This window comes from Rhinatrema bivittatum, chromosome 2 (assembly GCF_901001135.1).
Source record: "Rhinatrema bivittatum chromosome 2, aRhiBiv1.1, whole genome shotgun sequence".
NCBI classification, from domain to species: domain Eukaryota; kingdom Metazoa; phylum Chordata; class Amphibia; order Gymnophiona; family Rhinatrematidae; genus Rhinatrema; species Rhinatrema bivittatum.
The window spans coordinates 26,876,827-26,948,915 of NC_042616.1; the positions used below are offsets into that span (position 1 = coordinate 26,876,827).

General features: G+C 46.6%; 1 protein-coding gene across 1 annotated transcript; it reads left to right on the plus strand.

Annotated features, from left to right (window-relative positions):
• Positions 1-3,538: 3,538 nt before the first annotated feature.
• LOC115083720 (zinc finger protein 271-like) lies at positions 3,539-45,282 on the plus strand. The gene is given in 6 exon segments (XM_029587706.1): positions 3,539-3,920; positions 12,221-12,347; positions 23,511-23,615; positions 41,653-43,964; positions 43,966-43,986; positions 43,988-45,282. Coding segments are annotated over 6 exon segments (3,021 nt in total). The 5' UTR covers positions 3,539-3,629; the 3' UTR covers positions 44,153-45,282.
• The last annotated feature ends 26,807 nt before the right edge of the window (positions 45,283-72,089 follow it).

Genomic DNA, 72,089 nt, shown 5'->3' on the forward strand with positions numbered 1-72,089 from the left:
CCTGCAAGGGAAAGGAATAGGAGAACTGCTGGAGAGGGTAAGTAAAGGTGGCTTTTTAAGTTAATTTTTCTTGATTGACTACCATTTTAATTATTGGGTAGTATGTGATGTGTCTGCTGTTTGAAATATTTTATTGGTGTTTGGTAAAGGTTCAAAATTTGCTTGAGTCTTTAATTATTGGATATTCTATTCATCAGCTCTTTTGAAATTATTTTATTAGTATGATTTTATAATTATGATTCATGATTTATATATCTTGATTTTGATTGTTTCATGAGGAATGGTGACATTTTTGTTTTTCCATTGTTGCACTATATAGTCTGGCATGATTTTTATTTATTTATTTATTTAATTTATTTATTTAGGGCTTATATATACCGACATTCATGATACCAATCATATCATATCGGTTTACAAGACACAATGGTGCAATAACATTAACATCAACATGAACAATAGGCGAAGAGAGAGCAAAGTGAGCAAAAGTTACAATAAAACAGGGGCACTTGAACTGGGAGGAGGAAGAGCCAGAGGCATGGCTAACTCAGAAAATAATATCAGGTCATATACTCAGGACTATAATAATAATAATATGTACACAGGACTGATACGTTTTACAGTTTAGTTTTTGTCTGCACATTTCTATTTATACTTTATGTGGCTTTATTCTGTATTTGGTGAGAGTTTGTGTTCTGCATTGAAAGACTGAGATGAAGCATTCTTTTAGCATGTGGTTTCTCTGTAGGGATCTGTAGTAGCTTGGCCGGTTCTGTTTTCCTGATAGGTGTATTGATATTTTAGATTCTGGTGTAATATTTGTGGTATTCTTTTTCATAGGTGGGGTTGTTATTCTTTGAGTTTTGGCAAATAGTAATGTGTTGATAAGGGAGGACCATGCTGAAATATAGGGGTGTGTACATATATGTAAATGATATTGTATTTGTAATTGGGTACCCATGGGCCAGTATGGAGAAAAATCCCCCGGGCCACTATTTTCCCTCAATCTGCCCCTGGCTGAGCTGTTGAGAAACTGTAGATTGTGAGTAGGCAGGGTATGCAGAGTTCATGAACAGAACTTAGAAGAACAAACTCACACAATGATCCCAGAGAAACTCAGGAGCTGGAAAGGATAGGCCCTCGAGGAGCGAATACCTGGTTCCAGGGAAAGCTCTGAGAGAATGATGGTAACTCACAGATGTAGCAGGTAGCGATAACTTCCAGGCAGAAGGGAAGCAGCAGGTAGTCCGGGAACATAGGCCCTCAAGGAGCGAGTACCGGTTCCGTCTGTAACCTGAAACAAAGAGAGAGAGCGAGGCCCCCGAGGAGCGGGTACCTCTGTTGAGTCCGAGGAGGCAGAGTAGCTTAGGTAATGAAACCTCTTGCTAACTCGATCAGCTAGCGTTTCACAGACCTTTAAATATCAGCAGCGGATGACGTCATCTCAGGGGGACGCCCCTGAGGTTCGCGCCCTTGCAGGAACAAGAGTCGGGACGCGCGCGCGCACGACCATAGGCATCAGAACAACATTGGCGGAGTTGCAGCGTTGAGCCGGTCCAGGGACGCCGGAGAGGGTCGGCATGGAGACGCCGCGGCAGCCAGCGTACCATCAACCCCGAAGAGAGTCGCCATAGAGGCAAGGTGGGCGGAGCAGAGGCGTCGAGCAGCGACGGACACAACAGTGATGGGATGTGGGAAAGCAAATGATTGAGTGAAAAGATGGGAAAGGCTGTGGGTTATATGGGAGAGAGGAGGAAAGAGTGAATTGGGATCAAAGATGCTGCAAGGTGTGAATGAGGGGAGCGGAGAGACTATGAGATGTGAGTGAGATGATCAGATTGGAGGACTGGGTGCGAGTGAAGTGATTGGAGGGAATGGTGAAAAGGATGGGAGAGCATAGGATTGGATGTGGTGGAGGGAGAGAGAGTGAGTGAGGGGAAGCATGCAGTATTGCTCCCTTCCTCCTCCCCCCAGGAGATAAAAAAGTAGGCCATGCTTTTGAATTCCAGGCCTCACACATCTGTCCAAGGAGACAGAGAACAGCAACACTGCCCACCTGTCTGCTTCGGCCCCCATGGTAGAGGTAAGCCAGCTGATTCTGGCTTGAAGAGGAGGCCTGTACTTTACTGGCTGAGGAGGGAGAGGAGGAGCGTTGCTTCAGAGGGTGATTTTCCAGGGAGTGTAGGGGCTCATGGATCACCAGGGATAGAGGCTAAATTTATTTATTATTTATTTATTTGGCACTTTTATATACCGATGTTCATGTAACAAGTTACAAATCACCTTGGTTTACATTATAACAATAACCATTGCAAAAGGATGCATTACATTAAACAAAGGAAGACAAAACGTGGATCCAACGAAATGGGATTAACAAAGTCAATTAACAAATTTAGGGACTTTAGGACCTCTGGAAGGATGGGAGACAAGGACTATGGGGGAATTTATGGGGGAGCTGGAAATGGAGGAACAGGGTCACCAGGGCAGAGAAGAGAAAGAGCTAGAGGGAAAGAGTCCCGTTTATTTTATCCACCCTGTCCTCCTTACCTCAGTTATCCTAAATTCCTAACCCCCAGCTGTCTTTTGCCTACCAGTGCTCATCAAGCCTGTTAAGTGTGAAAGGAATGAGTCCGGATATTTGTGTGTGCAAGAGGGAGGTCACACCTGGCCTTGGTTCTGCCCCTCTGCACAGGTCACACCTGGCCTTGGTCATGTTCCTTTGCACAGGTCACATTTGGCCCTGACCCTTCCAGTTCCACTTCTGTTTTGTCTCCAAATTAGGCTAGGACAGAGGACCTATGATGCGGGGTGGGGGCACAGAGAAAGGAGTGAGTTATGGGGATGGAAGAAAAAGAGAATGAGGACAGATGGAGAAAGATCCCAGTATAGGAGAAAGTGGAGAAAGGAGAAGGACCTATTATGGGGTAATGGGAGAGAGAAAGCTAGCGAGAACAGGGATGGAGGGAAACAGAAGGTGAGAATTAGAGACACGGCCCTTGATTGGGGTATGGAAGGTAAGAATCCAATCAAATATGAGGAAGTAAGGGAAAGCAGGAGAGAAGAGAAAGTCTCCACTTAGAAGAGTGGCTCTTACCCCAGCCCTTGGATACACCCACCCTATCCAAAAATGACCGTGCATGAGACAGCTTTTCTGCCTATTTAATATGCAAGTCCATCTCATGCATATTCATTGTGAATAGCCTGAAAACCAGACTGGCTTGAGAACCCCTGCTTTAGGGATATGGTGGAATGTCCAAAGTGAAATAAAGAAAGGAATCTGTCCTAATCCATCCTTCTTGTCATGGGTGTAAATAAAGGATTTTATTTTTGGCATAACTGGGGGGGGGGTGCAGTGGACTGAATATCTCCCCCTTGTTAGCTCTGCTCCTGACTGAGAATGGAGGGATTCAGCTGAAATGTGCAGGATCCGCTCCTCTGCTGTCAGTGCTGGGCGGGAGCAGTAGGTGGCAGCAGTCAGAGGCTCCTCTCCCCCAATCTCCCTCCTACCTCCCTCTCTCCTGATTCAGATTCAAATAACTTTTCTGGCACTGACGGTTTCACAAGGGCTTCCCCTCTCCCTGCTCTGGAGCACAGGGCTTTGACTTTCTCTTTCTCAGCCCGATCTCTCTCTGATGCTGACGATGGGGAATAGAAAGGGGAAGTCTCCCGGCGCCGGCAGGAAGGGGCCCGCTCCCTCCTCGGTGCAGCCTCTGGCAGAGCCCCCGGGGGCAGGGCGGGCTCTGGATCCCCTGCAGCCCAGGACCTTGGGCTCTCTGTGGATGGTTCTGGTGCGGCTGGAAGCCACAATGAGCAGCAAGTTGGAAAGGATTCAAGGGGAAATCTCCTCGCTGGAGCTGCGCTCAGGGACCCAGGAGAAGGAAATCTCTGCTCAGGCGAAGCGGCTGCAGGCGCTGGAGAACAAGGTGGGACGTTTCCTCCCTCATCCCTCTGCCTCCCGCAAGGAGAAGCTTGCACTTACAAGGGAAAATCCTGCAAAACATCTTAGGGGCCGATGCAATAAGACGCGCAGTACAATGGGCGCTCATATTGAGTGCCCGTTCTTCTAAGACGCGCACAACCACCTCTCCTGGGTGCCCTGTACTGTATTATAATGAGCAGCCGCGTTCTAGGGAGAAATAGCGCATCCCTAGTGCTCAAATGAATCAGATGCCCAGGAGACCTGGCTGAGCACACTTGCATTAGCCACCAGATGTAGTAGTCCTTAGTCCTGCAATAGTAGCCAGAGCAAGCCCAAGCTACAGATCACAGCACCCGATGAAAAACAGCTCCAAATCCTAGAGGCATTTTTTTTCATTACTGGTAGTGGTCAGAGCCTCATTTTAATGCAGAAGCAGAGGTGATGCCTCCCACCCAATAAATGGGCTGATACAGTACACTACGCTCCAACGGAGCGCACTGTTACCCCGCCATTGGACGCGGGTTTTCCCTTATTTAGTAAGGGTCCGAAAATGCGCGTCCAATCCCCCGAACCTAATAGGGCCATCAACATGCAAATGCATGTTGATGGCCCTATTAGGTATTCCCGCGCGATTCAGAAAACAAAATGTGCAGCCAAGCCGCACGTTTTGCTTTCAGAAATTAGCACCTACCCAAAGGTCGGCGCTAATTTCTTCGGGCACCGGGAAAGTGCACAGAAAAGCAGTAAAAACTGCTTTTCTGTGCACCCTCCGACTGAATATCACGGCGATATTAAGTCAGAGGTCCTGAAACTTTCCAAAAGTAAAAAAAATAAAAATAAAAATTTGAAGTCCACCCGCGGCTATCGGGTCGAAAACCAGACACTCAGTTTTGCCGGTGTCTGGTTTCTGAGCCTGTGGCTGTCAGCGGGCTTGAGAACCGACGCCGGCAAAATTGACCGTCGGCTGTCAAACCCGCTGACAGCCGCTGCGCCGGTCCAAAAGGAGGTGCTAGGGTCGCGCTAGTGTCCCTAGCGCCTCCTTTTACCTGGTTTTACCGCCGGGCCTAATTAGCATACTGAATTGCGCTCACAGGAGAGTGGGTTTTCGCCCGCTCTCCCGTGGACTTTACTGAATCGTCCCATTAGTGAGTTTCGGGTCAGCCTGGCAGAGCTTCCAGCACAGAAACATGCATGGCACACACGCCAAGAACACATGCTACTCAGATCCTCCCTGGGCTGGCATGTTCCAGTTCATTAATCCCGCCAGGGAACTGCCAAGGGGCTGGTAAGAGGGTGGAAACAGGATTAGTGAGGGAGGAGGGGCTGTCCTTTGCTACCACCAGGTTCAACGTCTCTTGGGTTTCTTCATTGCTTGTCACTTCAGGTATGACTTAATGCCAGCTCCAGGGCAGGCATTAAATTTGGTGTGTTAAAAAGGGTGCGTCGGGTTACCAGCAAAATTTTTTTTTTTTTTTTGCACCGGCGGGGGTGGGGTATAGCTAATAGCCTCGTCTAAATGGCATTTACATTTGATGAGATTATCTAAGCGTTTGGACTCACTAATCTCTCTTTATTACATTGGATGTTAGTCTAGCGCAGCGCTTCTCAACCGGTGTGTCGCCAAGCACCGGCAGGTGCGTTGCGTGCTCCCGGTCTCTCCCGCTGCTCTTCCTTCCCTGCTGCCGTTGCCACCGGGCTATTGGTACGTTGAAGCCCAGTGGGAACGGCAGCGGTGCTAGAAGCAGTGGAACCTGCGGCTGGCCTTTTCTTCCCGCTACTGATGCAATTAATAGCAGTGGCTATTCCCTAAGTAAAAAGAATTTTCTCCGATTAGTCTTAAATGTGCTACTTGCTAACTTCATGGAGTGCCCCCTAGTCTTTCTATTATTCGAAAGTGAAAATAACCAAGTCACATCTACTAGTTCAAGACCTCTCATGATCTTAAAGACCTCTATCATATCCCCCCTCAGCCGTCTCTTCTCCAAGCTGAACAGCCCTAACCTCTTCAGCCTTTCCTCATAGGGGAGCTGTTCCATCCCCTTTATCATTTTGGTTGCCCTTCTCTGTACCTTCTCCATCGCAACTATATCTTTTTTGAGATGCGGCGACCAGAATTGTACACAGTATTCAAGGTGTGGTCTCACCATGGAGCGATACAGAGGCATTATGACATTTTCCATTCTATTAACCATTCCCTTCCTATTAATTCCTAACATTCTGTTTGCTTTTTTGACTGCCGCAGCACACTGAGCCGACAATTTTAAAGTATTATCCACTATGACGCCTAGATCTCTTTCCTGGGTGGTAGCACCTAATATGGAACCTAACATCGTGTAACTATAGCAAGGGTTATTTTTCCCTATATGCATCACCTTGCACTTGTCCACATTAAATGTCATCTGCCATTTGGATGCCCAATCTTCCAGTCTTGCAAGGTCCTCCTGTAATGTATCACAATCCGCTTGTGATTTAACTACTCTGAATAATTTTGTATCATCAGCAAATTTAATAACCTCACTCGTCATATTTCTTTCCAGATCATTTATATTTATATATATATATATATATATATATATATATATATATATATATATATATATATATATTGAAAAACACCGGTCCAAGTACAGATCCCTGAGGCACTCCACTCTTTACCCTTTTCCACTGAGAAAATTGACCATTTAATCCTGCTCTCTGTTTCCTGTCTTTTAACCAGTTTGTAATCCACGAAAGGACATCGCCACCTATCCCATGACTTTTTAGTTTTCATAGAAGCCTCTCATGAGGGACTTTGTCAAACGCCTTCTGAAAATCCAAATACACTACATCTACCGGTTCACCTTTATCCACATGTTTATTAACCCCTTAAAAAAAAATGAAGCAGATTTGTTAGGCAAGACTCAGCTCATAGTTATACTCTGGAATTCATTGCCAGAGGCTGTGGTTAGTGCAGTTAGTGTAACTGGCTTTAAAAAAGGTTTAAATAAGTTCCTAGAGGAAAAATCCATAAACTGCTATGAATTAATAAGCAATAATAGCTTGAGATTTATTTAATGTTTCTACTTACCAGGTATTTGTGTCTTGGATTGGTCACTGTTGGAAACAGGATACTGGGCTTGATGAACCTTTGATATGAGCCAGAAAGGCATATCTTATGTTCTTATGGAGTTACAAGATTTCAAATTCTTCCCATCAACTGCTAAATACGAGCAAAAAATATCTTAATGTCTGTATGAATAGGCCAGAAATTTAAAAATAAGATGAGAGAGTTAGAATGTGTAGCACTAAATGAAGAGGTAGACATAATTGTTATTTCAGAGACCTGATAGGAGGATAACTAATGGGACTGTGTAATACCAGGGTACAAATTATATTGCAATAAAAAGGTGGATCAGATTGGCGGGTGAGTGTGGCATTGTTATGTTAAGAATGGCATAGAGTCAAACAGGATAAAGATCCTGCAGAAATCTGAATGCACTGTGGAATCTTTATGGAGAGAAATTACATGTGTGATGGGGAAGAGTATGGTGGTAGGTTATACTACTGACCTTGAACAGACAAAAATGAAATGCTAACAGAAAACTAGAGGCTAACAAATTTGGCATCCCAGTAATAATGGGAGATTGCAGTTACTGACTGGGTGAATGTAACATCAGGGCAGTCTAGGAAGATGAAGTTTCTAGATTAAATAAATGACTTTCATGTCATAGCTGGTACAGGAACAAATGAGAGAGGGGAACTGTTTTAGACTTCATCTTTAGTTGAACACAGGATTTGGTGCAAGAGGCAACGGTAGTGGAGCCACTTGGGAATAGTGATCATGGCATGATCAAATTTGACTTAAAACAAGAGGGTTTACATCAAAGAAAACTGCTGCTCTAGCATTCAACTTTGAAACAGGAGACTAAGATAAAATGAGGAAAATAGAAAAAAAAACTGAGATGCCACTGAAAGGTTGAGTTTACGGCAGGCATGCACATTGTTTAAAAGTATCATATTGGAATCCGATCAAATGTATTCCATGTATTAAAAATGGCAGAAGGAAGGCCCAGTGACTACCCACATGATTAAAAGGTGGGATGAAAGAGGCTATTATAGCCCAGAGAACTTATTTAAAAAAATGGAGAGTATCCAAATGAAGAGACTAAGAAAAAGCATATGCACTGGCAAATTAGATGCAAACAGTAATGAAGCAGGCAAAAACAGAATTTGGAAAGAAGCTTGCAGTGGAGGTAAGTGCATACATTTTTTTTCAATAACATCTGAAGCAGAAAGCCTGTGAGGGAGTTGTTTTTGGACCATTATATGATCGAGGGGTAAAAGGGGCTCTTGGGGAAGACATGGACATAGCGAAAAGATTAAATTAATTCTTTGCTTCAATGTTTATTGAGGAGGATGTTTGGGAGATACCTGTGCTGGAAACTATATTTAATGGCAATGATTCGGAGGAATTGTAATAAACCAATGGGAACCTGAAAAATGTAAGATGGTAAATTGATAAACTAAAGAGTATCAAGTCACCTGAACTAGAAGAACATAAGGCTTGCCATACTGGGTCAGACCAAGGGTTCATGAAGCTCAGTATCCTGTTTCCAACAGTGGCCAAGCCAGATCACAAGTACCTGGCAGGATCTCAAGGGGTAGGTAGAGTCCATGCTGCTTATTCCAAGAATAAGAAGTGGATTTCTGCAACTCTACCTTAATAATTGTTAATGGACTTTTCCTTCAGGAAGTTATCCAAACCATTTTTAAACACAGCTATGCTAACGGTTTTCTCCATATCCTCTGGCAACAAATTCCAGAGCTTAATTATTCGTTGAGTAAAAAAATATTTTCTCTTATTAGTTTTAATTGTATTACCTAGTAACTTCATTGAGTGTCCCCTGGTCTTTGTACTTTTTGAAAGAGTAAATGACTGACTGATTAACGTTTACTCATTCCATTCCCTTCATTATTTTATAGACTTCTATCATATCGCTTCTTATCTGTCTCCTCTCCAAGCTGAAGAGCCCTAACCTCTTAAGTCTTTCCTCATAGGGGATTTGTTCCATCCTTTTTACATTCTGGTTGCCCTTCTCTTTACCGTTTCTAATTCTGCTATATCCTTTTTGAGACATAGTGGCCAGAACTGCACAAAATACTCAAGGTAAGGTTGCACCATGGAGAGATAGAGGTGGTGATCTCAGTTTTTCATTCAACACACAGTTAAGACTTGGACTTCATTGCTGGAGGATGAGGTAAAGGCAGTCAGTGTAGCGAAGAGCTTCCCAAATGGGGTCACAAAACCTCCAGCCGGGGTCACATGCCTCAAAGGGCAGTCCTCTCCAGAAATCACCAGCATAAGAACATAAGAAAATGCCATACTGGGTCAGACCAAGGGTCCATCAAGCCCAGCATCCTGTTTCCAACAGTGGCCAATCCAGGCCATAAGAACCTGGCAAGTACCCAAAAACTAAGTCTATTCCATGTAACCATTGCTAATGGCAGTGGCTATTCTCTAAGTGAACTTAATAGCAGGTAATGGACTTCTCCTCCAAGAACTTATCCAATCCTTTTTTAAACACAGCTATACTAACTGCACGAACCACATTCTCTGGCAACAAATTCCAGAGTTTAATTGTGCGTTGAGTAAAAAAGAACTTTCTCCGATTAGTTTTAAATGTGCCCCATGCTAACTTCATGGAGTGCCCCCTAGTCTTTCTATTATCCGAAAGAGTAAATAACCGATTCACATCTACCCGTTCTAGACCTCTCATGATTTTAAACACCTCTATCATATCCCCCCTCAGTCGTCTCTTCTCCAAGCTGAAAAGTCCTAACCTCTTTAGTCTTTCCTCATAGGGGAGTTGTTCCATTCCCCTTATCTTTTTGGTAGCCCTTCTCTGTACCTTCTCCATCGCAATTATATCTTTTTTGAGATGCGGCGACCAGAATTGTACACAGTATTCAAGGTGCGGTCTCACCATGGAGCGATACAGAGGCATTATGACATTTTCCGTTTTATTCATCATTCCTTTTCTAATAATTTCCAACATTCTGTTTGCTTTTTTGACTGCCGCAGCACACTGAACCGACGATTTCAATGTGTTATCCACTATGACACCTAGATCTCTTTCTTGGGTTGTAGCACCTAATATGGAACCCAACATCGTGTAATTATAGCATGGGTTATTTTTCCCTATATGCATCACCTTGCACTTATCCACATTAAATTTCATCTGCCATTTGGATGCCCAATTTTCCAGTCTCACAAGGTCTTCCTGCAATTTATCACAATCTGCTTGTGATTTAACTACTCTGAACAATTTTGTGTCATCTGCAAATTTGATTATCTCACTTGTCGTATTTCTTTCCAGATCATTTATAAATATATTGAACAGTAAGGGTCCCAATACAGATCCCTGAGGCACTCCACTGTCCACTCCCTTCCACTGAGAAAATTGCCCATTTAATCCTACTCTCTGTTTCCTGTCTTTTAGCCAGTTTGCAATCCACGAATGGACATCGCCACCTATCCCATGACTTTTTACTTTTCCTAGAAGCCTCTCATGAGGAACTTTGTCAAACGCCTTCTGAAAATCCAAGTACACTACATCTACCGGTTCACCTTTATCCACATGTTTATTAACTCCTTCAAAAAAGTAAAGCAGATTTGTGAGGCAAGACTTGCCTTGGGTAAAGCCATGCTGACTTTGTTCCATTAAACCATGTCTTTCTATATGTTCTGTGATTTTGATGTTTAGAACACTTTCCACTATTTTTCCTGGCACTGAAGTCAGGCTAACCAGTCTGTAGTTTCCCGGATCGCCCCTGGAGCCCTTTTTAAATATTGGGGTTACATTTGCTATCCTCCAGTCTTCAGGTACAATGGATGATTTTAATGATAAGTTACAAATTTTTACTAATAGGTCTGAAATTTCATTTTTTAGTTCCTTCAGAACTCTGGGGTGTATACCATCCGGTCCAGGTGATTTACTACTCTTCAGTTTGTCAATCAGGCCTACCACATCTTCTAGGTTCACCGTGATTTGATTCAGTCCATCTGAATCATTACCCATGAAAACCTTCTCCATTACGGGTACCTCCCCAACATCCTCTTCAGTAAACACCGAAGCAAAGAAATCATTTAATCTTTCCGCGATGGCTTTATCTTCTCTAAGTGCCCCTTTAACCCCTCAATCAGCATGGGATCTTCGAGATAGCATGCCCTCTCGGGTCCTGCAATGGTCCCACCCTCGCTTGAGTTTCCACGTTAACCGGAAGCCATGTGTGAGGAGGGGCTGGGACCACTGCAGGGCCTGCGAGCTTTTACTGGCTCACAGATTCTGTGCTGACTTTCATTATTAAAGCTGCTACCAGTTGCAGATCACATAAGGCATTGGACCAGCCATTGGGGAAGAGTGGGCAGAGTGTGTACAGGTCTGTGCAGGTTGTCCCTTCTTCTCTATCCTCTCCTATCACTGAACTTACCTAAGAGAAAAATGTTGCCCCTGTCATCAGCCTGCCCTCTCTTCCCGTTAGCTGTCATCCACTTATCGCCTGAGGCCCAAAGGAAAATGTTGCTGCTGATGCTAGTCAAGGAGCTGTGTGGATGGGGGCTGTTTTGAAAGGAGGGATCAGATACAGGAAGGGTTTCAGGGTTGGATCAGTGGGAGAGGGATGCAAGAGAGGAGCTAAGGGTGAGAGTATCAACTGGGAAGGTATGTGAGAAAAGAGAGAGGGAGGGGATGACAGATGATCAACTGGGGTTACAAAAATGGCTTGGAAGTGAGAGAGGTTCAGTGGGGAGGATGTAAAAAGCTGGAGTGGGTGAGTGAGTGGCTGGGCTGGGAAGGGGAGAGGAACTGGGGGATGTAAGAGGGGATCAGCTGGAGGGGCAGAGGTTGAGAGACCCTCTGGAGGGGGATAAAGGTTATCAGTTTGGAGTGCAGGAATGGTGAGTGGAGGGACTGTTGGAGGTGAACTACACCCTTGCTAATTAGGTTTGATTGTCCTCTGGGGTCGTGTGAATTTTCAAGTGTCACATTGGCTAAAAGTTTGGGAAGCCCTGGTGGAGAGTGATTTAAAAAAAAAAAAAGTTATTAACCAAGTAATCATGGGGAAATCCACTGCTTATCCCTTGCCATAAGTAGAATGGAATTTATCAGTTGTTTAGGATCTGCACATGGGAGGAGCAAGCCTGGTTGTTCCTGGGAAAGAGAAGTTTTAGCGACTCTTCTTCCATGATAAAATGTTAGCAGAATAAAGCCAGCTGAAATATGCATTCTACACATCTGACTGTTTCTGGCTTTTGATTTACATTAGGTACCGGTGACATTTGAGGACATCTCTGTCTCTTTCTCCCAAGAGGAATGGGAGTATTTAGATGAAGGGCAGAAGGAGCTTTACAGGGAGGTGATGAAGGAGAATTATGAGACCCTGAGCTCTCTAGGTAAGGACTTTATTATCTGTATTTTTAGCAGACACAGAAGATGATTTATTGAAGGTCATTTGTGAATTCTTTCCTGGGTCAACTGCACACCAGAAATTTTCAAAAACAATAAAGACCACTCCTAGCTCTGCAGGATTATCAGAACCATTGGATCAAGTTGTGCATCTTCTAGGTCTCCTCCTCTTTAAATCATCCAGGGTCCTCCTGTCACTCTTCCCCACCCATTCTCTGATTATGGACTACAACCACCTGGCTCTTATGGAAACTCACTAGAGGATATATGACTTGAAGCAGAAGCAATATAAGGGGATTTCCTGGAATCTCTGACCCCAGCTCTGCGTCTGAGCTGATACCTGAGATTTATTGGATCTTTTGACTTCAGACCCCTCCTGGTGGTCAGTCCAAGCTTTTATCCCACCCTTGTATTATGAATGGAGATCTATTTGGGAAAAGCCACAGATACCTTTTAGGCTGATTCAAACTTCAAACCCTGCAGCACCTGCATATTATGGAGCTCATGACTTGCATAAAGAGACTTTGCTTAGAATTGGCTCTGACTTTGAGCTTGGCCACCTGGGCTAGAAATTTGAGAGGATTCCTCCAGAACTTGTTCTTATCCTGAGAGAAGGACAAAGATCTCATAATACCTGAGCAGTAAGGCTTACCCTAGAGAAGATCACAAACAAAATAATTCCCAGATATGACCAGCAGAAGTAACTGAACTCTGGTCTTACCTTTTGAATTTATGAGCAGCAGGGTCTCTGGAACTCTTCCTGACCCTTTGGTATGTTTTGGTGACCTCCAGGATTAAGTACTTCTTCCTAACTCTGGAAGGCACTGAACTGGGGAGAACCCAGCATTAAAGACTTTGGTTTGTATAGTAAGCAGGAGACCTGACTCCCTCCCTTCATGACACAAGCGGATATGGAGAAATAGGGAGTTAGGTCACACCATCGCTGGAGCACAGTCTAACATTGGAGGCAGTGGTCCTACTTCTCCCATGTGACAATATTCCTGCTTGAAACCTGGGGCCTTGGAGGCCTCATTCATGGATCTCTGCTGGAGACTCCTTAATACAGGACTTTAACATCCATTCAATGGAAAAACTGCACTCTTGAGTGCAGAGAAATAATCTACCAAAATACCACAGAAGAGCATGAATAAATATAATGTGAAAATCGAATGTTCTTTGTAACCATGTGGATATTGGGCCCAGCGCAGCACTGGTTATCTCCTGATTAAGAGGTGGTAAATAGTACTGAATGAAGGTTATGGTTTATAGATTCCCTAATGATAGCTCTGCTGACCGTACCCACACCTGACCAATGCCCAAAGGCTGAGAATTGACATTTCATCAGTTCTCATGCTATACCTGGTGCATGTGAGATGGATCCAATCTGGGAGAGATTTGTGGAGATCTACTGAGGAGAACACAGAATGTGTAGCACCTGATAAATATTCAGCAGCTATTCAGATGAGCCAGTTAGAAAGATAAACATATCTGACTAACTTGGCTGGGATATTCAGTGGTATTGCTGTGCCGCTGGATATACCCAGCTAGCAGTTTTAAAGTTAGCTGGATCTAGCTAACTTAGCCAGATAAGTGTAGATATGTTTGCTTAATAAGTAGCTCTGCCCAGGAATGCCTCCGTCTAACTCCGCCACCTACCCTGATAAAAAGTTATTTAAATAAATGCCAGCCGCCGAACATGGAAAATGTTAAATTGGCTCCACTTAGCCAGATAAGTCTGAACTTATCCAGCTAAATGGCACTGAATATCAGCCTCTTAGTTTTTATGATATATTATTTATTTACACCTTCTTATATTCCACTGATTCCAATAATTGTTCAATGCTGATTAAAATATATTACATCCATAATTAAAAAAACCAAAACAGTACATAAATTATCCAACAAAATGCAAATAGATTATGAAGGTATAGACTCTGCAGCATTCTTGTTGACCTCTCACTACCTCTCCTGTCTCTCGCCTCTGGAGATTCTCTCTCTAGAACAGAAAGCAAGTAAGCAGTGTTTTTCGTAGCTAGAAGGATGAATTAGCCATTATACCATCTGGCAGCACTGAATGGACTCATTTCTCCAAGAATGTGTGGGAGTTCCCATGTGGGTTTTGCCTTGTGATCTTCCTCAGTATATGTCTGAGCTAAATCTAGTCGACTCTTCAGGGGAGTGGGCGGGTATTCCATGACTAATTCATTCTGCTATCTGTGGAAAACACCATTTGCAGTAAGCAAACTTGCTTTTTCCGTCGATAAGCATTATGAATTAGCCATTACATATGGAGAGTCTCAAGTTGAGGATTGCACTGGAGCGTTTACTGAAAAGGCAACCCAGATTCCACCTAGGAGAGTCGTCTACTGCGAGAACAGATTAAGCTAAACTGCCTGTCCAAATTTGCCAGTCCTTGAGAGGTTGTCCAGACATTAATGGGATGTAAAGGTATGAACTGATAACCAGTTTGCAGCTTTGCAGATACCTTCAAGAGGCACTTTCGTAGATGAGTATTGGAAGAGGCCATAGCTCTCACCTGATGAGCTTTGACAGAGTTTCTGACCTGTAGACTTGCTAAGATGTAGCAGTGCTGAATGCATTCTGCTATCCATTTGGACATTGTACCTTTTGGTGGGTGACTGGCATCCCTAGTCTGTTAAGGTCGTATGACTTGAACAACTGAGAAGATGACAATGTGACTGAGTTTGTTTTTTGTAATAATCCAAGGCTTTTTTGCAGTCCAAGGTATGAAGAGTTATTTCTCCTTCATGGGCATTAGGTCTTAGAAAGAAGGTAGGTAAGATGATGGATTGATTGATTTGAAAAGCTGAGGCAACCTTTTGGCAGAAACTTCTGATGAGTACAGAGCACCACCCTGTTGTGGACGAACTGCTTGTACGATGCACAGTGAATGAGCTTGGAGTTTGCTGACTTTTCTAGCTGATGTAACGGTTACCAGGAACAGTACTCTCCATGTCAAGAATTTAAGGGAAGATGACTCCAACAGTTTGAAAGGAGGCTTTGAGTTGAAAAAGGACAACATTCAAATCTCATGGAACCAGCAGTCTTTGCACTGGAGGTTTCATATGCCATGGCTTTCTCATGAATTTAGATATGAGTGAATGAGTAAAAATTGGTTTACTTTCCACTAGAACATGGTATGCTGCATGGGCTCTGATGTACATGATGTGCATGAACTGAAGATGTGGCAATATCCGAATCAGAAAGGCAGAGTATTTACCTTAGCAAATGCTTAGTTCACAAGAGAATGGCTCTAAAGTGTTTTGTGAGCACCGCCTGGAATATCTGTTCTAATTGAAGGCATAATTTAGTCTAGTTGATGGCTTCCTGAGCACGAATAGTATGTCTACTATTTCTCTGGGTAAATTGAGATTCACAATTATCGAGAGCTCAAGATCCAAGCCATTAGATTGAGGGCTGGGAAGACTGGGATGATAAAGCGTCTCTTCAGCTTGAGTTCACAATGCAGGATGTATTCCCAGATGTACAGGAGGACTGCTGGAAAGTTAACTAGAGATGCACACCATATTTGTTTCGGCCAGGCTGGAGCTATGAGAATCTGATGAGTGTAATTTGATAGATGCCTCTGTATCATTCTGGTGATCAACGGTATCTGTGGAAAATCGTACAATAGGCTTGTTCCCAGTTGAGTCGAAAACCATACTGAGCTAGCCTGAGATTGCTGGTTAGAACTGAGCAAAATTGATTTTGTTTCCTGTTTTGTTCTGAGGTGAAGAGATCCAGAGATGGTAGACCCCATGTCAAATGTCTGTCTGCTACTGATTTTTGTAGCGTCACTCATGTAGACGAAAAACTCTGCTGAGGTGGTCTGTCAGTGTGTTGGAGATCCCTGGCATATAAATGGCTTGGAATGCAGCTCAATTCTTGGCTTCCCAATCCCATGCCCTCAGTGCTTCTTGTTGACATACTGTTGCGTTCATGCCTGCTTTAGCCCTTGCTCCATCCTCTCTACCTGTGTGGCGACTCCCTCCGTGCCTGATGGATGGCTTAATGCCGCGGCGTCTCCATGCCGCTTCTCCCTGGCATCCCCGGGACGGCTCAACGCTGCGGATCCGCCATGTTCCTGATGATGTAGGGCGCGCGCATGTGCGCTCCGAAGTATGTACCAGCAAGGGCGTGAACCTCAGGAGCGTCCCCCTGTATTGATGTAATTCGCTTCCACCATAAAAGGTCTTTTCTTTTGCTAACAGATCGAGTTGGCAAGGACTCCGCTTGGACTAGCTTCGGCTGTCCAAAGACTACTCTGCACCCAATGGATTGTTTGCGGGATTCCTTCGGACCCGCTTCCCTCTTGCAACATCGCCTCTCCGGACTTAGCAGAGGTACCCGCTCCTCGGGGGCCTCATTCTCTTTCTCTATTTCAGAATACAGAAAGGAACCGGTACTCGCTCCTCGAGGGCCTAGGTTCCTGAAAACTCTGAAGATCCTCCTTGTCCAGAAGCCATTGCATGTACAGACATTGTGAGTTACTATTTCAGATGGTATATAGGAACCGGCACTCGCTCCTCGAGGGCCTATGTTCCTGAACACTCTGAAGATTCTCTATTGACTAGAAGCTATTCCAGATACAGACTATAGTGCGTGATCACCGCTCTCTCAGAGCAGTCCAAAGAACCAGGTACTTGCTCCTCAAGGGCCTAACCCTTTCCAGCTACTGAGCATCTCAAGACCTTATGTGAGTTATCATCTAGTACTGGCTATGTATAACTGTATACCATGTCTATTTACTCTCTACAGTCTCTTTGCAGCTCAGCAACCTTGGAAGCACAGTTCCAGTATCTGAGGGACTTCAGCCCTGCCAGGCAAATCAGCTCACTACTGCCACCTCTGGCGGTTATACTACTTATCTAATAAAGAACTGTCTGTGGTCTGTCTCCATACTCCAGTCTAGCCGGTGGTCCCTCTCAGGACTCCCTCCTGGGGGCGCTGTCATCTGCCATCGGCCCAAGGATTCACCTATTTACCTTCTGTCCAGCTGAGCATCATCTCCAGTACTCTGCTGGTACAGATTGCTAACTCTGCAGTCTACATCATAACATATTGCCATTCCTTAATAGACCCATAGGAGGCAGTTCACTACAGATTGCTACTCCTCCCCTTTGGGGAGAGGATTCTATCAGACTGCTATTCTCATCTGCTAGCTCCTCCCATCCGCATAGCATATCCTACATCAGATTGCGATCTCGCTATCAGAAGTATAACAGATTGCTAACTCCTCCCCTTATAGGAGTGTCCAGCAGCAGATCCCTAACAGATTGCTAACTCGAGCAGCAGATAGACAACACACATAATATTGTGACTTGGTTGTTGGTTTGAATTAGGTTGCATTTTCCCTGAAGAAGTTGCACATACACTGAGAGAGCATATCTTAATGCTCTTAACTTTAAGTAGATCTGACACAGACTTTCCTTGAGACCAAGTGCCCTGGATTCAAAAGGATCCTGTATGAGCCCCCATCCTTTGGTGAAGGCATCAATTGCTAGTGTTACTTGATGAGGGAGCACTCTGAGGGGGCTCATTGATGTCCCCTATGACCCATATTACAGTCGATGGTGGTTGAGTTAGCTTATCCCATTGAGAACTCAGGCCCCATTGAAGGTAATGGATATGGAGGTGGGAGAGCGAGACCACATGGATGGCTGCTGACATGTGTCCTAAGACCATCAACTGTGCTCTGGCTGTTAAGCATGGAGAGTAGAGTAGCTTGTGGATGAGTTTGCGTATGACTTTGGCTCTTTCTGAAGGGCGGAATACTTTCTCCAGTAGAGAGTCTATCCATCCCCTAATAAACTTGAACTTCTGAGTGGGAACTATATTTTATTTCTCAAAATTGACTAGGAAGCCCAATTGTTGAAAAAGACAAATCTGCAGCACCTAACTACCTCTTCTCTCTTCTCTCTCTCTACACCCCTCCTCGTGCATGCCGCTTGTCGGATCAGTCACTCATATCTGTGCCCTTCTCCTCTGCTGCCAATTCCCGACTCCATGCCTTCCACCTGGCTGCACCATGTGCTTGAATTATTCTTCCTGAACTGGTGTGTCATCCTCCCTCTCATGCCATGTTTAAATCCCATCTAAATACCCACCTTTTTGAAACCACTTCTAAATCTTATACCTGATTGTCTGCTTTTAGTCGTTAACTAACTTTCTTTTCTTTTTAACCATTATCTTGCTCTATGAAAAACCCCGTCTCTTGTCCTATTGAATAGGGACTGTCTTTTTGTGCCTTTGTACAGCACTGCGTATGTCGTTCAGCACTATAGAGATGTTAAGTAGTGGTGGTGGTGGTGGTAGTAGTAGTAGTCGTCTTATGCAGGGAACAGAATACTTTCTTTTGCGAACTTGCTGCGACTAGCCAGTCGTATAGGAAAATTTGTATTCAGTGATGCAGATGCTGCTACCACTTGAAGCATTTGTAAAGACTCTCTGAGTTCCAAATAAGCCAAATGAGAGTACCTTCTACTGGCTTACAGAAGAATCCATCTGAAAGCAAAGGTAGCACCAATGAGCAGGGTGAATGTGAATGTGAGGCATCCTCTATGTAAGGGAAAATTGTGCTGAGGGAATTCATTTTGAATTTCTCCCTTGAGTAGATATCTAAGTGTTTGTCTCAAGTCCAGAGTGGACCTCAATTCTCCTAACTTTATGGAAATGAGGAAATATTGGGAGTAGAAGCTCTGTACAGGGATTGGCTGTATTGCTCAATGATGAGGAAGTGATTGGAATTCTAGGTAAAGCTGCAGCAGATGAGAAGAATCTGGCCTGATAGATACATGATTCGGATGGAAGCTTGGTGAAATGCAATTGCTAACCAGACTGCACAGTTTTGAGGATCCAGAGGTCCTTGGTTATCTGACACCACATTTCTAAGAGAGGCTGGATTCTTACCTGTCCCCAACTGGAATGGAGGGTCAAAAATTGGGCACAGGTTTGAGATGAGCCTGCTGTGTGGTTTTCGGTTGATGATGTTTCTGCTGTCGAAGTCTGGCCGAAGTGGCTGATGACATAGGGCTGGAAGAGACAGCAGATAGTACTTGCTGAATAGATCAGTAGGGCTGCTTGTATGAGTAGAAGAAACGTCTTGAAATACAGAGCTGTTCAAGTGGCATCAAGAGAGATTGCACTGCTGCGTTCTGATCTTTATTCTGAGCGACTATTTCTCTGAGATTCTCACCAAACAGTTTGTCACCTAAACAATGTAAGTTAGCCAACTTCTCATGGATATCTTCATGTATGCTGCTTACTCTAAGCTAGACTATACATTGAGCCCTGATTGAGGCTGAGGAGATTCATGAAAATGAATGAAATGATTCATACCCAGATCTGAGAAGGTAAAGGATGCCCTCTTCTGCATCCAGAAGTGGTTGGGAGATAAGTACTGCCTTCCATAGGCTGTAGGAAAGGCTTTAGCATCTGGATGCAGTCGTGAATGTTTTGCACATATAAAATTGGTGGATAATGATGTGAGCAGAAAGCATGGACTTTAAACAACTTTCTTGCTGAAATTGTCAAGAAGTCTATGATCTTTCTCTGGAGATGAGTTTGAGTGAATTCTGATCTTTTTTGTTTTATTCATAGCAGACTTGACCACTACAGACTGGTATGGTAGTTGGATGATGCTGAATCCCGGAGACTTCCAAATTCTGTATTTAAGGTTGTTTCCTCACCATGGGAATTCCAGAAATAGGAGTTTCCCACATCTTCATTTGCTATATATTGAGGATATTGAAAACTTGGAAGGCGGTCAGGATGTCCAGTATTTGAAGTAGACTGAGTAATTCCAAGTGGGGGTCTTTTGTCTTTAAGGACATAGATGCCAAGTGTTGTTCCCATTTATTCCAGAAACTGAGAATGTGAGGTGAGGTGTTGTCAAGAGAGTCCAGAATTAGGTCAGAAGGTATACCTATAGTGTTGTCTTCTGAATTTACGGGTAGAGCTCACTTATCCAGGACTTCAATGATAAACAAGGTGAACCAGGAGGTTCTTCTGGCTGCCCCTGTGTGGTTACACCTCCAACCGACTGCACTCCACTGCTAGAGAGTGTTGTGATAATGAACCCTGAATGATGATGTGTTTATGCTAATAAGTGCAATTGGGACTCTGGTCTGAGGAAGCATCTCATTAATGGTGTAGAGGGGGGGGTTGGATCATTCCTTATCTCTTCTTAGGAGAAACAAAATAATTTCCCATCAGACCTGCATTCTGGTCTAGTGATTGATATGTCCACTGACATGGTGTGGATGGCGGAACCTCCATTTTGGATACTAGGAGAGGTTCCTGCATTTGAATAGGCTGTTTATTAGAAGTGAGCAGAGCTATGGAACATACCAGATCCAGTATTTCCAAGTGAACACCTTCCGATAGCATCCTTGAATGAGGATTCTCGTTATGGAGGGGCAGAAGTGACATGATCTCGTCCGCTGCTTTAAAGAATTGTTGATAGAGCAGCCTGATGGGCCGGGTGATGGAAGTAATGTGTCGATAGCTTTAATTTATTTATATATTTCGGATTTTTATATACCGGCATTCGAGATAGCAATCACATCATGCTGGTTCACATAGAACAGGGGTGCAAAGTAAAACATTAACTATAACAATGGTGCGGAAAAATGCAGTTACATTTAACAGGGAGACTAGAACTTGGCGAAGAAGGAAGAGAAAGGACAGATTATTAATTCAAAAAAGGCTAACGATAGTGGATGGAGTTGAGGGATGACGTTGAGTTGTTAAATCAATTGGAGTCCGGGAATGCTTGTAAGAATATCCAGGTCTTTAGTCTTTTTTTGAAGGTTGATAAGCATGGAGTGTAACACATGGATACTTTAGAACAGGGGTCGGGAACCTATGGCTCGTGAGCCAGATGTGGCTCTTTTGATGGCTGCATCTGGCTCGCAGACAAATCTTTTAATAAAAAAGTAAAAATCTAACAAAACCCCCCACCCTCCTGACAACCCCCAAGACCTCCAAAATTAATTTACTACAACCCCCCACCCTCCTGTCCCCCCCAAGACCTGCCAAAGTCCCTGGTGGTCCAGGAGCGGTCCGGGAGTGATCTCCTGGACTTGGGCTGTCGGCTGCCAGTAGTCAAAATGGCGCCGACGGCCCTTAGCCCCCCTATGTCACTGGGGTCGACCAATGGCGGCAGTAGCCCCTGTGACATAGTAAGGGCAAAGGGCCGTCGGCTGCCAGTAATCAAAATGGCGTCAACGGCCCTTTGCCCTTACTATGTCACAGGGGCTACCGCCGCCATTGATCGACCCCAGTGACATAGGGGGGCTAAGGGCCATCGGCGCCTTTTTGACTACTGACAGCCCAAGTCCAGGAGATCGCTCCCGGACCGCTCCTGGACCCCCGCTGGACCACCAGGGACTTTTGGCAGGTCTTGGGGGTGTCAGGAGGGTGGGGGGTTGTAGTAAATTAATTTTGGAGGTCTTGGGGGGCGTCAGGAGGGTGGGGGTTTTTGTTAGATTTTTACTTTTTTATTAAAGATTTGTCTGCGAGCCCTGGACCCCCGCTGGACCACCAGGGACTTTTGGCAGGTCTTGGGGGAGGGGGGGTCAGGAGGGTGGGGGGTTGTAGTAAATTAATTTGGTAGGTCTTGGGGGGGGGGGGTCAGGAGGGTGGGGGGTTGTAGTTAGTATGGCTCTCATGGAATTACATTTTAAAATTTGTGGCATTCATGGCTCTCTCAGCCAAAAAGTTTCCCGACCCCTGCTTTAGAAGAACATGACTTTGATTTATTTGATAATTCTTTAGTAAGTCATGTCAAGGAAGCCAGTCAAACTGAGGATGTCTCAATGCGAGGATCGATAGTGTTAGGATCACGCTGTGCGTTCTTGCACTGTGCATTCTCAGTTCATGCACTGGAGGACCAGATGCACTGTGCAATTAGTGTGTGGAGGCTTGAAGATGCACCAGTGAAGTGCAGGGTGCAGATATGGTGGGCTTTGGTGCATCGTGCATTCAGAGCATTGGTGTGTGGATGGAGGGCTTTGATGGTCTGTGTGTAGTGTGCCGAGGCACCTTCTGCCGATGGCGCCAGTGATGCCCTGCTTCGATGGTGGCAATGCACCGTACTTGGAGTGCTTGGTTCTTGCGATGCAGGATCTAATGACTAATGACTGCTGCCACTTCTTTGATACAGGGCAGGGACATTTCTCCATCCCATGGCTTTGGCCTGAGCTGATTTGGCAATCTTTGAGAAGCTCCTGCTCCACTCTGTTCCTGGTGAGGTAGACTGCACTGCAGGAAGAGGATCTTCTGCAACTCTTAAGAGGTTTATGCAGCTCCTTGTTTGAAATTACCCTGGAATGTTGGAAGTGCAGGGACATCCGTACACAGGCATAGCAATTTTCCTGATTATGATCTGGCCCATGGCACTGATAGCAGAGCTCATGGCCATCGAGGAGTAACATTACCTTGCCACAGATGTAATTTTTAAAACTGCTCAGCAATGGTTTTTTATTTCTGGCCTGCTATGTTGAGGAGGCAAGGCCTCTGGGAAAAGTTTGTTGGTTGTTTGTTTTTTAAAGTACCATTGAAAAATGCTGTTCTGGGTACTGTAGAGGCAGCAAGACAACTCTAAAAGAATATACTGAGGCAGAAATTGCAAATTTTAAAGGTAAGAGAAAAAGTATGAGGAGAAACTGAGTGCACATTTGTGCTTGGACAAAGAATGACTGAGGAGGCTCATGAGGCAATGCCTGCATGGCAAAAAGCTCTGCTAGCTTGGAGAGACAAATCTGTTCGATGTAGCTGGATGATGTCCCCCACAGATCCTGGCTAATTTAGCCTGCTTACTGAGAGAAAGCACAATACTCCTGATGAGGTCTCACCAATGATTCGTAGACAGAAATGTTCTTCTCTTCTGGTTATACTTTTCTCTCTGTCACCTGGCACTCCCCTGACTCTTGCTCACTCCCTTGTGATAATGTTTGGCCAGCATAAGGTCATTTGGTGTGATGACCCTGGGATCCCTCTGCTTTATGGAATAATAGAATCTCGCTGTCCCTCCCCCATCGTGTGCTGCTTCTCTGAGCATTGCCCCTCCGCATTTTCCTGTGAAAGTGAGAGAAATATATCTCACTCCTCTCTCTTTTTTACCCTAGAAACAGGTCATCACAGGGTAAATCCTGATGTATTACTGAGGATTAAACAGGTGGAAGAGCCATATGTCTGGGATTCCCAGGAGTCAGGAGAAAGAGAAGTTACAGGTGAGTAATAATAAATACTGTGCAGAGTATGCTTAGGATGATTTGGAGACAGATCCTGAGAAACTCTTCTGCAGGTTTAGATCTCTTTACTGAGGGGCAGAAGATGTAGTAATTGTTTTATTACTTTATTGAAGTGAGGCAGCAGAGCCATACATTGAGATCTGAGAGGCCCTGCTTAGTAACACACCCCGGGGGTCACAGATACAAATGGGTCCAGTGAGCTGCTGAGAGATTATTCACCTTCGGTTCCTGGTTGCAGCAGATCAGTTTATCGCTCATTATCTCATGCCTCTCCCTTGCATTTCTGTAGCTGAAATGCAGGACTCTATACTTTTTTGCACTGAATGTTGTTAATTTTTCTGCCCAATCTGGGTTGAACTCCAAATAAATTTGGATGTTAGCTGTAGAAATAAGACACATCAATCCCGCTGCTTTTATTATCTTTCCCAATGGCTGCAAATAAATATTAACTAAGACCATAAGAATTTGCCATACTGGATCAGACTAAAGGTCCATCAAGCCCAGTATCCTGTTACCAATAGTGGCCAATCCAGGTCACAAGTGCCTGGCAGGATCCCAAAAGGTTGGTAGATTCCATGCTGCTTATCCCAGGGATTTCCCCAAACAGAACAGTAATATCCTCTTCAGTACCCAATTGATTTCATAATTCAATCTATTTAGTAAGGTGAGCTCTTCATGTTAATCAGTTTTTCTTATAGTTACTGTTTATTATTCTCCACTTATAATTCCCCCTTAAATATTTTGTGTACTTTTAGTCATGAGATAATGATTTCTTTTTTTATTCTGTTTTGCTTTGATAATGTTTTTCTTTTTTCTCATGCGATTTCTGGAAAGCAAAGTTTTTTTTTTACTTTGTATTATGAAAAATGCTTTACAAATAAAGAGGAAAAAAAAGAATCCATCAATATCAATTATTTGTGCCTTAATTCACTTGTCTTTAAACATATGATACTAATACCATATTAGCACAAAGATTCATCCCACTCTTTTCACTTAAACACCAAAGTTGTAATCAATGTTCCCAATATGGCTACGTTTCAAAACTGTATCTTCCTCAGGGGTAATTGCTTTTCCTGTACATACCCAGATCAGTCCAGACCAGTGGGGTTATGCACTCCCACCAGCAGATGGAGTCAGAGAGCAAAGCTTCGAGGCACTGGTATCCAAGTGTGCCACCTGCAGTTCATCAGTATTTCTCTGACTCCAGCAGATGGTGGTCGTGTATACCTGCAGCTCTGTGTGAGACGGATTTTTCTTGCTCCCTGAGGTGCTAGGTTCAGTGTCTGGGCCATCCCTCAGGTAGAGTCGGGCGATGCTGGCCCATGTGGCTCCGGGTTCCCGGATAGCCAGGGGACCGGCTCCCGCAGCAACCCGAAGGCTCCCCCTCAGTGTCTGCAGTTCAGGGAAGTAGCCTCTTTGGAGATTTTTTTTCCTATTATTCTTAGCTTAGGCTTTGTTTTTTTTTCTTTTACTAGAAGTTTTTGTGTAAAAAAAAACCCCAACAAACAGCTCCAAGTTCCCTGTTAACTGCGGCTCCCGGGATAAATCAGTCTGCCCGGTGGCGGAGCTTTCAAAGTAAAGTCTTAAGTCTTGCTGTAGTGTGTGCCTGCTTGGCACCTCCCCCTCCCCTCTGCAGAGTCTCCTCAGTCTGTTTTTTTCCGTGAGACTAACAGCCACGGATTTCTCGGGCTCCTCGAGTGATTTCCTCACAGGAAAATTAAATTGCTTAGAAAAGTGTTTAAAACAGCCTGGTAGGTGGTTAGGATTAACTACCTGAAGAATTTCACCAAATTCTCTTCAAAATGCCTCGACCAGGGTTTAAATTCTGCGAATGCGGAAAGATCATGTCTGTCACAGACAGACATGTTACTTGCTACTTGTACTGGGGCCCCAGCACAATCAATTGACCTGTGCTGCCTGCGGACGGATGTCCTCCAGGGCACAGTGTTGGAGAGCCGCGAAAATTGAACATCTGAGAAGGGCTGCGTCGGGATCTTATGCCCCTTCGGATGACCACTAGGTCCTGTCCAGCACCCCCTCGTGCTTCGAGGGAGTCGGACCAACCACAAGCGGCTTCGGAAGGTGCGCCCGCGTTGAAAGCATTGGCAAAAAAGAAGTCATCAATGCATGGAGCAGGTGACAGAATACTAGCTTCGAGGAAGCCCGCTGAGTTGGCCTGTGTCGATGAGTCTACCGACACCGAAGCACCACCAGCGCACCCATGCAATCGGCACACCAGATGCATCTGAAGAGTCCGGCGCAACTGGTGCGGGAAAGGAGAAGTTATACACCTCAGGAGTGAAACACTCCCATTCCACGCCGAAGCATCGATGCATTTCGGATCCTCATCATCATCTGTCGACGCAGAAGAAAAACACCCGAAGAAACACATCTCTGGGCATAAAAGCCGGAGGGAACCCTCCCCTCTCATCATTGTAGAAGAGGATCTATTGTCTTCCTCTTCTGCGCAGTCATCTCCATCGGACCTGGATGAACCCCTGCCTAAAAAACCACGCAGAGACCCTCTCCTCAGGGATAAATCTGCGGCACATCGACATCCTCCTCTCTCAATAGTTCCTCCGGCTGCACCATCCCAAGGAGCTTTAGCTTCACAGGCGATGTCGCAGATATCACTAATCTTAGCAAAATTCTTGTCCACGGTTGCTGACCAGCATTCCTCAGCACCACAACCTATTCCTCAGGCGCCACTATCCCCGGCTCCTACATCACAGACTCTCTCCCCCACAAGTCGGCTCTCCGGAATCCTCATCCCCTGGGTCTTCTACTGGTTATCCGTCTGACCCTATTGAGGACCAGCCGGAACCGGTATCACCGCCGGAAGACTTGACTTAATCTAAATTTTTAGAAAGAGTAGGTCAAGTACTTACTATAAAGACTAGAAAACTGCCGGACCCTAGAGCGGACGTGCTAGGCCTGCTGAAAGTGTTTGACACTCTGCCGGTGGTGCTTCCCTCGCATGAGGTTCTAGACACCTTAATGAAAAGGGCATGGGACACTCCACTGGCTGGTCCCTCGACAATCCCAGGAAGTCAGAACATCAAGTACCGGATACGACAGATCACAATACTATTCACACATACAACTGCCTCACGCATAAGAACATAAGAAATTGCCATGCTGGGTCAGACCAAGGGTCCATCAAACCCAGCATCCTGTTTCCAACAGAGGTCAAAACCAGGCCACCAGAACCTGGCAGTTACCCAAACACTAAGAAGAACCATGCTACTGATGCAATTAATAGCAGTGGCTATTCCCAAAGTATAATTGTCATGGTTGAATCTGCAATGCAGAAGGAAGGCAAGTCCAGTGCGCACAAATACCTTGTATGCGCATCATCGCGCACCCAAGTACCGAGTGTACAAGCGACGCGCACTGCCACACGCTTACTTTGCCGGGCGCATACCTTTGATCTGGGCGCACAACAGCGTGCACACCTCGCTGAGCGCGTACCAATCCTACGTGCAGAACTTCGACACACTGGAGCGCATAACTGTATTTTACGCGCACAAAGCCATGGCAACACCGGAAAAGAAGCTCAAGGCTCAGGGCCTCTGCCCAGCAATGCCACATTAGAGCTGTACAGCATGAGGAGGCCACCGCCGTGTGTATACAGTGCGAGGAGGCCCTGGGGGATCCAGCCCATGGCCCCCCCCCCCCCCCCCAGCCGGTGCCGGGTTCCAGCTCCTCAAACAGTACACTGGAGCCAGTGTCTCCCATTGGGGCTCCCCAGGGACACAGCACCTCTTAATTTAGACCCAGCATCTATCTCCTGGGTGGAATTCTTCAAAGGCCTGCATACCTTCTTCCACATGCAACCTGAGCCTCCGATAATAGGGCCACAACCTCCACCAGGGAAGTGATTCCACCACCCAGAAGCCCCACCTTTGGGGACACGGACAACTCAGATGAGGAATCAGAACCCCTGGAGGAAGGGGAACTCCCTCCAGGGACAGAGCCCCACCGAACTATGAGGCGCTTCTTCACCAAGGACGAGCTTCCAGACCTGGTCACACACAGCTTGAAAGAGCTTGCTATCCCAGGTATGAGTGCCTCGGGGGAACCTACTAAAGGGACTCTGTCAGACCTTCCGTCATTTCCCACTATTACAAGCCGTCCAGCAGCTAATTGATCTGGAATGGGATGCCCCGGAGGCTACGTTCAAAGGGGGGCATGCTCTGGCAGCCATGTACCTTCTGGACCCAGCTGCCAAAGACCTCCTGGCATATCCGAAAGTGGATGCCATGGTCTGCGCGGTTTCGAAGCGCACTATTATCCCAGTGGAGGGAGAAGCAGCACTCAGATGATCAAGACAGACATCTAGCATCCATCCTCAAAAGGAAAATTAGTTTCTTACCTGATAATTTTCGTTCCTGTAGTACCAAGGATCAGTCCAGGACACCTGGGTTGTGACTCCGCACCAGTAGATGGAGACAGACTAAAACTTGTGGGCGGAGCCATATATGTCCCTGTGCCAGTCACAGCCCCTCAGTCTTACGTAATGTCAAAGTAGCATAGGACAGGTAAACTAACTACATAACCCATCCCCAACGGGAGCCATGTCCAAAAAACCCCCTCAAAACGAGAAACAGCAACCAAACAACTCAACGAGCGGACTCTCCGATTCTCCAGAGCAGCTGGGGCGGGATCCTGGACTGATCCTTGGTACTACAGGAACGAAAATTATCAGGTAAGAAACTAATTTTCCTTTCCCTGTTCGTACCAGGATCAGTCCAGGACACCTGGGATGTACCAGAGCTAACTTACCGAGGGTGGGAAGCTGAGAGTCCCGCACGGAGTACCCTCTCTCCAAAACCCCCGGCAGTGTCCTGAACATCCAGCCGGTAATGACGTGTAAAGGTATGCAACGACTTCCAAGTAGCCGCCCTGCAAATCTCTTGGGGGCGACACCTGAGAAGACTCTGCCCCGGAAGCAGCGTGGGCACGGGTAGAATGTGCTCGGAGACCCAGCGGCACAGACTTTCCTCGAACTATGTATGCCGAACCAATGGCCTCCTTGAGCTAGCGCGCAACCGTAGCCCGGGAAGCCGGACCCCCACGCATTGGGCCTGAGAACAAAACAAGAGATGATCCGTGACTCGGAATGGATTGGTGACCTCCAGATAGTGAAGAACCGCCCTCCGGACCTCCAACCTCTGCAACTCCTGCATCTGTGGCAGCGACGCATCGTGAATGGGAAAAGCTGGAAGCTCAATGGACTGATTCACGTGGAACGCCGAAACCACCTTGGGCAAGAAAGAAGGAGTTGCCCGGGTAATGGGCTCAAAAGGAGACGAGCACAACGCGGAGAGTACCCAATTGAGATTCCATGACGGACAGGGATGGCGTAATGGAGGACGAAGATGTTTAGCCCCCCTGAGAAAACGCGCAACATCGGGATGCAGAACCAAGGAGCCCCTGTGCCCCTTGCCCCTCAGACACCTAAGAGCCGCCACCTGGACTCTAAGGGTACTGTACGATAGGCCTTTAGCCAAGCCGGCCTGCAGAAAATGAAAGCATATCGGATACGGGAGCCGCGGTAGGATCCACATTGCGCTCCGCGCACCATTCATCGAAGACTACCCAGACGCGAACATAAGCCATAGAGGTAGACGGCTTTCTGGCCCGCAACAACGTAGCGACTACCGCATCCGAATAACCTTTCCTCTTCAAGCGCTGCCTCTCAAAAGCCATGCTGCGAGACAGAAGTGATCCGCAATCGCCGAACAAACGGGGCCTCGACGGAGGAGGCCCGGCAACCCCTGAAGGCGAAGGGGAGACGCTATCGACAACTGGATGAGGTCTGCGAACCATGGTCGCCGCGGCCATTCTGGCGCTACTAAGATCACACTTGCCGGATGCAATTCGATGCGCCGAAGAATCTTGCCGATCATCGGCCAAGGAGGGAACACGTACAGCAAGACATTCGTCGACCAAGGAAGGACCAACGCGTCGACGCCTTCGGTCCCTCTCTCCCTCCGACGGCTGTAAAACCTGGGCGCCTTGGCCTTCTGCCAGATGGCCATGAGGTCCATATGAGGCGTCCCCCACTTTTGGCAGACGAGATGAAAAGCCTCCGGCGCCAGGTCCCACTCTCTGGGAACCAGATGATGACGGCTGAGAAAATCCGCCTGAACGTTGTCGACCCCGGCAATGTGAGACGCTGCTAGGTCGCTGAGGTTGCGCTCCGCCCAAGCTAGCAAGAGCTGCGCCTCTTCTGCCACGAGAGGACTTCTCGTTCCCCCCTGGCGATTGATGTAGGATACGGTGGTGGCATTATCCGACAACACTCGAACCGCCTTTCCCCGTATCAACGGCAGAAAGGACTGTAGGGCCCAACCCACCGCCCGGGTCTCCAGATGATTGATGGACCACTGAGTCTGGGTCGAGGGCCACCTGCCCAGACAGACTGCTCCCCAGCCGGAGAGACTGGCATCCGTGGTTACCACCGTCCAGTTGGGCACTAGGAGGGACACTCCACAAGTCAAATGGTCTGCCTCTAGCCACCAGCGGAGGCTGGCCCGTGCCTGATCCGTAAGCGGAAGTGGCAGATGAAACTCCTCCGACACCGGCTTCCAACGGGAAAGCAACGCTGATTGCAAAGGACGCAGATGAGCAAAGGCCCAAGGGACCAATGCTAGAGTGGAAGCCATAGAACCCAAAACCGTCAGATAATCGGAGACCAGTGGTAGCCGAAGAGACAACAATCGGCGCACCTGACACTAAAGCTTGCGAACCCTGTCCATAGACAGAAACACTTTGCCCTTCCTGGCATCGAACAGGTACTCCAGAGACTGAGTGGGAACTAGGTGACTCTTGCTGAGGTTCCCCACCCATCCCAGGGATTGCAAGAGGGCGAGAACCCTGTTGACTGCCTGCCGGCACTGAGTCTCGGATTTGGCTCGAATCAGCCAATCGTCCAAGTAGGGGTGTACCAGCAACCCCTCCCTCCGAAGCTGAGCTGCGACCACCACCATCACCTTGGTGAATGTCCGGGGAGCCGTGGCCAGGCCGAAGGGAAGGGCCCGGAACTGATAATGTCGGCCCAGGGTACAGAACCGGAGGAACCGATGGTAGAACGGCTGGATGTCGATATGAAGGTATGCCTCCGTGAAATCCAAGGATGTCAGGAATTCGCCGGGCCAGACCGAGGCAATTACCGACCGAATTGTCTCCATTTTGAAGCGTGGAATGCGAAGGCATCTGTTTACACCTTTCAGATCCAAAATTGGCCTTGCGGTGCCGTCCTTCTTTGGCACGATGAAGTAAATGGAGTAACGGCCGAGGCCCTGCTGCCCTATGGGCACGGGGGAAATTGCTCCTAAGGATTGCAGGCGTTGGAGGGTTCCCCCTTACCGCTGCGCGCTTTATGGAATGCATGATGACACCAGGAACTTGTCGAATGGGGTCCGTGCAAAATCTAACGCGTAACCGTGATTTATCACATCGAGTACCCACTGGTCCGACGTTATTTTGGCCCATTCCTCGGCAAACAACTGCAGCCGAGCTCCCACTTTTGGGACGAACGACCGCAGCTGCTGCGAGGGATGGACCGGCCGCATCTCATGGGAGGATTTGGGGCCCCGCGCTCCCCGGGGCTCCCCCCTGACGGCCGAATCTTTTCCCTCGAAAGGACTGGGACCAAGAGGACGACCGTGAGGGCCCCAAACGGTAAGAAGAGCCAGCGGCCCTCTGCGGACGGGAATCTCCTGCCGCCGTGAAAGCGGGAACGGCCCGAGAAAGAAAGACCGAGACCTAGACCGATCCTCCGGCAGCCGAAGCCCTATTCTGCAACTCCTTGCCAAACAACCACTTTCCTTTGGACGGCAGGGCCCCTAGATGGGCCTTGGATGATCCGTCCGCCACCCAGTTGCGAAGCCAGAGGAGCAGACGGGCCGACACCGCCGAAACCATGGATCTAGCCGAGGTACGAAGGAGATCACGGAGAGCATCAGCACTATAAGCAATCGCCGCCTCAAGCTGATCAGCTTGCCTGGACTCCCCTTCCGAGAGTCCTGCGTTAGCCTGCAGAATCTGCGCCCCGCACAGGCTGGCCCCGCATAGCGAAATTACTACAGATGGCTGCACGGACCCCTAGCACGGACATCTCAAAAATTTTCTTCAGCTGTACCTCCAGCTTCCTGTCTTGTATATCCTTGAGAGCCGTGGCTCCCGTAACAGGAATCGTCGACCTCTTCGTCACTGCGGACACCGCCGAATCCACCTTCGGCAGACGGAGCAGTTCCAGTGCCTCTTCAGGCAACGGGTAGAGCCTATCCATGGCCTTGCTGACCTTTAGGCCCAGCTCCGGAGTGTCCCACTCCCGGAATAGGATGTCCGGAGCCATGAAGATGAACGGAAACGCTACTGCTGGCCCCGTGAGACCCAGCAGCACTGGGTCCATATTAGCTCCTTGTCTGGGAACCACCGCAGGTGCCTCCACCCCCAGCTCCTGAAGTATAGCCGGGATAAGAGGGGACAGTTCCTCCCTACGGAACAAGCGGACCACCTTAGGGTCGTCCCCCTCGACGGCCGGGTTACCTTTTCCCGCCGCTGGCTGAGAAGGACCTTCATCCGGCGCACCATCAGCCCCCCCAGGGGCTCCTCGGCCAGGTCATCCTCCCCTGGAGAAGAGGAGCTGGAGTCCGTGTCCTGCGGGACACCCCGCAAGGGACGGCTGCGTCGTACGGCGCCCCCATCCGGGCCCGTGGACTTCCTCTTCCGGGATCTGGCTGACATGCCAGACCCTTTCGCTGCGCCTGACTTCCTCGATTTACCTCACCGCTTACATTTAAAATTTTTTTTTTTTTTTTTTTTTTGCGCAACATCAGTGCGAAATCCGAGTAAGAAGACCCGGAACTGGACTCTCCTGAACCGGAGCGCGCACGAGATCCAGCTCCCCCGGGGGCACCCCCCGCGGGCCGCTGTTGCGGGGAAAACGCGGGAGGCACGCCGCCATCTCCAGCTGCCTCCCTCGTGGTTTCCCTGCCTGCAACTAAAATGGCCGCCACTCCCGTGCTGAGCGGGAACGGGTCCCCCGGGCCTGCAGAGACGGAAGATTCGCGCGGCGGCAATCGCGGCGCCCGGGCCCCCGGAGCGCCCCCGGACGACCCCTTGCCGCCAGAAACACAAACAGAGCAAATGCCGTCCCCAGACAGCCGCGCTCGGGCCGAGCCACAGGCGCGGCAAACAGAGCTTCTCGGCTAGCCGCGAGCCGCGCGAGTGAGGAGGAAGAAAAATTAAAGTAATTAAATTAATTAAATGAAATTGAAGCGGACGCGCGCCAAACAGCCCCCCCCCCCCCGAAGGAACGGAGAGCCGGCACTAACCAAAAGGAGCCGCCGCAAAAATAAAAAATCAAACCTTTTTTTTTTTTTTTAAACTGCTGCCGCTGTCCACGGTCCTGAGGCCTCTGTTCCAGCGGGGGTGAGTGAACCGGGCTCCCCGGTGTCACCCCCGACGCTGCTACTACAAAAGGCGGGCCCTCGACCCTAGCAGCGGCCTCAACCAGGGGGGGATGGTCCCTTCAGAACCTTGCAACCCCCCTGGGAGGCAGGACCAGCGGGAATCCAAAAATAGAAAGAAATCCTTAACTTCAAAATTTTCCTTTTTAAAACTAAACTAAACCAAACAAGCCTGACCACTAAAAATCTCAGGGAACCAGGGCTGTGACCAAACCTGCACCATCTACTGGAGACAGAGTAAGACTGAGGGGCTGTGACTGGCACAGGGGCATATATGGCTCCGCCCACAAGTTTTAGTCTGTCTCCATCTACTGGGGCGGAGTCACAACCCAGGTGTCCTGGACTGATCCTGGTACGTACAGGGAACAGTCCTTTGACTTCTCCGCTATGTCTCTAAAGATCGCGGCCTGTTGTGCCACGGTGACACGCGCCTGCTTATCACAGACCAGGAACAACACTCCCGGGGAAGTCCTGGAACCAGCAGTATCATTCCTCACTGATGCCGCTTCTGATCTGGTGCGCACCGCAGCTAGAGGAGTGTCATCAGCCGTGGCAGCCAGAAGACAACTCTGGCTCCGAAGCTGGTCAGCCGATGCATCTTCCAAAACGAAACTCACAAGGATGCCTTTCAAGGGAACCCTCCTGTTCGGAAGCGAACTAGAGAAACTAGCAAACAAATGGGGCGAATCCCCTCTGCTGCGGCTACCAGAGGACAGGAATAAGAGAAACCAGCGACCCTTCCCTCGAACTTCCAGGGGCAGAGGATCACAGCGCTTCACATATCAAGCGGCTCGCCCCGCAGGCAGGAGCCAGTCCTTTTGGAACAAGCACATCAAAAGGGGAACCAGCTCGGGTCCAGGCCCCAGTCGCACCCCACAATGAAAATCAGCCGACCCATCCAAAGGAAGAAGCCATAGGGGGCAGACTTGCCCTATTCTACAAAGATGGGTCGAGATAACTTCAGACAAGTGGGTCCTATCCATCATTCAAGAGGGATATTACCTGGATTTCCACCACCTCCCTCCGGACAAGTTTGTAGAATCCCCCTGCCACGACCCTTCCAAGAGGATGGCAGTGGAAGCTACTCTGACCAGATTGCTAGCCTTAGAGGCTGTAACACCGGTGCCTCCACAACAAATAAATACTGGAAATTATTCCATCTATTTTATCGTTCCCAAGAAAGAAGGAAGGTTCAGGCCCATTCTGGGCCTCAAGTTGGTCAACCGTCATCTGAAGATTCCTCGCTTCCGCATGGAAACCCTATGATCGGTAATAAGGGCGATACAACCGGGAGAGTTCCTTACATCCCTGGATCTGTTGGAAGCCTACCTACACATTCCGATCCATCAAGAGCATCAGCGTTTTCTATGCTTCACGATCCTGGACCGTCACTACCAGTTCCGGGCACTACCATTCGGGTTAGCCACAGCACCCTAGACGTTCACCAAGATCATAGTGGTAGTGGCGGCGACACTGAGGAAGGAAGGAATCCTCGTACAACCTTATCTAGACGATTGGCTGATCAGGGCGAAATCCCCAGAGGAAAGCCACCAGGCAACCAACAGAGTCAAAACTCTACTGGAGAGCCTCGGGTGGGTGGTCAACACAAACAAGAGCTGTCTGCAGCCCTCCCAATCTCTAAAATACTTGGGAGTCCGGTTCGACACCAAACAGGACAAGGTCATCCTGACACCGACAAGGAGATAAAAACTGATGACCCAGTTACGAACCCTGTTGAGCGAGCTTCGCCCCACAGCATGGGACTATCTACAAGTCCTTGGCCTCATGGCATCCACACTGGAAGTAGTGCCATGGGCAAGAGCTCACATGAGACCCCCTACAGCGCTTACTATCACGATGGAATCCTTTATCCCAAAACTACACCATACGTCTTCAGCTCCTGGACAAAGTTCGGACCCAACTACGATGGTGGCTACAAGAAGGCCATCTGAGCCAGGGAGTGAGATTATTCTCACCAACCTGGATCCTGCTCACCCCGGAAGCCAGCCTACGAGGATGGGGAGCACACTGCCAGGAGCTAACCGCCCAAGGGCAATGGAACAAAGAAGAGTCTGGATGGAACATCAATCGCCTAGAAGCCCGGGCAGTCAGACTAGCCTGCCTATGGTTCGGTCACAGACTCCGAGACAAATCAGTCAGAGTATTGTTGGACAATGCCACAACAGTGGCCTACATCAACCGTCAGGGAGGAACCATAAGCCAACAGGTGTCTCTGGAAATAGACCCCCAGTGGCATGGGTGGAAGCGAATCTTCAAGAGATCTCGGCCGTCCACATCGCGGGGAAAGGCAATGTTACTGCGGATTACCTCAGCAGAGAAAGTCTAGACCCAGGAGAATGGAGGCTGTCGACCACAGCATTCCAATTTATTTATTTATTTATTTATTTGTTTGTTTGAGTTTTATATACCATCATTCGGTAGAGCCATCATAACGGTTTACAAAGTATACATTTTTTCTTAGCAGTTGTGCAACAGTATAACAATGTGAACATTAACAGAAATTAAACATTTCAAGTCCAGAAAGCATTCTTAAGTTGGATGAGGGAGGGTATGAAGGTTCAGGTTGGAGAGAAGGTATTAAGAGGTTTATAGATGAGAGTTCAATTGAGAGTTGGGATGATCAGACGTATGAGGGTCAGTGTAGAATTTGCGAAACATTACTGTGTTTTTAGATCTTTTTTGAATGTTTTTAGGTTGTGCTGGGTTCTCGGGTCTTTAGGTAGGGTGTTCCAAAGTTTAGGGGAGGCAATGGAAAAGGCTCTTTCTCTTGTTGTTGCTAGATGCGCATCTCTGATGGGGGGGGATGTTTAGGTAACCTGAGTTATTAGAGCGTAGGTTTCTTGGAGGATTTTGAGGAATTATGTTTAGGGTGTTTAGACCTTGATGAGCATTGTTTGTTTAGAATTTTGTGAATGATGGTCATTGATTTGTAAGCAATACGTGCTTTAATAGGGAGCCAGTGAAGTGAGGTCAATATGGGCATTATGTGTTCACTTCTTTTTGTTCCTGTTAGGACTCTGGCAGCTGAGTTCTGCAGAATTTGGAGTGGTTTGAGGGTTGAAAAAGGTATTCCAATTAGTAATGAGTTGCAATAGTCTAAGGTGGAGAAAATAAGTAGTTGAAGGACAGTTCTGAAATCGTAAGGGTTGAGAAATGGTTTTAGATGTCTTAGGGTTAGGAGTCTGTGATATCCTTCTTTAGTTTTATTTGAAATGTGGTTCTTGAAAGAAAGTTCTTTATCAATGATAATTCTGAGGTTTCTGGTGTGGGTGGTAGGGTGTATAGATTTCATTTGTTTGTCTAGTATTGTCAGGGGTGGTGGAGTTGGATGGGGTTTTTTGTCCATGAGTAGTATTTCAGTTTTGTCGAAATTGATAATGAGTTTCAGAGAATTTAGGAGATGTTTGATTGAAATAAGTAGATCTGAGGTTTTCTTGTAGGTGTCTTCGATTGAATTTTGTATGGGAATTAGAAGCTGAATGTCATCAGCATAGAGGAAATGTGTGATTCCATCTTCTTTTAGTAGTTGGCAGATGGGGAGAAGGTATATGTTGAAAAGGGTGGCGGATAAAGCTCCTTGGGGGACTCCAGTGTTGAGGTTGATCATTTTTGATGGGTTGTTATTGATTAACACTTGGTATGTTCGATCAGATAGATAGGAAGAAAACCATTGTTAGGTGATGCCAGTTAAGCCAATTTGGGTTAGTCGCTCCAACAGCATATTGTGGTTTACTGTGTCGAAGGCGGCTGAGAGGTCAAGGAGTATGAGCAAGTATTTTTCACCTTTGTCAAAGCCTCTTATAACAATGTCATTTAGGGAGATGAGAGATTCTGTGTTTAGGTTTTTTCTAAATCCATATTGGGATGGAGGCAGGATGCTGTTTGTCTCAAGATAGTCGTCTAGTTGAGTGTGTACGACTTTTTCAATGGTTTTGGCTATGAACGAAAGGTTTGATATGGGGCGGTAGTTGGTAAGGATTTCAGGATCTAGGTTGCTCTTTTTAAGGATTGGTTTGATAACAGCAGATTTGAGGCATTTGGGGTAATTACCTTCAGTCAGTGATAAATTGACGATTTTGGTGATGGTTTTAGAAATGGTGGGTTCCATTGTTTTGAGGGTTGTTATTGGGATGTTGTCTATTGGATGGCTGGCGGGGTTCATTTTATTTATTATAGATTGAATTTCAAGAGTGGAGGCGGTATCAATGTTAGACCATGATGAGGTTATCTTGGTGTTAAGTTTGGTGTTCTGGATGTTGTTGGTTATGTTGGATTGGATTAGATGAGATATTTTGTTGTTGAAGAAATCAGCAAAGTCATCGCTTCCGTGTTTGGTACACATAGACTCTTGGGTGGTTTTAGTAAGTTTCTGAACTATTGCGAATAACATTCTGGGGTTATGATGAAATTTGGAGATTTTGTTGGAGAAGAATTCCTTTTTCGCATTGTTGATGATATTTTTATATTGAGCTAAGTTGATCCGATAATTATTTAGTGTGGTTGTATTTTTGTTTTTTCTCCATTCTCTTTCTTTTTCCTGAGTATAACGTTGGCTGTTCTGATATTTTGTTATACCATTGGTTGTTGCGTTTGGGTTGTTGTTTTGTCTTTGGTAATAATGGGATTGATGTCAGCAACGTTTTTGTAATATTTAGCCATGATGAAGTTGCATTCTCGGAGTTTGATAGATTAATGTTGCTTAATTCGGATTGAAGAGTTTTTTGTAAAAGTTCTATGTTGAATGGTGGACAGTAGGATATCTTGTTTGGGGTGGGATTTGATGAGCTTCAAGGTTGAGGTTGGAATGTAAGTTAGCTTGGATTAGGTGGTGGTCAGACCAGGGTATCTTTGTGGTGTGAGTAGAGTTTGATTCCAGATTTCAGTGTTGACAAGATGAGGTCAATTGTGTGACCTGCTTTATGAGTTGGAGATTGGATTATTTGTTCTAGCTTTAGAGTTGATAGTGCATCAATGATAGTTTGGCAGGTTTTTGAGTGGGTGGGTGAGTTGAAATGAAGGTTGAAGTCACCAAGGATGATGATGGGTTTGTTGAGGGAGATGTTATTCATGATATATTCAATTAGAGGGGAGCAGTTTTTATCGAGTGTTCCTGGAGGACAGTAAATGAGGCATATTTGAAGTTTTGGTGAATCATATAAAGCAATTTCAAATGGTGGAGGAATGTTAGATGGACGAAGTGTTAGTTGAAGGCTTTTTTTTTTTTTAGAGATAAGCATTAAGCCACCTCCTTTTTTATTTTTTCTGGGAATTGAAAAGGTGTTTTAATCCTGGTTGGATAGTTGGTTTATTAGAACGGAGTCTGTCTTTTTGAGCCAGGTTTCCGTAATTGCAATGAAATCTGGTTTGTGGTCAATGAGTAGGTCATTGAATAGAGGGATATTTTTTTATTATTGAACGAGTATTGACAAGTATGAATGAGAGAAGCATATAGCTTGAGAGTTGGATATGTGTGTTGTTTTTGTTGTTGATTGGATGTTTTACTTTGTGCAGAGGTTTCGAAGATGTATGTTTCTTTTGTGTTGAATGTTTCTTAGAGGACATGGGTTGATTATTTGGAGATGAGATATTGCTGTTCATCTTCATATCTTCTGTTTGAGTTTTTGGATTGAAATTTGACTACGATAGTTATTTGAGAGTATAACTTGCTAGTGGAAAGGAGTTGTATGTAAGGATGGAACACCAACCAAGGACCTCCTGGCAAACCGGTCCAACGCCCAAGTGCCCAGCTTCTTCAGCCGCAGGCGGGAACCCCAGTCCCAGGGAATCGATACCCTGGTACAGAACTGGCCACAGGAGACTGTTATCCGCCTTCCCGCCGTGGCCCCAATTGAACGCAATCATTCACAAGATAGAACACTACAGGGGACCAGTACTTCTAGTGGCTCCGGACTGGCCAAGAAGACCGTGGTACGCAGACATGCAAAGACTGCTGACAGGGAGACCCCTCCCGCTACCTCCACACAAAGACCTGCTCCAACAAGGACCGATCCTCCATGAGGATCCAGCTCTATTCTCTCTTACGGTCTGGCCATTGAGAGGACTCACCTGAGGAAGAGCGGATACTCGGGGGCAGTAATTGACACCCTACTCTGAGCATGCAAGTTCTCCACATCCCTAACATACATAGGGATTTGGAGAGTATTTGAAGCCTGATGCGAGGACCACGACATCGTTCCACGCTCAGTCAAAATTCCTGCGATTTTGGAATTCCTGCAGAATGGACTACAGAAGGGATTGTCTTTCAACTCCATCTATGTACAGGTGGCCGCATTGTCATGCTATGGAACCAAGAGCGAGAGTGGCAGCCTGGCCTCTCACCCGGATGTTTCCCGCTTTCTGAAAGGAGTCAAGCAGATCCGACCATCCCTAAAGTGGCCGGTGCCTCTTTGGAACCTCAACATGGTCCAAGATTTCTTAGCAGGAGCCTCCTTCAGACCTCTTCGCGGCCTGTCTCTCAGACTATTAACATTGAAGACAGCCTTCCTGGTGGCAGTCTGTTCGGGCCCGTCGTATCGCCGAGCTACAAGCACTGGTGCTGCCAGAAGCCGTTCCTCAGACTCACCCCGGGAACCATCGAGTTACGCACAGTTCCGTCATTCCTCCCCAAAGTGATGTCTCACTTCTGTCTCAACCAAACCATCTCACTACCATCGCCAGATGAGCATAAGAATTCAGAAGAGTCTCGCAGTCTACGCCATCTCAACGTCAGCAGACTCCTAGTCTGATACCTGGAAAGGTCAGAATTCGTACGAAAGACAGACCATCTATTCGTCCTTCACAGCGGGAAGAAGCAAGGGGAAACGGCCTCGCGAGCAACCATAGCCCGCTGGATAAAAGAAGCAGGCAAGCCACCGCCTTTACAAGTCAAGGGCCATTCCACTAGAGCCCAGGCAGTGTCCTGGGCGGAAACCAAGATGCTGTCACCCGCCGAGATCTGTCGGGCGGCGACATGGTCCTCCATCCACACCTTCTCCAGGTTATACCGCTTGGATGGTCAGGCTCGGGAGGACACAGCATTTGCAAGGGCAGTACTAAGTGGGTCACGGGCAGCCTCCCACCCGGTACGGGAGTAGCTTTTATACATCCCATTGGTCCTGAGTCCATCTGCTACACGCTGGGAAATGGAGAAATTACTTACCTGATAATTTTGTTTTCCTTAGTGTAGACAGATTAACTCAGCATCCCTCCCACGGCTGCCGTTATTCATGGAATTCTCGAGTGACATCACCGACAGTGAGTGATTCACGGGAAAACCATGTTTTCTCCAACTAGAACACCCATCCTAAACCGGGTGTCAGCGTTTCTCGGTTGAAGGGCACTGGCGGTCTCCAGCTATAACCAATTCAACCAGTTCAAATTAATTGTTATTCAAGTTATGAAGTTAATCAAGTTATTCAAATTAATCAATCAATACATATATCCACAATTGCTTTTCGAGGAGAATACTGAGGAGCTGCACTTCCTGCAGGGGTATATGTACTAGGGGCTGACGTCAGATTGAGATCTGATCCGTCTCCAGCTGCTATCAGGAGTACACTATACCCATTGGTCCTGAGTCCATCTGTCTACACTAAGGAAAACAAAATTATCAGGTAAGTAATTTCTCCATTTTCACCTAGTTTGCAAATTTTGTAAATTTTCACCTAGTTTGTAATTTTATTCTTCTATTTTTCCATAATAGAAAAATAATCACACATTTGGATAAGTAGCACTTTCTTTTTTAAACTTACCTAGCTGTGTGATTGTGTCGGATCAGCAGCATTTTAAGGCTAAAAGCCCACTTTTGCCTTTTAACCAGATAATTCAAAATGTGTCCAGATAAATGCCACTGCTTGGCTGAATAACTTGGAATTATCTGACTAAGTACAGCAAAGCTGCAACTTGACTAGATAAGTCAGGATTTAACCAGATAAGTGGGTGCAGTTGGTATACCCGTATATTTTTACTTCTAATTTTAAAGTGATATGTGAAACACACACATTTTAGATGTGTTTACCCTCTATAAGTCGACTTTTACAAGCGTAAATCGTGAGATTTTCTATCTGGAGCGTGGCAATGAAATTACCAATTTTTACAATTAGTCTACCAGTTTGTCCACTTTACCTGCAGATCATCAAGACCCTCCTGGCTCTTCAGCCTAAATCCCCCCATCCAGTCACTATTTTCACTTTTAAGACTTTGGGATCACTTACTCCAGATATGGAGTAGGAGAAAATATATGCGAGTAAGTTGCTGTATTTACATGCATAAATTGCATATAAAATAGCTACTTACTGTGTAAATGTTGGGCCTATCCCTTTTTTTATACATACAAATTTACTTCTGGCCCCTGATTTACATTTGTATTTTGAGGTTTCTAAAATAGCATATACTTGTATATATGCTATTTTACACATGTAACTGTTATATGCACAACTTTTGAAAATTCACTTTATCTTCACAAGGCATAATCCAATATCCATTTTATTTGGTTTCCTATTTTTATCCAACAGATATTAAGGTTGTACAAGAAGAGAAGAATCAAGAGGAATGTCCTATAATACTGCAACTAAAATCAAGACAATCGGGAAACATCTGTGAAAATCTTTCCCAGTGGACTGCTGGTAAAGAAATGAGCCAAAGTCAGCAGCAATCAGAAAAGAATCAGTGCAACCCTGCAGGAGACTCAATGGATGGAGTCCCTGCATGTGAGAAAAGTGACCCGGAGCTCACAGACATCGATGAGCACCAGAGACACTTGAGAGCAGAGAGACTCTTCCGGAATAGTAACAGTTATCACACGACTGCTAACCTCCACCAGAGATCAAAGACTTCCTTCCAAAGTAATAGTGATCACATGACTTCGGACCTTCACCAGACAAGGGCAGAAAGGAAGAAATCCTTTCAGTGCGAAACCTGTGGAAGAAACTTTGATAGAAAATATAATTTATTAGTGCATAAGAGAACCCACACTGGCCAGAGACCCTTTCTATGCTCTCAATGTGGGAAATGTTTCAAACAGAAGTTAACATTGAAATTACACAAAAGAACCCATGTTCTAGGGAAAACTTTCACTTGTATTGAATGTAAGAAACATTTCTCTTGCAAGGAATCCTTACAAATACATCTAAGGACACACAAAGATAAGAGACCCTTTAATGGTTGGGAATCTAACAATTGTAAGTTTTCTTTAACACAGCAACAGAAAATGCAGACAGAAGAGAGAATGTTTTCTTGTTCTGTGAATGGAGCAATTGTAATTCGAAAGCAAGATATGGTGATGAACCAAAAAGCTGAGACTGATGAGAAAGTACTTATGTGTACCATGTGCGATAAAAAGTTTATTTTTGTATCAGAGCTGAAAAGGCACCAAAGGACCCACACAGGAGAAAAACAATTTACATGTACTGAGTGTGATAGAATCTTTTATCAGAAATCACAGCTAGAAATCCATCAAAGGACGCACATGGAAAAAAAGACTCTTACATTTACTGAATGCGATAAAAAGTTCATTAATCAATTAAATCTAGAAAAGCATGCTAGGACTCACCCAGGAGATAGACAGTTTTCATGTACTGAGTGTAATAAAGATTTCACTAAGTTCTCACATTTGAAAATCCACCAGAGGATCCACAAAGGAGAAAAACTATATACATGCCCTGAATGTGATAAAAGCTTCACTAAGTCTTCTCTCTTGAAAATCCACCAGAGGATCCACACAGGAGAAAAACCATATACATGCACTGAATGTGATAAAAGCTTCACTCAGTCTTCTACCTTGAAAAGACACCAGAGGACCCACACAGGAGAGAAACCATATACATGCACTGAATGTGATAAAAGCTTCACTAAGTCTTCTCTCTTGAATATCCACCAGAGGACCCACACAGGAGAAAAACCATATACATGCCCTGAATGTGATAAAAGCTTCACTCAGTCTTCTAGCTTGATAAGCCACCAGAGGACCCACACAGGAGACAAACCATATACATGCACTGAATGTGATAAAAGCTTCACACAGTCTTCTACCTTGAAAATCCACCAGAGGACCCACACAGGAGATAAACCATATCCATGTACTGAATGTGATAAAAGCTTCAATCATAATTCTCACTTGAAAATCCACCAGAGGACCCATACAGGAGACAAACCATATACATGCACTGAATGTGATAAAAGCTTCACTCAGTCTTCTGGCTTGAAAATCCACCAGAGGACCCATACAGGAGATAAACCATATACATGCCCTGAATGTGATAAAAGCTACACTCTTTTTTCTAACTTGAAAATCCACCAGAGGACCCACACAGGAGATAAACCATATACATGCACTGAATGTGATAAAAGCTTCACTCAGTCTTCTCTCTTGAATATCCACCAGAGGATCCACACAGGATATAAACCATATACATGCCCTGAATGTGATAAAAGCTTCACTCAGTCTTCTGGCTTGAAAAACCACCAGAGGACCCATACAGGAGATAAACCATATACATGCCCTGAATGTGATAAAAGCTTCACTTGTTTTTATTACTTACAAATCCACCAGAGGATCCACACAGGAGACAAACCATATACATGCCCTGAATGTGATAAAAGCTTCATTCAGTCTTCTCAATTGAAAACCCACCAGAGGACCCATACAGGAGACAAACCATATACATGCCCTGAATGTGATAAAAGCTTCACTCAGTCTTCTGGCTTAAAAATGCACCAGAGGACCCACACAGGAGACAAACCATATACATGCACTGAATGTGATAAAAGCTTCACTCGGTTTTGTAACTTAAAAATCCACCAGAGGATCCATACTGGAGACAAACCATAATACATGCCCTGAATGTGATAAAAAGCTTCACTCAGTCTTCTTACTTGAAAATCCACCAGAGGACCCACACAGGAGATAAACCGTATACATGCACTGAATGTGATAAAAGCTTCACTCGGTCTTCTTACTTGAAAATCCACCAGATGACCCACACAGGAGACAAAATATTTACGTGCACTGAGTGAGAAGAACGGTTAATCTCTCATACCAGCTTATCCAAGCTTTTCTCCAGCCTTATCAGGCTGTCGAAGCCTTGCTCCAACCTTATCAGCCTATCCAAGTCTTGCTTCTGACTCACCATGTTATACAGCCGCAGCAGAGACCTATTGACCCCCAGAACCCAAGGGCTCAACCTGCGGGTGAGGGTGCTGGTTAGGCGGAAGGCAGGCCCAAGCCTTGACCTGCAGTCCTGCACCACCATTAGGGTAGTGTTCCCTGAATCCAGCTAGGACCTGAGTCATAACACCATAGGGAAAGGAGAAAGACCATTAGTGCAGTTAACAGCACTGACGAAAGCTGAAACAGAAGAGTTTTGGAGAACGTTTGTATGAAGATCCCATGGAGTATAAGAGAGAAGCAGAATGGTTGGCCAGCATATAGGAGAATATGGAAAAGGTGGACATCAAAACTATGCAATAGCTAGAAGTAACAAAGAGAGCTGGAAGCCAATTTAAAAAAAAAAAGTCTCAGAATGGGAGAGTCCTAATGGGATGTTCATTTCTTGGCTCAAGGAGTTATCTCTACACTAAGATCTCGCAAACTGTAAAATTAATTGATCAGACAGAGTTCCCTGTACATACCGATCAGTCCAGTCACCTGGGTTTTGCCTCCGCACCAGGAGTGGAGACTGAGCAAGATTTGACAGGCTCTGCCATAAGTACCAGGGTACCACCCACAGCCTGTCAGTATTAGTCTGTCTCCAGCAGATGGTCCGGGTGCTTGGCCCACAGTCTTCCCTGATTTAAAAAAAGAAAAAAAAAAAGGGAGAAAAGGGGTTTGTATAGGTAGTTAGTGTTTGTTTCCATTTCTTCCTCTAAGTTTAAAAAAAAACAAAACTCAGAAGCAGTTCGAAGTTTGGAGATCAGCGCAGGTCTGAGCCTCCCAGGGGGTTGCCAGGTCCTGAGGGGACCATCCCCCCTGATTGGTAGGCTGCTGAGGCTTAGGGTTGAGGACCCTGCAGGTTAGTTCCAGCCCAACCGGGGTGATACTGGGGAGCCCAGATCACTAACCCCAGCCAGACCGCTTCAGCACTCGCCGAGGGACAGCGTTGTAAAAAAAAAAAAAAAAAAAGTAAACGTTTTTGCCCTCGTTCGGCTTCAGCTGCGGCGGTCTAAGGGCGATTCCCGGTTCCCCCAATAGTTTAATGTTTTTTGTTTTTGCTTTTGAGTCGGCCTGATTCACGATGCCACGTGGCGCGGCCTGCGGCTCGGCGCACGCCTTTCCAGGGATCCAGGGATGGGCTGTGCTTAGCCTGCATCCCTGGCGGTGAAGGGACCACGGGGTCGGCTCCGGGGGTGGTGGTTCATTGGAGCACCATGACTATCGCCTTTGGGGAGCTCCCTGCGTCCCTCCCCAGGCAGCTCCCGGCCGGCGCGGCAAAAGCCGCTATTTTGGCTCCGGCTCCATCAGTGGCGCCAATCATGCCGCCGATTGCTGGGGGGGGGGGGGCAGAAATTTGCTGCCCTCCCTCTCCCCTCAAAGACCGGTTCCGTGGTCGCTCTCCCCGGCGGGAGCCTTAGGAGAAGGGGCAGGGGACGACACAGGAGCAGATTCTGATGTCTCCTGCTCCTCATTTTCGTCCGAATTTATTGTGGTGATGCATAGGGCTTTTAAGGCCTGCAAGGCCCACAAATGGCACTCTTTGGCGGCAGGAGGGTCCAAGGGGCCACAGCCTGCAGATAAGGGCCGCCCCCGGCCGGGGGCCACGGCAGAACCCCCGCGCTCAAAACGACCATTGAGGGCTCTCCCTCCCCAGGAGGACTCAGACTCACCAGCAGAGTCCACGGACCAGGAGGATTTGGAGGGGCCGTCCCCACCCCCGAGGGGGGTAGACGGAGATGGCAGTCCATCTCAAGGTGGTACGCGACAGAGCCAGGCCTCGGAGGGCGATGATCCCAGGGTGATTCGTCTCTTCCGTAGGGATGAACTTGGCCCTCTCATTCCCGTGATTCTGGAGGAGTTAGGGATCGCTACGCCTCCTGAGGAGTCTCGGCTCGATGGATCCGATGTTGTTGGGCCTGAGTGGTCCTCCCACGACCTTTCCCTTTCATTTTTCGGCTACGGCCTTGCTCTTTTGAGAATGGGATACCCCGGACTTGGGGTTGAAGGTCACAAGGCTATGGATAAGCTTTATCCTTTGCCCGAGGATGCCTTGGACGTTCTGTGAGTTCCCAAAGTGGACGCAGCGGTGTCAGCGGTGACGAAGAGGACAACTACTCTGGTCATGGGGACCATGGCGCTGAAGGATCTCCAGGATCGGAAACTGAAGGTCCAGCTGAAGAAGATATTTGAAGTCTCCGCCCTTGGGGCGCGAGCGGCAATTTGTAGTAATTTCGCACTAAGGGCCGTCTGCGTTGGGTTCAACAGCTCTTCGCCAACGAAGGCCTGTCGGAGGAGGAAGCCCGACAGGTTGGCCGCCTTGAGGCGGTCATGGCTTATAGTGCGGATGCCCTGTACTGTCTTCTGCGAACCTCCGCATGCTCTATGGTTTCGGCCGTCTCGGCGAGAAGGCTATTGTGGTTGCGGAACTGGTCCGCGGATGGGGCTTCTAAGTCCAGACTGGGCTCCTTACCCTTCAAGGGTAAGCTTTTGTTTGGGAAGGAACTGGACGATATGATTCAGCTACTGGGCGAGAATAAGGGCTATCGTCTTCCAGAGGACAAAGCGCATCCCAGGGGAACTTTCTCATCTAGATCATGGTTTCGGGGAAATCGAAAAGCCCGTACCTCTCGTCCAGGTACCCCTTCCCCTTCCTACTGGTCGGGGGGGGGGGGGGCAGGCAGCAGTCACAGCCCTTTCGAGGTAGGCGCTTTGGTAGGCCTGTTTCCTCCCAATCGACCCCTGGTGCTAAGTCAGCACAATGATGTCCGGCTGGTCCATTCCTCCGTACCCAGGGTAGGGGGCAGATTGTCTCTCTCTTCTACGAGGAATGGACCACAATCACGACGGATCAATGAGTGCTCTCGGTGATAAGACACGGCTACGCTTTAGATTTTGCACGCCAACCCCGTCCTCGATTTTTCCCATCCCCGTGCGGGTACGCCGACAAGCGTCAAACTAACTGGAAAAGTACGCAACCTGGGAATAATTATAGATCCTGAAATCAATCTGAAACAACACATATCACTAAAAGTAAAGGAAGGTTATGCAAAGCTCATGGTACTCAGAAAACTTAAACCACTACTAACTCAGAATGACTTCCGAACAATTCTACAGGCACTAATTTTCTCTAGTACAGACTACTGCAATGCCCTCATGCTAGGACTACCTAATACGACATTAAGACCACTGCAAATACTTCAGAACACAGCAGCTAGAATACTAACCGGAAAAAGAAGGAGAGACCATATAACTGAAACCCTAGCAGAGTTACACTGGCTACCAATTGAACACAGAATTAAATACAAAACCCTATGCATCATTCACAAATTAATTTATGATGAGAAATCTGATTGGCTGAACACAGCATTACGGGTACACACTCCACACAGGTACCTCCAATCAGCAAATAAAGCACTCCTAACCATTCCATCAGTTAAAACAGTGGTTCTCAACCTTTCTAATGCCGTGACCCCGAAATACAGTTCCTCATGTTGCGGTGACCCCTTGCCCCGCCCTTGCCCCGCCCTCGCAGGGCGAGGGTGAGGGTGGGGTTTGGTCATATGGGGGCGGGGTTATGGATGGGGTTGGATTTTAGTGCATACTTATTTATTATGACATTTATAAACAGAACCACCATTCCTCATAAAACAATAAAATTAAGAAACATAAAGCATCAGTTATAATAGTAAAACCATACTAATAAAAGAATATTTTAAAATTACTGATAAATAGAATTTCTATTAATTAAAATCATATACATTTTTATAATTTCCCACACACCAATAATATTTCAAAACAGCACATATATCAAATAACACACAATAATTAAAACTAATAAGGATTTTAAAAAGCCCCTGCTGTCCATACATGGGAGCTCTTGATTTCCAGTCACCCTGATATTGTCGAGGATTAGGAGGTTATCCTCTCTCTCTCACACATACACTCACATGTCCATTCTCTCTCACACATACACTGTCACATACTTACACATTCATGCTCTTATACCCACCATAACCTCTCACTCTCACAGACACTGATACACTCTCAGGGTGTAAGACACTCTCTCCCCCCCCCCCCCCCCCCACTCACACACACTCTTACTCCCCTGGATTTTCTCATACACACTCATGCTCTCACTCTTACTGGCTCCCTCACAACCTCAGAGCCTCTCAGATAAAAGTCTATGCAGCAGAAATAATGCTGAATGTTGAGAATTGTGTTATGCAGACTAATCTGGAAAATGCACTAATTTCTACATGAGTCATAATGAATCAGTCCTCAGCTGCAGCCTTCAATTGATTATCCTGGCTCCCTTTAATAATGTTTGCCAAATACAGTTCATGTGTAACAGCAATGCTAATTCTCCACCAGATCAAGCTGATTTCACATCCCACTTCATACTTGTCACCTCCAGCTGAGTCAAACAATTAATCTAATTACTGCCACTGCTGCCACGTGGCTATTGGGGAGGCGCTGATTGCTGCTATTGGCACCAGTGTTGCCAACCTCGCTTATTTACCGCGAGATTGGGCTTCTTTTTGTAGTCATTCGCGGTTTTTTTTTCCGATTCGCGGGTTGCTTTTAATTGGGCTATTTTTTCTGCCAGTCGTGTTTTTTTGGGCTTGTTGGGCGGGACTTGTGCTCTGAATCATGTTACAGTGATTGGCTGCTGCGATGAAGCCTGTCCATAGCAGGCGCACCCTATCCCTATATTGCAGCAGTAAGCCAATCAGAGCAGGAGCTGCAAGCCTTGTTGATGCACACGTCAGGAGCACATTTTGTGGGCAGACCTAGCCAGCACTGCACAGCATCTCACGTGGGCGGAACGGGAAGAGCAGCACAGCATTGGAGCGCAACAGCAAAGGAATCCAGAGTGTGCAGCTACAGCCAGGTAGCAGGAGGGGAGGAATTAGGATGTAGGGAGGGGGAATGAGTGTATGGTGACCAGAGATGTTCTGGGAGGAGGGAATCAGCGTGTGGGGGGCCAGAGATGTGCTCGGAGGGGTTACGGAGGGGGGGAATGAGAGTGTGGTGACCAGAGATGTGCTGGGAGGAGGGAATCAGCGTGTGGGGGGCCAGAGATGTGCTCGGAGGGGTTAGAGAGGTGGGAATGTGTGTGGGGGGCAGAGATGTGCTTGGAGGGGGCTGAGGAGAGAGGAATGAGTATGTGGGGGCCAGAGATGTGCTAGGAGGGGTTAGGGAGGGGGGAATCAGTGTGTGTGGAGCCATAGATGTGCTCGGAGGGGTTACAGAGGGGGAGGAATGAGAGTGTGGGACCAAGATGTGCTAGGAGGGGTTTAGGGAGGGGGGAAAGAGTGTGGGGGCCAGAGATTTGCTTGTAGGGGGGTGGGGGAGGGGGGTATGAGTATGTGAGGGGCATTAACTGCTATAAAAAAAATAAATATATTTTTTTACATCTGCTTCCCTTTCTAATTTTTTGCCATTTCCTTTAATATTGCCTTTTTTTCTATTTCTTTTCTCTCCACCTGTCTTCTTCCCTCAAACACACAGTCAGGTTCTCATTCTCACATGCATTTCTCTCTCACACACACATACACAGGCTCTCACTGGCACAGGCTGTCTGAGTCTCACACACAGGCTCTCTCACACCCCCACATGCTGCCTTGCTCAAGCACAGGCTCTCACTCTTACATGCTGTCTCTTTCACACTCACAGAGGCTCTCACATGCTGTCTCTGCAAACACACACAGTCTCTCAACTCATCTCATACTCGCACACACCTCTCTCTTACCTCTGGGCCTCTTCTTTACGGGTTGCCACAGGATGGGCCTCTGCAGCGGCCCTAGTCTTCCCGGCCCGCTGCTCCTCTTCTGCACGCAGCTGAAGCGCCTCCTCCTTCCTGCCCGTGCGGCTCCGGCAGTGTTGCCAGGGTTTTCATGAACGAACAAGCACTTTTTTTCCAAAAAAAACAAGCCCAAAACACATGAGATTGAAACATTTTATTTTTTATAGCAGTTAATGCCCTCACATACTCATACCCCTCTCCCCAGCCCTCCCTCCAAGCAAATCTCTGGGCCCCCACACTCTCATTCCCCCCCTCCCAGCACATCTCTGGCCCCCCACACTCTCATTCCCCCCCCCTCCCAGCACATCTCTGGCCCCCCACACTCTCATTTCCCCCCCCCCCTCCCAGCACATCTCTGGCCCCCCACACTCTCATTCCCCCCCCTCCCAGCACATCTCTGGCCCCACACACATCATTCCCACCTCCCTAACCCTCTCCGAGCACATGTCTGGCCCCCACACACTCATTCCCCCCAGTACAATCCCGGCCCCCACACACTCATTACCCTCTCCTCCAACATACTAACTCACTCCTCCCTCCTGATACCTGGCTGTAGCTGCACACTCTGGTTTCCTTTGCTGTTTTTTCTCCAACGCTGGTGCTGCTGGTCTTCCCGTTCCGCCCACGTGCGATGCTGTGCTGGCTGGGTCTGCCCACAAAATGTGCTCCTGACGTATGCATCAACAAGGCTTGCAGCTCCTGCTCTGATTGGCTTACTGCTGCAATATAGGGATAGGGTGCGCCTGCTATGGACAGGCTTCATCGCAGCAGCAGCAGCCAATCACTGTAACAGAGCACAAGTCCCGCCCAACTTGTGCTCTGTTACAGTCCGCCCTGATTCAGAGCACAAGTCCCGCCCAACAAGCCCAAAAAAACGCGACTGGCAGAAAAAATAGTCTCGGACCAGCAAAAAACCCCAACGGCCCGGTACCGGTGGTTGGGGACCCTGCTTTAGGCGACCCCTGTGTTGTGGTCGTTCGACCCCCGCCGGGGTCGCGACCCCCAGGTTGAGAACCGCTGAGTTAAAACAGCAAGACTGACACAAATGAGAGAGAGAGCCCTATCACTAGCAGGACCCATAATCTGGAACTCAATGCCTCCAGAGATCAGACAACAAAGTGATCTCAAGGCATTCAAGAAAAGTTTAAAACATGGCTTTTTAAACAAGCATTTTGCAAAGAGACGAGAGAATAGAGAGAAATTATTGAGGAAGACAGAAAGGCACCAACACACAGTACTTAGAACATTACAGTAGATTAGTCTATGAACTCTACATTACAATAAGCATAACTATAATAATATGTGTGATAAAACCACCCGTGTAAGTACCTTGGTACAATTGGTCATGAACTACTTCGCTAAACAACTATGTATAATGATATATTGTAACCGAATCTTTGACGGCACCTGTTAGAATGTACTATAGTACACTTCCACCTACATGAAATATGTGCCTACATGTAAACCGTTACGATAGTATTTTACTTAGCAACGGTATAGAAATGTTTTTAAATAAATAAATAAATCCAGCAGACTTTGGTTTGTCTGCTGGACCTGGGAGCAATTGTTCCAGTACCACCCCTGGAGCAATGAAAAGGACATTACTCCATATACTTAGTCGTGCCAAAGAATGAAGGGTCCTTCTGTCCCATCCTAGACCTAAAGTGCGACAACAGATGCCTGCGGATTCCTCGTTTTCGCATGGAAACGTTGCGGTCAGTAATTGCTTCAGTGCGTCCGGGAGAATTCCTGGCATCTCTGGATCTCACGGAGGCATACTTGCACATCGGCATCAGGAAGGATCATTAGAAGCATCTCCAGTTCTATGTTATAGGAAAACATTACCAATTTCAGGCGTTGCCGTTCGGACTGGCGACAGCTCCCAGAACTTTCACCAAGATCAATGTGGTAGTTGCGGCTCAGCTGCGATGGGAGGGATTGTTGGTGCACCCATATCTGGACGATTGGTTGATTCGAGCAAAATCAGAGTCCCTATGTCTGTCGGCGATCAGCCGAGTGCTTCAACTGTTGCGGTCTCTAGGTTTGGTAGTCAATACCACCAAGAGTCAGCTCACTCCCTTACAGTCGCTGGAGTTTTTGGGAGCTTTATTCGACACGCATCAAGGGGCGGTCTTCCTCTCGTCTGGGCGCTGTCACAAATTGCAGGGACAGGTCAGGTCCTTACTGCTGAAACAACCGCTGACAGTTTGGGATTACCTACAGATGATAGGCTCCATGGCTTCAATGCTGGAATTGGTCCCCTGGTCTTTCGCACACATGCGGCCCTTACAATCAGCGTTGCTTTCCTGCTGGAGTCCAGTGCCCAAGCAATTCTACCTCCCGTTGCCGTTGACAAATCTGGCCTGCGCCAGTCTAGGGTGATGGCTGTGTTCTGACAACTTTCTTCGGGGAGTTCCACTCATGACGCCGGAATGGACGGTGGTCACCACAGATGCGAGTCTCTTTGGTTGGGGAGTGGTTTGTCTACGGAAGTCCGTCCAGGGATGCTGGTTCCTGACTGAGTCTCGCTGGTCGATCAATCGGCTGGAGACCAGGGCGGCGCGGCTGGCCTTGCAGACCTTTCTCCCCCTGATTCAGGGAAAGTCGGTCAGGATTCTGACAGAAAATGCAACCACAGTGGCCTACATCAGTCATCAGGGGGGAACCAGGAGTCAGCCGGTGGCATTGGAAGCTCGCCTTCTGATACAGTGGGCAGAGCGTCACCTTGTCAGCATAGCTGCGTCCCACGTAGCAGGGGTTGACAACATTCATGCAGACTTCTTGAGTCTACATCAACTCGATCCCAGAGAATGGGAACTGGCGGACAGGGCCTTTCAACTCATCTGCGACAGATGGGGCACGCCGGCCATAGATCTGATGGCTACCTTCAAGAATGCCAAGGCCCCACGATTCTTTGCCCGTCAGAGGGCGTGGATGCCTTGGCGTTTGCCCTGGCCGACAACTGCTCTTTTGTATGTCTTTCGCCCTGGCCACTGATCGGCAAGGTTCTTTATCGAATAGAGGCCCATCCCTCCGAGGTAATTCTGGTGGCTCCCGAGTGGCCTCGACGGCCGTGGTTTGCAGATCTCGTCAGTCTTGCAGTGGAGGACCCGCTGCATTTCCCGAGCCTACCGAATCATCTTCATCAGGGACCCATGTGTTTCGATTAGGTAGATCGCTTTTGTCTAGCGGCATGGCGTTTAGGCGAAGGCTAAAAGGCAAAGGTTATTCGGATGCGGTGGTGTCCACCCTTCTGAGGTCACGTAAGAGGTTGACGTCCTTGGCGTATGTGCAAGTGTGGAAGGTTTTCGAATCATGGTGCGTTGTTCGGTCGATCCCATCTACCCGAGCGTCAGTATCCGCTATTTTGGCCTTTCTTCAAGACAGTTTAGCGAAGGGGTTATCCTGTAGTTCATTGCGGGTACAGGTGGCAGCCCTCGGTTGCTTCCGGGGGTCTTTGGAAGGGAGGCCTCTGGCAGCGCATCCTGATGTTGCCCGGTTCTTGAAAGGGGTGAAGCAGTTACGTCCGCCTTTGAATGTTCCATGTTCCTCCTGGAATTTGAATGTGGTCCTCAAGGCCCTGTGTGCGCCACCTTATGAGCCCCTAAGGAGGGTGATTCTTAAGGACCTTACACTGAAGGCCGTGTTTTTGGTGGCAATTTCGTCAGCACGCAGTGTGTCTGAGCTTCAGGCCCTGTCCTGTAGGGAGCCTTTCTTGCGGATCTTTGAGTCTGGAGTTAGTTTGCGAACGGTTCCCTCTTGCCTGCCCAAATTTGTTTCTTCGTTTCATTTGAATCAGTCAGTGGATCTTCCATCATTTTCTGATATCGACAAGTCTGATCCAGTCTTGAAGGATCTGAAGAAGCTGGGCTTGCATAGGGTGCTCCTACGCTATCTAGAAGTGACTAATGACTTTCGTTTGTCGGATCACCTCTTTGTTCTTTGCAAGGGTCCAAAAAGGGGTAATATGGCTTCTAAAAGTCACCATATCTCATTGGTTGAAGGAAACCATAAGCTCCTCATATTTGCTCAGTGGTAGACCTCTACAGCTGGGTCTGAATGCACATTCGACACGATCCCAGGCGGCTTCCTGGGTGGAGTGCATCCAGATTTCTCCGCAGGAGATCTGTAGGGCTGCAACTTGGAAATCGTAGCATTCCTTCGCGCGTCATTATCGGCTGGATGTCCAGGGCTCAAGGGAGGGCAGTTTCGGAGGGGGCGTTTTGAGAGCGGGCCTCTCCGGATCCAGCCCAAGTAGTTTCAGCTCTGGTACATCCCAGGAGTCTGGACTGATCCGGTACGTACAGGGAAAAGAAAATTAGGTCTTACCTCCGATAATTTTCTTTCCTGTACCAAAGATCAGTCCAGAGTCCCACCCTCACTATATATTCTCAGTCTCGGAGAGTCCGCTGTTTTCCACTAATATTTTGGTGGGGTTCATTATGTGCAGTTATTTCGCTGTTTACCTTGTTCCTGGGGCAGGTCTCTCGTTGGGGGCAGTGACCCAAAGGTTACCCGGTTGAGCTTCCTGTATATAGTTAGTTTTCAGTTCCGGGGCATTCTGCTTCGACATTACGTTATACTGACAGGCTGTGGGTGGCACCCTGGTACTTATGGCAGAGCCTGTCAAATCTTGCTCTGTCTCCATCTGCTGGTGCGGAGGCAAAACCCAGGAGTTTGGACTGATCCTTGGTACTACAGGAATGAAAATTATTGGAGGTAAGACCTAATTTTCTTTTAATATCTTAATGGTTAATAACAGGAAGACTACTTCTCCCCAATGTAGTTGCAAGTAACATCTACAAAAATGATCACCCAGTATATGCCTACCTACAATCTACAAGCTGCTCACCGCAATGGAAGCAGACAGAATATAGGATCGTACTAGCTTCATAAAATCATGGAAGTAGACCAGAAGGGCAATAGGAGAGTGGTACATGGAACTAAGGACCAGTTGATGTTGAATAAAGCCGTCAAGACAGGTCAAGACCTCCATATAGCCTGGATAGACTATAGATAAGATTTTGATAGTATCCCACACTCTTGGAAAATACATTGTCTTGAAATATAAAGAGTGAATCCTAGATTGTTTATCAAGATTACTATCTGAATGTGGCAGATGTAACTCCTTTGAATTATGAAGATTGACAATATGTTTTCCCTAGTATCAAGATCCAGCAAGGAATATTTCAGGGATATTCCCTACCACCATTTTTATTTTGCCTGGCACTGAACCCTCAAAGTACTCTTTAAGTCATGGATTTCACTTTACTTCCAGGGATGATGATAATCCACAGACATCGCACCTGTAGATGATTTAAAGCTTTATAGCTCCTGTGATCAACATTTTTTGGAACAGCTGAGAGTAGTGAAGAGTTTCTCAGATGATATTAAGATGACATTTGGCCTGGATAAATGTGCTGCTGTGACTTTCTGTAAGGAAAATTAAGTAAAACTGAAAACTTGAGCAGGAGCGTATTTACAAATCTCTAGCAGTGAATGAAGGTGCAAAATTAAGCACAAGTTACTGAGAGAAAAGACCAATAAAGAATACTGTAGGAGACTGTAATTGATTTTCAACAGTTCTTTAACACAAAATAACATACAAGCTATCAATTGACTTGTAATTCCTGCACTGACCTATAGTTTTGGAATATTTGGGCCCAATTAAGATCTTAAACAGTTGGATGTAAGAACAAAAAGGTTCTTCGTGTACATCAAGTAATTTGTAAGAGTCAGTGTATGCTGAGCTTGTTCATTCCAAGAGCTGAAGGTGGTATGAGTAGAAATAGATTATGTAGAAAGAGCTGCTGTTATAGGCTTTCAAACATAACATCAACAGATCCCCATGCTCAAACAGTGCTGAAGTATGAAAGTAAGCAGCCAAAATCGGTCTCCATCCTTAAACTCTGATAACAATTTCTGTGAGTGGAAGGAATGAGTAAGAATTTACCAGCAGATGATGGGAAAGAGGCAATGGAGTTTTCAAAACAAGAGAAAAAAACTCTTTAAAGAATTTAACCAGCACACAAGGAACAATTAAGAAAAGCACAAATATAGAGGCAAATTTAGAGATTTGCTTCAGAAACCCCACATGAATTAAGATCAGACTAAGGAATGGTTAAGAGGAGGTGAGGTTAGACCGAAGATGAGAGATTGATAATTGCAACTCAGGACAGTGGAGTATGGACAAGATGCATCACAGCCAAGTAAAATAGGTGGGAACCCCAAAACAGCTAAATAATCATATCCAGTAGTAATGATTTGGAAAAGAGTTCAAATCCACAATCTATATATAATCTATTCAAAGTGTAAGTTTTATTAGCTTAAAAGACAACATCTCAGTAAGTAGTGTTCATGGTCCCCCGACATGGACTGTTTCAGTTAAGTGCGCCGGGAGGGACCAAATCTACAAATAAACAAAAGATATAAGAACTTAAACATGGACATAAATGTGGCACAACAGACACAGCCTCAGCAAAGAGCATTGTATATGGTACATAATGGAGACCCCTTTGGGATAGATATTCCTATTCCAACTGAGAGAAAGCTTAATGCAAGAAAACAGGATATTGTGGTAAAGGAAGAAGTACAAGAACAGAATTTCTGATAGAGGTGTCAGTAGCAAGTGACAATTCTGTGGATGGGATGGAGAGAGAGAAGACCTCAAGAATAAAATGATGCAATTAGAGACCAAGAAAGATGGTAGAAAGATATAGAAATAATTGCAACTATATTGTGTGTCACAGGCCTGATAAAAAGAACTTCCTGCTGAATCTAGACATGTTGCCTGTGTATATAACACTTTATGGATTCCAAAAGCAGTGAATTTGAGAGACTGAGATCAAACTTGACATAACTGTGTGGAAGTTTTTCTGGCAGTTAGAGGATGTTGTTAATCCTGGTCTAGTGGTTAGGATTTGGCGCTCTCACCGCCGTGGCCCAGATTAACAATGTGAAGACACAAATGTATGAGAAAAGCGGGAGGTTGTTGGAACAAGCAGAACTCACAGACCAACTTCAAGGTCATTTCCTGTATAACTAAGATTAGGTTAGAAGCCGAACTCTTCTACATAACAAAGATTAGGTTAGGAATAGAGCAGCTGCAGCTTCATATACAATAGTTGGGCAGGAAGCCCAAATTGGAGCATAAAAGCTAAGAGAGACAGGTTGGAGATCAGATCAGAAAGAAGAGCACCTTTAGCCATCCTGCAGACCTGTGACACATAGAAACATAGAAATGACAGCAGAAAAGGACCAAACAGTCCATCCAGTCTGCCCAGCAAGCTTATGGTAGTATCTGCTGTGCCGTATACGTCACCCCCGTACTGATCAGTTTCCCAGACCGTAAAAGTCAGGGTCCTTGTTTGTTGCTGTCTGAATCCAATTCCCCTTTTTCTCTTTTCCACCTGCCGTTGAAGCAGAGAGCAATGATAGAGATGCATCAAAGGTATAAAGGCTCATTGGTTAAGAGCAGTAATCACCATACCAGCAAGTTACCCCCATGCACTTTTTTCTTTATTTCCATCCTCTAGCCTTTAGGGATCTACAGTGTTTATCCCATGCCCCTTTGAATTATTTGACTGTTTGTGTCTTTAATTCTTCTCTGGATGCCCTTCTAGCACTGAGTTCCCAATTTCCTGATACTGTCTTGCACCTGGGAATGTGTAAGGGAAGTGTCACTGTAAATATCTTTTGCTACTGATTTTTTTTATGTATATAACCTTTGGTAGTTAACTGAATATAAGAATTTATAATTTAACCTGTGGTTTTTTTTTTGTTGCATTGTTATAAGTATTATTATACAGAGAATATAGCTTTTCATACTTTCACGTAATCTGTAGTCAGGTATCATTATTTTCTTAGTGTGTTTGTGTGATCCAGACTACAAGGCAAAAACCACTATCTTTCGAACCACTACACTACCTTGGCTTATGAGTGGGGTTTACTTTTGTCAAGGTATGAGCAAAATTAACCATTTGGAGATGAAACCAATTAAATGTACTGATTGTGACAAAAGGTACACACAGCAGAGACACCTGAGAAGGCTCAAAATGATCCACATAGGTCTAAGGAGCAGAAAATAATAGAATAGACTTACTTTCTATTCAGCTGTCACTCAGAACTTTGATGTGGCAACTATGTGTTACATCATCTAAATTAAATTTCAGCAATGCAATTGCTACCATTTATGTCTAAAAATGAGAAAACCTAATCAATACTGGCCGTACATCACCCAGGATAAAAAGGTGCCCACCCTCTGTTTCAGTACCGAAGCTAATGATGGTGGCAGTTCAGGATTTTCAGTTGAAGGTAACATCCATGCCACAGTTATAGGCCCTGGGGAATCTGTTCAGGGACCCACTGAATCAGGAAATAGAAAATGAAGATGGGCTGGGATGGAGGCACATGGATTCCTGAGGATGAGAAGGAGATAATGGAATGCAAATTCCCTGTATTTTCTAGCTAGAGCGAACACAAAGCAACATGTGCCAGCCACTGGAAAAAGCAATACCATAAAAGTAAAAGCTGTGAAAACTAATTGATTATTTTTGGTCTTTACTTGGAAAATGAAACAAGTAAGAAGAGAATTGCAGAACTGCTCATATGAGCACTTGCAAAACCTCCTCTGCCTATAAAATGTTAGAAGTTTCATTATTACGTTTCCTGAACATCTTATAAACAAGTGTTCAAATCACGTAACAAAACAACAAATACAATAGATAAAAAAAACTAATTTCATGTCATTTACTTTTCTTTTTTGCCTTACAAACAAGTGTTCAAAGTGAGTAACACTGAAACAATAACATAAAAATAATAAATAACAGATTTGAGACAATAAATCAGTCCTTGCAATCAATAGATCAAATGAATTCAATCTCACAAATTCACTTCATTCTGGAGCGTAATTAATAACACCTATGCTAAAATCAGCACTATTTTTCAGCACATTTTTGAGCATGTGCGGCAAAAACAGGTGGCTCTGTGGGATGTAATAACAAAAGGGTATGCTAATGAGACATGCAGAAAATCCCCCTCCTATCTCTGCTGCATTTTAATGCCCAGTCTCACTGACATCCGCCATTATTACTACCACATGGTCGGAGTTGAATCATGAAGGGGGATAGACATGCTCTACTCACCTTCAGTCCCAGTCCAGTAAATTCTTCACTGTCTTGAAAGGGAAAATATTTTGTCCCAATAATCAAACATGTCTCCTCACACCAGTGGGTTTTCTGTGTAGGTTGCTACATAGGGCCTTGAGCACATGTTTTTGCACACATATCACAAGGAAAAGTGAGCCCATGCATCATTATGTGTGCAAAAACATGTGCTCAAGGCCCTATGTAGCAACCTGCACAGAAAACCCACTGGTGTGAGGAGACATGTTTGATTATTGGGACGAAATATTTTCCCTTTCAAGACAGTGAAGAAAAGCAAGTTTGCTTACCGTAAACGGTGTTTCCGTAGATAGCAGGATGAATTAGCCATGCTGTATGGGAACTGTCAATCAGGGCCTGGGAGGCGGAGCTTCATAGCAGAGTGTAGATCTTTTTGATCCTCTGCGGCTGCGCATGGGTTCCTGCGCAGGAGTCAACGGTTCTCCTCAGTCTGTATTTAAGCTTGAGCGTAGCGGGGAAGCTACGACTGACAGGGAGGTGGGTGGGTCAGCATGGCTAATTCATCCTGCTATCTACGGAAACACCGTTTACGGTAAGCAAACTTGCTTTTTCCCGTCGATAGCAGGGCTGAATTAGCCATGCTGTATGGGAGTCCCAAGCTCCAGTACATGCTGTCGTAATGTTCTTTTAGCGTGCATGATACTGTGGGCAGTCGTGGAATCACTTAGAGATGGTGTGCAGAATGGTTTGCCCTAGTGTCGCATCTCCTGCAGATTGTTTATCTATGCAGTAGTGGGTCGTGAAGTTATGCAGCGAAGACCAAGTGGCTGCCTTACAGATGTCCACTGGTTGAATGTTATGTAGATGCGCCACCGACGTTGCCATAGCCCTCAGCTGATGGGCTCTTGGCAGCGAAGGAAGTGTGCTTCCCTTCTTGGAATAGCAAAACTGGATGCATTGTACAATCCAACTGGAGATTGTGCGCTTTGCTACCGGCAATCCAGGAGCATTCGGGTTGAAGGATACGAACAGTTGAGATGTCCTATTGGGAGAATGTGTTCTTCTCTTATAGTATGCTAACGCTCTTTACCAATCCAAGGTGTGTAACAAGCGCTCTCTATCATTCGAGTGAGGTTTTGGGAAAAATATAGGCAAGTCTATGGTTTGATTGAGATGGAACGTGGAAATTATCTTTGGAAGGAACGATGGGTGAGTCCGTAGGAAAACTTTGTCATGATGAAACTGTAAATATGGTTCGTAATAAACTAGTGCCTGTAACTCACTAACCCTGCGTGCCAAGGTTATGGCAACCAAAAACACTACCTTCCAGGTGAGGTATTTCATGTGTGCAGATTCCATGGGTTCGAATGGAGGTAGCATGAGTTGTTCAAGAAGCACATTAAGATTCCAAGGTACCGGTGGTTTAGACACCAGTGGGCGTAAGTGCAGAAGACCCTTGAGGAATCTAGATAGTAACGGGTGTTCCGCCACCGAGTGGTTATTGAGTGGCCTATGATATGCTGCAATCGCAATGAGATGCACTCGGATAGAAGAGGTTGCCAACCCTGACTCATAGAGAGACTGCAGATAATCTAGTAAGGATGCTGGCGAACAGTCTATAGGTGAAATAGCTCTTTCGTTACACCAGTTGGTGTAGCGTTTCCATTTGAAGGAGTAACTTCTTCTAGTGGACGGTTTTCTAGACTCGAGAAGAATGGTTTGAATCGTGTGTGAAACCCCTTGTTCGGTTAATAATGCCTGCTCAATCTCCACGCAGTCAGATGGAGGGAGGAGAGGAGCGGGTGAATGAGAAGGCCATCGTCCTGGAGGAGAAGGTCTGGGCGGTCTGGGAAGCGGATTGGGGTTGCCACTGACAGACGCAAGAGATAGCTGTACCATGGTTGCCGAGGCCAAGCCGGCGCAATGAGTATGAGCTGACTGCAGTTTGTGATGCATTTTTGTATCGTCTTGGTTATTAATGGGATTGGCGGAAAAGCGTATAGAAGAGTTGATGACCAAGGAATTAGGAACGCGTCCTGAGCTAACCGGGACGGGCTGGGTCGGATGGAACAGAACTGTGGAAGTTGGGTGTTTGCTTCCGTGGCAAAGAGGTCTATGGTCAGCGTTCCCCAACTGTTGAAGATCGTCTGCAGTACTTCGGGATTCAACCTCCACTCGTGCGGGTGAAAGATGCGGCTTAATCTGTCCGCTCTGGTGTTTGCTATTCCCGGCAAATAAGTGGCTTGAAGGTGAATGGACTGTCTGTGAGCGTGAGAGAAAATCTGCAGAGTCTCCCTGCAGAGGGGCCATGAACCGGACCTGCCTTGCTTGTTTATGTAGAACATGGCGACTTGGTTGTCCGTGTAAATCATCACCCTTCGACCGCGTAGATAGTCTTGAAAGGGTGAGCAGGGCGTTGCGAATTGCCCTGAGCTCTAATAGGTTTATCTGTAACACTTGTTTGGCTGGCAACCAAAGTCCTTGTGTCTCCAGGAGGTCTAGATGAGCCCCCCATCCCTTCCGCGAGGCGTCTGTTGTGAGGACTGCATTGTGTGGCGGGGGGTTGAACGGTGCTCCCTTGTTCAGAGTTGGTACCCGGAGCCACCAGTCGATATCCCGTCGCATCTGGTTGGTTAATTGTATTCGTTTGTGTAATGGTTGAGAGTGTTGTGACCATTGTCGTTTTAGACCCCACTGCAGGAGTCACATGTGGAGTCTTGTTTTTGGGACAGTAAAGTTCGCAGCTGCTATGTGGCCCAGAACTCTCAGTATGGTTCGGGCTGTGGTAGATTGTGCTCTCTGTAGGGATTGGAGCAACGAGCACATCATTATTTTCCTGTCTTCTGGAAGGAACGCCCTGGCTTGAACTGTGTCGAGTCGGGCTCCTATGAATTGTAGAATCTGCGAGGGTTGTAACTTGGATTTTGGATAATTGATGATCAACCCCAGTCGTTGCAAGCAGGCTATTGCTGTGCTGAAATGCGATTTCAGAAGGCTCGGATCTGACGCTACCAGTAGCCAGTCGTCGAGGTAAGGAAATATAGTTAGCCCCTGTAAGCAAAGATGGGCCACCACCACCACCACCATGCATTTGGTGAATACCCTGGGTGCTGCCGAAAGTCCAAAAGGCAGGACCTTGTATTGGTAATGTTGGTTGCGGTACTGAAAACATAGGTACTGCCAATAGGATTTGTGGATCGGAATGTGTGTGTACGCATCCTTGAGGTCTATAGAACACATCCAATCCTTGGGTTGTAATAAGGGCATGATGGATTTCAGGGATACCATCTTGAACTTTTTCTGAACTAGGAATTTGTTGAGCTCTCTGAGGTCCAGAATGGGCCGGCTGCCCCCTGATTTCTTTGGAATGAGGAAATATGGGGAGTAGAACCCCTGGCCCATTAACGCCCGAGGGATTGGGTGGATAGCTTTTTGATGAAGAAGGATGGTTAACTCTTGGGCCAGTTGGGGTTGTAATGGACTCCTCCTTTGCAGGGGGAAGTGCGGAGTGATGGGTTTGGATAGGAAGTGTAACTGATATCTGTTTTTTATGATGTCGAGTACCCACTGATCGGTTGTGATGGCTTGCCATGCGGCATAACAAGCGGTTATCCTGCCCGGGGGAGCTTCCAGTAGAAACGGTGGTAGTGGTGGCAGTGAGTTCAAAAAGACTGTGCAGTTTTTGCTGGAACTGCTGTCTGTTGTGGTTGTTGCTGCCGCTGTGAATGAGGTTTGCCTCTCCTCTGCTGCGGTTGTGGAGGATTATTATTGGGTTGTCTATAGGGTAGATAGGATTGCGGCCTGAAGTTTTGATAATTTCTATATGGTCTCCTGGAGAAAGGCTGTCTGCGCGAGGAAGTGAAAATATCTTTTAGCAGATGTTTGGGGCTGCGAGTGACTGAACCGCTAGTGCCTGATCCTTTAGTTTACTAACCGTATCATGCAGACGGTCCCCAAAGAGGTTATCGCCCGTGCATGGCAAATTAGCGAGTTTTTCGTGGAGATCTTCTCTAATGGCACTAGCTTTGAGCCAGGCAACACGTCTGGCTGCTATAGCCATGGCTGAAGCTCTCGAGGAGTTTTCGAAGCCTTCGTAAACCGCTCTCAGCATGTGACGAGTGCGCTCTTCCATGTCAGATATCGGGGACGGAATTTTCTCCCCTGATGCCGTGAACATGTCCTTGGTGGATTGTAGGCATTCGTACATGTACTGTACCATGTAGAAGTGATGGTGATGAATTCGTGCAGTAAGCATCGCGTTCTGATAGACACTTTTCGCAAAGTCGTCCAGGCATTTATTGTCCTTCCCCGGAGGGGCGGATGCATGCGATTTTGCTTTTCGAGACCTTTGTAGTGCAGACTCTACTACTATGGATTCATGTGGTAGTTGAGGGACGGCGTACGTAGATGGTTTTTGTAGCTTGAATTTTAAATCGGTCTTCCTAGATACCGCTGGCAAAGCAAAGGGGGTGTCCCATGATTTCTGTAGGACTCCGTGCAGAACCGCGTGTGGTGGAAGAGCTGACGGTTCCCCTGGGGCGTCGAAAATCTTCAGCAACCCCAATGTCTCTGCTCTCGGCTCTGGTAACTTCTGTACCTCCAGTTTTAGGGTGTTTCCCATTTTATCAACGAACTTGGGATACGTGAGATCCTCCGGGGGGGAATATGGTTCCGCTGGCTGCTCTGGTGGATCAGATGGGTAACCCGTAGAAGATGGAGGTGAGGAGTGTATCGATATGGAATCTCTCTGAGGAGATGGAGAACAAACCGGAGAGAGATTGGTGGAGAGCGGGATAGTGTGGATGGTATATCCTGTTGAGCTTGCTGTTGAAGAGTCTTCGCAGTCTCTCCCGGAAACGAAGACTCTGGTGGTAGAGTATACGAGGATTGCAGGGTTTCAAAGAAGCCCACTAAGGACTGTGTCAGGTCCCAAAAGGCTTTTGAAGTATGAGGTTGCATTGGGGGGCGTTTCGCCACGTGAGCAGGGTCATGAGTTAACTGTGAAGGAAGAGGATTCGAATCCTTCTCCTCATCTGATTGATCACTCCATTCCGTTCCGTGGTGATGTGTGGACTGTACACTCCGTGATCTGCTAGGAGACGGGGATGACGAAATTGGTATTACTCCATGCGAAGTCGAGTGAGAGCGATTAGATCTACATCTATAATGGGAGGAGGATGAAGATATCACCTTCCTGTGATGGGAGACAAGATGCCTCTTTGAATGACCATGGCCTCGACTAGGGGAGGGCGAAGAGTTAGAATAGTGACGATGTCTCTTCCTTCTAGAGGAAGCTCTGCTGTCTCGGGAATCCCTGTCCGAGCGTGCCTTTCTGTATGAATGGCTATCCGTTCGTGGAGACCTGTCTTGTGGCTTGTGTACATGCTTACTCCCTTGTGGTTCGTCCAATATCGTGTGGTCACGCTCCGTCATCTAGAGGGGAGCTTGCGATGCCGGCGTAAGGTCCTGCGAGTCCTGTCCTGGCTGTTCCGCATGTATAGGTTTGTTTGGCGCCTCCATTGATGGAGATTTGGGGCGCGATGCGGTATTTGCGGCGCTTGTCTTTAGTTTCACCTTTCGCTGCTCGGACCCCAAGGACCCCTGTTTTGGGTCGGACTTATGTCGCGGTGCCAGATGCATAGTTGGCGGCTCCGATTGTGTGGGCCCCGATGTTGAGTTTGACCTCTTCGGCCCCGATTCCGATGTCTTCGGCGCCGGGTGTGATGTCTTCGGCGCCGATCTTACCTTCGGCGCCGACTGTGAGGTGTTCGGCGCCGACTGGGACTTCTTCGGCGCCGACTGGGACGTCCTCGGCGCTGCCTCCGATCCCTTCGGCGCCGGTTCAGACCCCTTCGGCGGCATCTTTGGTCTTTTCCGTGCCGGCTCCGTGCCTTTAGTCGGCTCCGACTGAGGTCTCGGCTCCGTGGCCTGTGGCATCGGCTACTTCGATAGCATCAAGGCCCGCACTGGATTGTCCTTAAATGGCGTTCGGGAACGGGGCTCAGACAATTTGAAAGGCATCTGTTTCCCGGCATCGAGTCCATGGGACTGAAGACCAGGTCCCTGGTCTGTGCTATCTTTGGGTTTCCTCTTTGTATCTCGTACCTTCGGGGATTGAGGGTCCCAAGAAGCCGCTCTTTTATTTGGAGACCGATATTCTTGATTTTGGCCCCGGGGAAGAATGGGTCATGGATGCCTTGTCTTCCAAAGAGAGCTCTAGCCAGCGATAGCTCCTGTGCCGACGAGCTCTCGGGGACATCCTGTCACAATGCTCGCAGTCAGATTGTATGTGGTCGCGCCCCAAGCAGCGATCATGCCCGTCGGTGACGGACATGATCTTACCGCAAGGGCACGGTTTAAAACCCGACTGCTTCTTTGACATTTCAGCCAAAAAATATATTTCTTCTGAGGAGAAGGGCTCCGCGTGCGCTCCCGCGCGTGGAAAAAAACAGACTGAGGAGAACCGTTGACTCCTGAGCGGGAACCCACGTGCAGCTGCAGAGGATCAAAAAGATCTACACTCTGCTATGAAGCTCCGCCTCCCGGGCCCTGATTGACAGTTCCCATACAGCATGGCTAATTCAGCCCTGCTATCGACGGGAAATTTACTGGACTGGGACTGAAGGTGAGTAGAACATGTCTATCCCCTTCTTGATTCAATTCCGACCATGTGGTAGCAATAATGGCGGATGTCAGTGAGACTGGGCATTAAAATGCAGCAGAGATAGGAGGGGGCGCTGTTGACATCCGATGAGAGAGGAAACATAACAGGACGGCTCCGCTCCCCACGAGCTCCTTCGACCCGCCAACTTGCTGTTTTTAATCCGCGTTTTCATCGATCGGATAGCTAAAGTACTCTGCAAAACCCCACCGTGCGTTAAGCATGACTTCGAAGCGCAAAACAACGGATTTGCGCCAATTCTCCTACGGGAAAAATCAGACGGAGGTCGGCCAAGATGGCGATGGGCACACAGGTCCAGAAACGGAGGAGATGCCAGTGCGGCCAGAATGCTTACAAATTTCGGAGACCCCTCTGGGGACGACTGCGGCAGCCTTACTCACCCGCGACAAAGCCAGACAGTGGTTTATAGACTTAAGGGCTGATTTAAAACAGTATAAGATAGACATCATGTCATCGGTTGCTGAATTAAAAGAAGACATGGCTGCCCTTGGGAATCGTGTGGATGACGCGGCGGGGCGCATAGAGGGGCAAGGTGAGGCACTCCATCAACTTGCTGCCCAACAAGTATCGGCTGCTTCCGAGATACAAGCGCTTCAAGCTAAAGTGGAGGACTTGGAGAATCGCAGTAGGAGAAACAACCTGCGCATTAGGGGCATACCGGAGAGCCCCAAGTTTGCAGCAGTGTCTGAAGTGGCGGCCTTGATCTGCACACACATTTTATCACAAGGAAAAGTGAGTCCATCGGAGAACGGAGAGCCTTAACCAGAGGTGTGCTTTGAGCAGGCACATAGAGTGCTTGGCCCCCCACACAGAGATCAGAGACCAAGGGACATTGTTCTTTGTTTTTCCAGCTATCCCCTCAAAGAACATATCTACGCGCTTTCGAGGCAAATGAAGGAGATTACTTGGCGAAACCACGCTTTGTCCATTTTGTCAAGATTTGGCGCCCACCACGCTCAAGAAGCGTTATGATCTACGGGAGGTTACAGCGGCCTTAAGGGAAAAGGATATCAAATACCAATGGACCTATCCCTTCGGCTTATTTCAAGCTCAAGGGGTCACGTACAGGCTCACGAACCTCAAAGAAGCGGAGGAGGCCTTCCTTAAAGCGCAGTTGTCTGTTTCCTTTCAGGCGCCTAAGATGGCTGCGCAGCGCACCCCCCTGACGCAGCGCCTCGTTGGCAAAGGATGGGCAAGGGTGGAAAAAGACTGTGAAGACACCCAGATGACAGTCGTTCTCCAACTCCTGAGCACGGCTGAAGGAACACGGCCTCCCTTTGGGAAAAACTGACTTTATTTCGCTGGCACGGACCTGACAGGTCGGAATTGGGAGGCAGCCAGTTTGAACTTTGAAGCGAGATCTTCTAATCTTCTATATTGCTATCCTTGATGTCTATAATTAGGTTATCAACATTTGTGAGTTAATGCTAGCATTAACTTCTCATGTTGGGGGTTACAGTTCACTGAATGTGTTTTGCATTTAATTGGGGGGCTCGTGGGGGGGGGAGGGGAGAAAGGGGGCGTTCTCTCTTGCTTGGAATGTTACGGGCTCCCTGAAGTGGGGTATCCCATGGGAAGTATAAGGGATACCTTAGGATGAGTGGGGGACACTACAGAATTCACGGTTTATTTCTCTTTTCAGTTAAGGGGATGAGGGTATCTCATTTTTCACGGCAGAGTATAGAGAACAGTGTTCTGTGCAATTGGAGGAGCGACCCTTGGGAACTTGGGAATTGGCTGACTGGTAGTGGGATGGCTAAACATATGAGGAACTAAATGGCGACTAGACTATTTTCCTTAAATGTTAAGGGTTTAAATACTCCTAGGAAAAGATTGCTTCTAAAGAGGGAGCTCCAGCGTCAACATGCTAGTATTGTGTTTATTCAAGAGACGCACATTTGGAAACACCACGAGCGTCTGTTGACCTTCCCACAATTCCCTGATTCATATTGGGCTGCCAGCACTAAGGATAATAGGTATGCTGGGGTAGGGATATTGATCTCATCGACTTTGATTCATGAAAGGCTTAACCATATATGCGATCCAAATATTAGATATATACTTGTTAAAATCAAGCTGGGTAAACAGATTCTCACTCTTCTTAATGTATATTTCCCCAATATCCACCAAGCTCCCTTTGTAGATCAACTTAATCGCTTATTGCATCAACATCTGGAGGGAGAACTTATCCTGGGTGGCGATTTCAATTTTGTGCAGGATCCCGCTAAGGACTCTAGCTCTGGTATTGCTTCCGCTACTACAGTATGGAGGAAATGGCAGGACCTAGTGAGCAGGTGCTGTCTCGTGGACATATGGAGGACTAGGCACACTCATTCTCGATCCTATACATTCTACTCTAGTCCACACACCACATACTCTAGGATTGATTGTTTATTTCTATTCGCAACCCTTCAGCCTCTGTCAGGAGAACAGATATTGATAGTATCACATGGTCCGATCATGCACCGGTTTGGGTGGAGTGCAATTTGGGGGATTTGGGAGTAGGATTTCGCCCATGGAGGCTCAATGATAGCCTAATTAAAGACCCAATTTTCACACGCCAAGTGGAGATTCAATTGCAGGATTATTTTCGGGAGAATCAAACAGGTGACCTATCTTCACTGACAGTTTGGGAATGCTCAAAGGCAGTAATTAGGGGAACCTGTATAGCACAAGCCGCGTATTGTAATAAGGAGCAGGGGGCCCAACGCAAGCATTTGTTATCAGAACTTACCACTCTTACGCAGTGACATAGTCTCACTCAAGCTGAGATGCTATACCGGAAAATAACAGCTATTAGGGACCAATTGCGCTCTTTGGAGGATGCTGCGATCAGTCATTATCTTACTCTATTAAAGCAGCAATTCTTCGAAGGGGTAACATTTGGGATCGCATACTCAGCAGTTATTTGATTTAAATTATCGACCCCGATTGCCTCTGTCAGAACAAACTTGGACAAATGGTTGGGCCTCACCCATTCATGGCTGGGCAGACTGGCCATTGTTAAGATGAATGTGTTGCCTCACTTCTTATATTTATTTACCACCATACCTATTTACATCTCTTCTCTCTTGTTTAAGAAATGGCAACAACTTCTTGTGGCTTCATCTGGCGCTGGCGTCGCCCAAGGATCGCGAGGGCTACCCTTTATCAACCCAAAATTCGAGGAGGCTTACAATTACCCAATCTGGCGTGGTATTTTTGCGCCGCGCAATTGCGAGCGCTGGTAGTACTACATGCTTCGCATGATATTCCACAGTGGGTGCAATTGGAGCAAGCGCAACTGGGATGCTTTCCCATTGCAGCACTTCCATGGCAACCTGTGTCTCTTGGGGATGGGGTTGAATACCTCCCATTCGCGTTGAGGACTACCTTATGGATTTGGCGTCAATGGCAATCAACATTAGTAGGAGCGGAACCATATTCTTTGATAACCCATATATTTACCAACTCTGTAATCCCACTATCTGACGGCTCTACAGCCAAGCGACCAATGGCTGAAGGCTGGGATAGTAAGGCTAGGGCATGTATTCTCTCACAGCACTATGTCTACTATGGATCAATTGAGGGCGCAATATTCCCTGGCTGATATTGATTTTCTCCTGTACGCTAAGGTATATCACTTTATTCATAAGGGAAGGAGAGGGGGCACTATGAGGATTCAAGGCACCCTATTCGATGCTTTCTGCCGGAATGCTTCTTCCATTAGGGGTGTTATTTCAAAAATGTATGCCCTTATCAATGGCAGCTGCCTTGGTCATCAAAGGCACTGTTTGCTATGGGACATGGATTTTTCTAATACTTTGGATGATTCGGATTGGGACACAATATTCACAGGGGCCTGAACCTGCTCCATATCAGCAGGGCTACAGGAAAATTGCTACAAAATGATCTATAGGTGGCACTACACTCCTGTTGCCCTACATAAATTTTTAACCAAGGTACTGGACACGTGCTGGAGAGGTTGTGGGAACCTGGGTACCTATTATCATATCTGGTGGGAGTGTCCTCTGATTGTGGAGTGCTGGCGCAGGGTGTTCCACTGGTTGACCCAGATTCTCCAGTTACCTGTCAATGTGCAACCATGGAATGCACTCCTGGGTCTCCCGATTCCAGAGCATAATAAGGATACACAGAAACGGATTTTGCAAGTTTTTATTGCAACTAGAGCAGATATTGCATTACATTGGAAACAGGCGATTACGCCTCCTCTGGCCAGCATTCAGCGAAGAGTACATTCTTACTATCAGTTGGGAAAACTTACCGCCTTACTTCAGGATCACCTACTGGCATTCCAGAGACGGTGGGAACCATATAGTCTCTGGGTTGTGGAGCAAGGCCTGTAGGAACCCGAGCACATATTATAGTGGGTAAGGGGTAGAGCCATTCCGGTCTATGGCTCTCCCCTTTTCTTGAAGTGTTTATCCTCTCCACCAGCACAGGCATGTTGTATACTTAGAGTTAAATGGGTTGTAACTTTGTCTCGGCTATTCTATTTCAAGTGAAACCGCTTTTCCTCATTTATATTGTATCATGTCTCATTAACTATACTGCTCTCTGAAGTAACTTACTATATCGTTTAATACTATTTCATTAGCAATTCCGGATGTGTGTGGGTGTGGGAGGGGGGAGATTATGATGGAAGACTGTGAAAATGGACTGTGAAACCTTGTATTTGACTACCTCTGTTAATTATTTCTCGCGTTTCATGTAGTTGTGCTTAAGAGGAAAGTATTTGGACTTATGTTTTTTCTTGGATTACCAATAAAAATGTTTAAATATATAAAAAAAAAATGCAGCAGAATTAATCAGCGACTGATTCTGGCTTGAGCCTGTACAACCTGCTTCTTTCGAGCTCTCCTCGAAACCACCTCCTCTCAGCATATTTCCGCTCCAACTTCTCTCTTCTGCTATGCTGTAAGGCTTCTGCCACTATTATTCTTCGTCTGATTCTCAAAATGTACCATAGCATCAGAAAAAAGTGAATGTGATCTATAATTACACCAGAGCTGCACAGACACACAACCACACAAATGCCAGCAATGGAGAAAAATGGTCTCCAGACAGGTTCTTTAAGTTAAATTCTGCCCTGACCTAGATGCTAAAAAAAACCAACCCATTTAAAAAGCCTACACTAACCGTTCTTCATGCTAAAGTGTGACTCCCTGCATATCCAATGAATGAATAATTGCCTCTCTTACATGCCATTTGCATGCACTCGCAAAAAACCTGCTTCGGGTTTTTTGTGCGGATTTGTGTATACGTATTTTCCACATTGAATGCATTATTACATACATGTTTAAGATCAGTGTACTAAAACGTGCACAGTTACCCATGCAAAAGCTGTGGTAGGTTGAGCGCAGATGTGGATTGGCGTATCCCTTCTGCGAAATCTATAAGAAGTAGAGAGAGAGTGGATGCTCTTCAAGGGGCTCTGCTCAAACAAATGGCAATGGAACCCATGAGAGAGGGTGTGATACTCGATCTAGTGCTTGCTAATAGTGATAATGTCTCTAATGTCAGAATCTGGTACAAAGTTCTCACCATTACTCACAAAGCTCTACACAATATCACCCCACTAGAACTCATGATCCCTCTCCGACCTCACTTACCATCCAGGCCGGTAAGAGCAGCATATAAGGACACCCTTTAAAAACTTCATTAATTAAGAGAGCCATCTCAGCCTTTGGACCAATACATTGGAATTCTCTTCCACCAGACCTCAGGCTGGAACATTGCCCGGTCCCATTTAAGAAAAGACTCAAAACCTGGCTGTTCAAGCAGGCTTTTGCTGAATCATACGCCAGACGATCTTAAATCAACTCTATCACCAGTAACTCATTGACTCTTGCCTGCTTTCTCTCGATTCAGTCAAATGCTATATGTCCTACTTTAGCCCCAATTCCCAAGGCCCTTTGCCAATACCATGGTCTTAACCTAACCATTCTCTACCAGCCATGTATCATAGTTCGATATATATATACCTTGGTTTGTTTCAACAGTTTCATGATCCTAGTTCTGTATTCCTCTATTTTATGTAATTGCACTATTTGAGGCACTGTTATTGTTATTATGTAAACCGTTTTGATTTGTAATCCTGTTACAAGAAATTCGGTATATAAAACTGTTAAATAAATAAATAAATAAATAATGTTCAAGTAGGAGCTCACCTGAGCACCAGGTGATCATCA